Source organism: Marmota monax, unplaced genomic scaffold, assembly GCF_021218885.2.
Source record: "Marmota monax isolate L192 unplaced genomic scaffold, Marmota_monax_Labrador192_F-V1.1 WCK01_AAM20220418_F8-fsc00023, whole genome shotgun sequence".
Lineage (NCBI taxonomy): Eukaryota > Metazoa > Chordata > Mammalia > Rodentia > Sciuridae > Marmota > Marmota monax.
The window spans coordinates 21107436-21179524 of NW_026692907.1; positions in this window are offsets into that span (position 1 = coordinate 21107436).

Here is a 72089-nt window from a genome sequence, read left to right on the forward strand (position 1 = left end):
GAAAAAAGTCAAAATTTTAGGAGACTTTTTTTTTTGGTAGAGAGAGAGAGAGAGAATTTTTTAATATTTATTTTTTAGTTTTCGGTGGACACAACATCTTTATTTTGTGTTTTATGTGGTGCTAAGGATCGAACCCAGCGCCCTGCGAATGCCAGGCGCGCCAGAGTGCTACCACTTGAGCCACATCCCCAGCCCTTAGAAGACTGTTAAAATGGACTTTCTTTCATAGTTGATATTTGGAAGAAGGGCAATAAGGTATACACAGGCCACCTTATTACTGAATATCTTTGCCAATAATTCTCCCATTGAATACATTAGGCATTTGTAATCTTCCTATTCAAATGGCCCCTGTTCAATTCCCATGCTTTGAAGACCTACCAGATCCTCCAGAAGATAGAATTGGAAGTAACATAGTTACTTCTGTGTGACCTCTGCTAGTGGCATCCTGAAATTGTTTTAGTTAAATAATTTTAGATATAACATTTTTTATCACTGTGGATCCAATTGTCAGGTGTTGAGTTATTAATTTTTTCCACATTTTTGGTTATATATATTGATGAGATTTATTGTTATATATTCATCCATGCACAGTATAACAAAATAATTTGGCCAATATTTCTTTCCAGCATTTTTCTCCTCCCTTCCTATGTCCTACCCCTTAGCCACTTTCCTCTACTGATCTCTTTACATTTTAGGAGATTCCCACCCCATCCTTGTTTTCCTTTTTCCTCTCTAGCTTTTGAATAATATGAGAGAAAACATAGAACCCTTAACCTTCTGAGTTTGACTTATTTTACTTAAAGGATATTCTTCAGTTCCATCCATTTTCCTGCAAGTGCCATGTTTCATTTTTCTTTATGACTGAAGAAAACTCCTTTGTGTATATATACAGCTATACCACTTGTTATTTACCCTAAAGAATAAAAGGCAACTTACTACAAGCATACCCATGTTTATAGAAGTACAATTTACAATGGCTAAACTATAGAATCAGACTAGATGTCCATTGATGGATGAACAGATAAAGAGTTATCAACTTATGAAGAAAGAAATTTTGAGGAGGTATGGGAGAAAAGAATTCATCTTGTGAAATTGTACAATGCAGTCCACCATTGGCCTTTGACTAGCAAGATTTTAAGTGTGTTAAAATTCTATAATAGACAGTTATGGAAATCACCACAGAGAGAAGTCTGTGAACTCACCAAACAGATTTTGGTGTATGTATTGTCTTTATGGAATGATCTTAAAGCAACAGTTAAACTTTGAAAGGAAGTGTCTACCATTGTTTTTCCATATCTGGTCTTTGCTGTTTACATTCCTGTGTGGAGCTTACATCTGTTCAGTAGGTAAATGCTGAACACTTCTACTTCATGGTCAAGGCAGAATCAAAGGCCATTGACATGGGCAACTGAATTGTGTGTTCTCTTCCTTTTCCACATCTATACTCACTGCATTGTCTTTATTTATAAGCAAAACTTAGAAAAATCTAAAAAAATAATATTGTGTGGTTTATTGAAATAATAATAAATAATACAGAAATATTGTTGTTATTTTTGTGAAAAAATCAACTTTGTACAGTTTATTTCAATCAAAATAAAATGGGAATTTTATTGAAAAATATTTGTGTCATTGTTAAAGTCTAGATTACAGTTGTTTTAGTTAGCCTTTTTGCCACTGTGACCAAGATCTAACAAGAACAATTTAGAGGAGGAAAAGTTTATTTTGGGCTCATGGCTTTAGAAATCTCAGTCCATAGATGATCAGTTCTGTTGTTTTCGGCCCAAATGAGGTCAAGAACATCATGGCAGAAAGGTGTAAAGGAGGAAAGAAACTCAGAACAAGGAAACACAAAGCAGACAGATATAGTTCCCTTCCCACTGACAAAATATAAACTTCAAGGACACTCCTCTAGTGACCCACCTCCTTCTGTCACACCCTACATACCTCTGGTTACCACTCAGTTAATCCCTATCATTGATTAGATTAAGGTTCTCACAACCCAACCATTTCACCTTTGAACTTTCTTACATTGTTTCACACAACAGCTTTTGGGGAAAACCTCACATCTAAGCCATAACAACAGTTTATATTTTTAAATGCTTCATTGAAATTTGAGATGAATATGTATGCTGCTGTAATTGGTGGAATTGTCCAACACTGTCAATTAAATAAATTTCATTTATAGCATTGTTCAGGTCTTGCTTATCTTTACTGGTTTTCTAATCATGGTCATTCAGCAAACAATGACTTACTGGTCAATGATGAACTGAGCATATGACAGTAGTGTCATATGGATAATGGAGTTGAAAAAAATCTTACCACCTGGTTATATTTTATCACATTACTCATGGTGATGCTGGTGTAAGAAATCCTACTGCACTGCTAAATCCTATAAGCATAGCCCATGTAATTTGCATAGAAATAATACTTGATGATCATAATAAACAACCATGTTACTGGTTTATACATTTAATGTTATGCATTTTACATTTGTTATAGAGTGGACTCTATTAAAGAATTACTATAAGATAGTGTGCCATGTTTTTGTTGGCAGAATCCTTATACATATTTTTTTGATTGCATCATTTCTCTTTGCTTGATTTGATTTTATATTGTCTGGTTTATTATGGCTGTATATATCTACTAGATATATAGCAAGTATATAATATACATATATATGTATATGCATATATATTGATGTATATAGATACAGATTATTCATGTTTTCCTATTTATTTGCATGTCATGCAATTTTGGATCATATTATACATTCTGAGGGCCACATATTATAGAGTCTGGATTATGTTATAATCTTATGAACTATGGTGGTGTTTCTGGTTTATTTATTTTAGTCAATAAGATTATGTTCATTTTGCAATTTTGCAAATTGTGCTTCATCTTCTGTAAAAAGTAACCCTAACCTCAGTTTGATTTTTGCAAACTTTACATGCTGCTTTGGGTCTATTCCATGCATGTACTCCATAAGTATTAGTCTGACACTTGGGTAGAAGTTTATATTTCCATGCAGCTCTCAAAGTCTTTGCTGTGATCATTTGGGGCACACATGTGTAGCTCAGAGATAAGCCTCAAATAAAACCTATGTGGATTTACACACAGAATTAAAGGATCTCTTTCCCTAGTTCTCTTTTCTCAGAAGTTCCTCACACCCCTTGTCCTATAGAACTGTAGAAACCTATTCTTCTCACCTACTCTAGCCATAAAGTTTTTTGGTTAGAGTTTTAGTTGCCCACACCACTGGTTTATCAAACAGCAACATGACTAGGGCAAAGCTACATGAGAAATAGGAGACTGGAGGGTGGGGGTGGAAAAGGGGGATGAGCAGAGGAACATTTAACTTTCTGACAATTGCTTCTCCACCTTTTAGGAACCTTCCACAATTCACATACTTTTGGTAAGTTTTATAAGTCTTCACATAATTTCTTTTGTACTTTGTTTGAAATATTAACTGTAATCAGAAGAAGAGACAGACTATGATGGAATTTTTTTTAAAACAAAAGCTTTATATCTTTAAATGTGATACATGTGTAATTGATGGAATAAGCAAAAGTAAATATGCATTTTAATTTCATTTTCATAAAAACCATTTTCAGAAATAGAAAACTGATATAACTATACAAACAACTAGAAATTGCATTGTTTAGCATATCTGCTATGAACATCACATATATTATTTATAAAAGAAGACCTACATTTATTGCCTATATTAGATTTATATTATGCATAAAAAATTATATCCTATGAATCATGTTTTCCTAAAGTGTCCTATATGTTTCAATAATTACTTAATGAGTTTAAGAAAATCTGAATAAAATAAAATTAAGGATATTATTCTGGAACTTCTATTGATATTCATAGTGAATTGTTAGAAAGACATTTAATTTTGCCATGTAATTTTTCCTATGTAGAATCTCAGTAATATAGAATGGTACAAAATGATTTTTAAAGTGGCTCAAATATCCATCCATATTAACTGATAGTCTTAATAGAGAATTATTCAGTGGAATTATTTAGGAAATTAGTTGGCTCATAGAATTTAAGGTAGCATTATTATAAAGGAAATAATTCTGCTTAGGTATTAAATTGGTAGTGGACCTAGCTGGAGATATTAGTTTTATTATGAAGAACTACAAGAAACATAAAAAGAACTTTTATTATATTTATGTAAGAGTAATTCTGCATACAATGACTAATATAGATAGTTATATGCAGAAAAAGGAATATCCATATGGGCTTAACTGGTATGATATTTGGTTTATAAAATAATGCATTAGTATAGAGTTTGAGGAAAAAAATGATAAGGAGGGGTGGGGGGACTGAAATTGCTGTAAAACTACTGCCTTTTAATAACTGAATTGCTTATACATTGAGGAACATGAATCTGATAGGACTTTTATTTCTAGTAAAATGTAATACTTTTACAGGTACATTCAGCATTTGATGTGAAATTGGAGTACCCTCAAGTCATGTATTTACATTCATGTGTTCATGCTTTGCACACTTTATTTTCGTATCTACTCTAAATTGAGACAATCGGTGCCAAGAATTATAAATGGCAGAATGAATGATTCAGATTTGGTGACTGAATTACAAACTTCCTTGATTTCAACCTACAAAAGCATATATTATGTATAAAAAAAAGCAGAATGAAAAAATATTTCTAGGCACTTGGTATTTAATTATATAAAAGCACAGAAACATTATCATCCTGAAAGTGTTTTATAATAAAAATTCATATAAGTAATGTATGCTTCAAATTACAAAGCTCTCTTCTAATATCGTTTTCATAATGGAATTTATTTAAGTCTAATATAGGCAAAATGCAGAGCAATGTGTCTTCTGTACTACAAAGTGAATATGGAAAATAAATTCACTATTTCTTCTTCAACAGATCTCTTTTAATATTTTTACTATACACTGAGTAATTTTTTCTCTGAATACACTGATGAGGATTCTGAAGTAATTTTCAGTAAAATGAGAAGTCTTTTAAAATATGATCTTATCATACTCTGCAGTCTTCTTAACTTCCCAAGTGTACTCCCTTTTAATCTCATCCTTAATTTCAATATGACATTGTTTGCCCTGCATTATCAAATATAAGATATCATACGTACATATTAAAATTTTCAGAAGATAATGTAATAATTCTTTAACATATACCTTTTCTGGTATGCTTATGTTTTACATTTCTATTTTCTTTAGTTTTTATAAAGAAAACAACTATATAATTCTACAAAACATTCTTTCTCTTTGATTAAGTTTAAACTTTAATGATTTTGCAATATGATCTTTCTTTTGTAATACTATCCTTTCCAGTGGTATAGAAGCTGGATTGTTTAAAAATAATCCATATGGCAAAATAAGTATCTGTGGAAGAAGTAAAGAGTTGCATATGTTTGAGAGAAGTGATGCAGAGAAAATCAACTGCAAACCCAAAATAAAAACACAAGTTTATGTCTCCCAAAATGTTTCTTTATATTTATTTAGCATTTTAATTTCTTTACATTTATTTAGCATTGCAATTTCTTAAATCCTGTTTTTAACCAATTTGAATATTTTTATTGTTTGGTTTATCATGCATTCATTTTTTCTCCCCACAGGAGTGCCATAATTGGTGATTCATACTGAAATAGGAAATGAAGGCATGGAGTTTCACACTTGCATGCCAAAAATTCTGTTAGAACACAAGAGCAGAATTGATGTGCCCTTTCCTCCCTTGGGTCCTGGGGCTTCCCTGTTTGATTGAAATTTTTTAGAAAAGATAGGTCTCTGATCAGATAGATCTCATCAACACAGTCAGTCTGATACCAGCTAAATTTCATGTACATTGTTGAAGCAAATTTGCATATCAATTGTTCTTAGCCTCTTTCACTTTGAATTATTCAATAGAAATACATTTAAAAAAAAGAAAACATGATAGCTGTACATCAGTAATTATTTGAGTTGGATTAACCTATACAATTTTCCTTAAATGAAAGTTTTCTTTGAAGAAAGAAACATTCTTATCTCCTTAATCTTTAAGAAAAGTATTTTCCCCTATTATTACAAAATCAATTGGCAACTTATAAAAAATGTAAGCTCTTTATTTGAAAAATTATGATATGTGTGAACACATGTCATAGTTAGTGTTATACGAGAGTGTCATGGTGAGTGTCATCACCATGGAACCCAGTTTGATGAGTTTTGACAAATACATTCAGCTGTGAGTCCATACTACACTGGGATATAAAGAATTTTTGAACATTCCCCCAAATATCTTGTGTGTCTTTAAATAATCAGTCCTCCTTGTTCTGCACAGTCTCTGGTTACCATTCTTTTCTTTCCTATTCCTAATTTGTTCGTTGCCATATCTATGGAACTCATATAAATGGAATTGCATAATGTGCAGCCTCAACAATGCTTCTGAGATGAGTGAATATATTACATTTTGTTTAATACCAAATTGATATTTATTTAAATATTTTCCATTTCTGTTATTTTAAAAGCTATCAGTCAACTGATCTTTGACAAAGGAGCAAAGGCAATACAGTAAGGAGAATATTTTCAGCAAACAGTGCGGAAAGACATGGACAAACATACATACAAATGAATCTAAACACAGACCTTATATTCTTCACAAAAAAATAAGTCAAAATGCATAATTACATACCTAAACATATAATACAAAACTAAAGCTCCTAGAAAATAACATGGGAGGAATGGCAGATGGTTTGGGATTTGGTGATAACTTTTTAAATAAAGACCAAATTAACAATAAATAAAAGAATCAGTAAGCTTAATTTGTTAAAATTAAAAACATGATCTGCTCTGCAAAAGTCGTAGCCAAGAGAATGAAAAGTCAATCTACAGACTCACAAAATATTTTCAAATATACATCTGATATATGATTTTTATACAAAATATACAAAGGTTGTTAAAACCCAACAAGAAAACAAACACCTCGATTTTAAAAGGTGGTCCAAAGACCTTAGTAGACAATCACCAAAGAAAACACGCAGACATCTGTACAAATATGGAAAAAAAATTCAAAATCATCTTTCATTAGAAAATTGTTAATTAAAATAATTGTGAGATCCCTATAACATGTATAAAGATGTCCTAAATACATAAAAATGACAATACCAATTCCTGGGAATTATTTATATATATATATATATATATATATATATATATATATATATATATATATATATATATATAAAATTGCCAGTGGTTAGGAAGGAGGAAGGACAAGTAGGCAGAGCAAAGAGAGGGACTTGGGGGCATTGAAACTATAGGTATAGTATATGATGGTTGGCATATATCATTATACATTTGTCCAGACCCATGGATGTACAAAAACAAAAAATGGATCTTATGTAAACTGTGAACTCTGTGTCATAATGATGTGTCACTGTGCTTTCATTAACACTGCAGTAGATGATATTGATAAAGGAGGATGATACACATAGGTGGAAAAAGAAGGCATGTAAGATATTTCTGTGTCTGTCTCTCAATTCTGCTATGAACCTAAAAGTGTTTCATTAAATAATAATTTTAAAAATATTTTTTAATAAATCCTGCAATTAACATTTGTTTAAAGGCCTGCCTGTATGCATTTGTTTTCATTTCTTTGAGATAAAAACAAGAAATGGGACAGCCAGATTAGACAGTGTTACAATTTTTTAAGAAACTTCCAACTGTTTTCCAAACTTGCTCAGATGATTAGCTTTGCATCATCGTGACCAAAACACTGGAAAAGAGCAACTTAGAGGAGGACAGATCTATTTTGGCCCATGTTTTCAGAGTTTGACGGTTAGTCAACTCCATTGTTCTGGGCCATATACATCTTGGCAGAAGGTATGGCAGAAGAAAGCTCTTCAGCTAATAGTAGAGGGAGAAAGGGGAAGACAATGGGGAAAGGAGAAAGAGAACAGGAAGGAGGGGGAGAAAAGGGGGAAGGAGAAATAGAAATAAGATGAGAAGCAGGAAAAGAAAAAGGAGGAGAAGCAGAAGAAGAGGCTTAGAAAACGATAAACCATTTTAAGGCATGCCTCCAGTGGCCTACTTACTTCAACTAGATCCCAACTACCAGTCATCCATTCAGCTATAACAGCTCTTCTGAATTAATCATTTCCTATCCTTGCCCCATAATACTTACTGCATTGGACCCATGCTTTCAACACGTAAGTTTTTGGGGAGTGTATTCCAGAACCAAATGATAACATTAACTGTACCATTTGTATCCACACAAGTACTGAGCGAGAGATTATGTTGTATGACACTCTAGACAACATTGAGTTTCAGGAATCTTTTCAATCCTAGATCTTCTAAGATCTGGCATTGATATGTTAAATTACATTTCCTTAATGACAAATTATGTTGAGAGGCTTTTGTCCTATGCATCTTATATGGAGAAGGTTTTGTTCAGTTTTACTTTTGTTCATTGTTATTTAGTTCTTTATCCTATTGACTTATGAAAATTCTTTATATATTCTGGAAATAAGCCCTATACCAGATATGTGTCTTAAATACTAAAGTCTATGGCTGATACTATTATTTGTAGCGTTTTTCAAAGAACAGATGCTTTAATTTTCATAAAGTCTATACATTCTACTATTTTTTCCTAATACAGTTTGTTTTTTTGTATATTACCTAAGATTCTTACCTCTCAAGAGATAATAAACAATTAACAAAAAGACTATTTTTATCTAATTTTGAAGATATATTGACCATATATTTGTGGGCCTATTTATGGGCTCTCTATTCTGGTACATTAGTTATTTTTATTCATAAGTCAAACTATACTGTGTTTACTATTGTTCATTTACAAGACACCTAGTGGTCAGACAGTATTAGTTCTTCTTTACATTCTTCTTATGTAACATCTTAAGTAATACAACAGTATATGTTCAAAAATAAGTCCATTATATCATTAAAGAAAACACTCAGAAAGAATATGATCAGCTATGTACATAACTTAAATGATCAATTAATTCATTAGGATGAACTTAATGCTTGATAGATTGAAAAAGAAGACTTATGCAAGTTACACAAATATAAAAGAAGGAAATTATCACCAATAATGAAAAACATGTCAGTGATTACACCAATATGAAAACCAACAAACCTTAAGGAAGGTCTAGGTCCCTTATTAGGCTGGTAAATTAACATTACATCAAAAACACATAGGAAGGGCTGGGGTGTAGCTCAGTGACAGAGCACTTGTCTAATGTATGCAAGTACTTGAGTTTGATCCCCAACAGCAATTTAAACACACATTAAACACACAGACACACAGACACCACACACAAACACACACACAGGGAAAGCAATTCCCAGAGTGGACCTTTAGTACCTTTTAAAATGTACACACTCGTTCTCAGCACAATATCTGATAGTATGATTTTGGTTACAAGTGAATGAAAATCAAACAATGGCTTTACCTATGTAAAGTTTATTGTTTCCTTATAGCAAAATATCAGAAGATAGACATTTCTATTGGTTTCTTTGTAGTATAGGTATATTTATATTCCTGATTCTTTAGGTTAATTTTTATGACCAACAGGGAGCTGCCAGGCTACAGGATGGACATGGAAAATGAAGATTCTGTATTTTTTATCTTTTCTAGCATATTGTTCTTCACATCTCATTATCCAAAAATAAAATCATCTGCTTACCTAACTTAGGCCATTATACCTAATTTAGAAGATGCATATTAAATTTCCCAGCCAGTGAGAAGATGCTGAGGTAGAGATTAGAATATAAAACCTTCATTACACTTGGGAGTACTCTTAAAATCAACAACTATGAATAGGAAGAAGAGGAAAGGATTAGGTGTAGGGTGAAGTGGGACTACAATGAAGGCTTCCTTTTACTCTCAGGTACCTTTGGAAATGGGATAGTCTTTTCAGAGTTTTCCAAGTTATTGTGCAGATTCTGGGCTTTCACATATATTGTCTTGTTGAGCATTCAATATGGGCTGCTTGGATGGGCCAACTCTTTGAGCCAAACTAATTCTCAGAGGATTGACACTTGAGGCCAAGCCTCGGGCAGCACATCTGACATTTCTATAAATGGTTCTGAGCTGTGTATTACCAACATGAAAAATTTAAAAAATATATATTATCATGAATAAACTATTTGTGATTCATACTGTTGGCCAGAGGAAGTTATCAATTTAATGAGATCAAAGCTCTATATCAAAAACTTCCTAAAATTATGAAATTCAAGGGAGAAGTTTCTATTTGGTAGATAACCAATAGTAAAAGGTCTCTCTCTTACTGTCTCCCCCCACCTTTATTCCTACCTCCCCCTCACTCTTTCTCTTGTCTTCTGTACATTCACCACAGAGTTAATACACAAGGAAGTAGTCTGATGTAGTCACGTTTATCTGTAGAATAAAATTCTCATAGCAGCTCTCTAAAAAGAACTAGAGTTTTGTGCTTGATGATGCCGAAAAGAGAAATCAGCCCAGAGCTCCAAACTTGGATTTCCATTCACTTCTAGACAAAAAAAACAATAAAATGAAAAACAAAAACACAACAATAGAAACAATTATGAGAAGGAAAATTATATCATGTAATAAATAATTCAAAATATTATCCTAATTTAGTAACTTTTTGTTTTATCCCATCATATTTTCTAGGTGTTTGAAATTTGGCAAATTATTTTACAACTTTGAGTCATAATTTTCTTTCCCTTAACAGAAAATACCAAATTGTTGAATATTTTGTGTAATATATATGTATGTGTGTGTATATATATATATATATATATATATATATGTGTGTGTGTGTGTGTGTGTGTGTATTCCTCATTCACAATACATTAAAATTAATTACCTTTCCTTCTATGAATATATTTTAAATGTTACCCTTGAACTGACATATTTTAGAAAAATAAATTAAAATAACTTATCCAGGAACAATATTAATATATCTTATTTATTTAAATACCATTCTAATTGTACTCTTTTTCTCAACTGATAATTCCAGAATACTCTCTATTACCAAACTAGAGCCTGGAGATTTAAGTTTCTGTATCCCTTATTCCATAATAACACTTTTTTTTTTAAAGAGAGAGAGAGAGAGAGAGAGAGAGAGAGAGAGAGAGAATATTTTAATATTTATTTTTCAGTTTTCAGTGGACGCAACATCTTTGTTTGTATGTGGTGCTGAGGATCAAACACGGGCCGCACACATGCCAGGCAAGCTGTGCTACCGCTTGAGCCACATCCCCAGCCCTCCATAATAACATTTTTCATATCATTTAAGTGATACATACATATCTGGCATTCTATCTCTCCTTCATCCTATTTCTATTGTCTTTGGTCAGGCTGTATTCATTATGGTTCAGTTTTACTGAAACATTTTCATAATTAAGGTCTTTAGCTTTAATCTAACTCTTGTTTTCCTCAAATATATATTAAAACAATTCATATTAATTTGACCCTATCAATTTTAGTGGTAAACATTTTCATTGAGTAGTGTTCCTATATGATGATGTATAAATGATTTAATATGACAGATTGGAATTTTAATTTGCTGGCCCCTGTGTTTTTCATCAGTTTCATAGTATGTTATCTCTTCATTCATCACAGTTTAAATTTCAGGGAAGAAATAAAAGGAATAAAATCTTGTAAGTAATCAAAAGTGGTATATTCTGTTTTGATTATCTTCCTTTCTTCAGGTATGGGAATTTTATTAATCAGTCATAAATTTTATTTCTGTCATATTACCCCTATGCAGCTAATACAATGTAGGTCATTGGTGTGGAGATATTAAAAGCACTTTTTGAAATTGTTTATGTTTAATATATACATAATAATATATATAATATACACATGTTTATGTTTAATATACACATGGTGGATACACTTAAACTAATTAAGATATACCTTGAACCTGCTTATATCTGCATAAGTAATCAAGATAATCTTTGATTTTTGACCTATGATTTAGTTCAAAATATTTCTTATTTTCAGGAAAAGTCTAGAGAAAAATCATTCATAGATCAATTTATTTAAGTTGATTTTAACCTTGATATTTGTAGAAAATTCTTAGTAATTCAAAAACAACAGAGGATGCTTAATCTATTTTATTGTATGCATTAAAAGTGTGCAACATGATATTTTGAAATGATTATTACAGCCAAGTCAATTAATATATTCACTGTCTCACATAGTTATCTATTTGCCTCTGCATATGTTTGTGTGTGTATGTTAAGGAGTACTTAAAATAAACCTCTAGCAAATTTCCAGTATACAGTACTGTATTATTAACGATAGTCTTTGTGCTATGCATTTGATCTCTAGGCTTCTTATTCATCTTAGGTAACTGAAACTTTTTACTGCTTCACCTACACATCTCTACCTCCTATTCTCTCCCCACCTATTTCTGGTAACTATTGTTCTAATCTCAGTTTCAATGTATTTGATTTTTTTCCAGATTCCACATAAAATAGATCTGAAACTAATATTAATCCCAAACATCCCTTACTTATTAAGCCTCAAGAAACAGCAGTTTCCAAACAGAAGACAATTTATCTCTTTCTTGTGCTTAAAATATTGCCCATTTTTTGGATTGGCATGCTTCCTTAATTGCATTGTTGCAAAAACAATTTATGTGCTTTTTAAATGAGTTTAATTTTGTCTTAAGTTTTTTTCTTATAAAAACATGAAGCATAGTGAAATCAAATAAATTATCCACATAACAGACTCTATTCTCTCTTTTTCTATCAATAAAACTAAATCCCTCCAGACTCAGACAGGCATATTATAGAGAAAATCATATGTTGGTGGAAGTTCAAAGAAGGAAAAATATTATCACCTCTATCATAAATCTCCTCCTCCTGAATTGTCATTGCAAATTAGGTAATTCTCTAAGCCTAAATTGTAAAAAGATTATGGTCTGAATCAGAACTAAAGATAAGTGAGATTATAGTATAATTATGAAGCACTTTCATAGCAAACTATAGAGGAATTTTAATATTCTATTTCAGATTTAAGTGATTTTTAAACATTGTGGACATCTTTCAGCTAAACACAAAGGTGTTTTTTCCTCATTTATTTCATTTTCATATGGCAGTGTTGATAATTGGGAAAATAAACATGGGGTATGAGATTGAAAAAGAAACCCAAGGCATTAAACCACTTGCTTGATCCCACTTAATGGATTAGAACATGAAAATTTAGTTAAGCTTTATAATATTATTAATTTATGATCTACACAAACTATATTCTTAATGCTTTTCAGTTTTGAAGAATTCCCAATGCTTACACAATGCTGGAAAAAACATCCAAGAGCCAACATCCTATTTTATACATTAAAAACAAATTGTGCCTGTCTTTTGGTTTATATTTGTAGCTTAAACATTAAAAGTATATATTGTGTTGGTCACTCAAAATACACTCAAAAATCTCTGCTAGAGTTGTGCAATCAACATTGTTATTCCACTCAACCAAAGACTAGTAGTAGCATTTCTGTCGACAGGAAAATGACCTCCCTCCCCACCAAACACATGCAACTTGTGTTTTAACTTGTTTTATCCTCACATTGGATGTGTGTCTATGCTTGTATCTTTTCTAAGCTTTGGCTTTCGTTTAAAGGCAACATAGACCTGTATTTCCTTCAGGCTTTAAAGTTTCAAAGTGTGCTTGAAAACATACCTTAATGTTGGCCTTTGCTAAAGTGATCTCTTGGGCTTGACTTAAGCACTATCATTTTCCACCCTTCTTCCACCAGAAGGCTCCCCAACCTCCAGCAAGTGAAGCATTTCAAATGGCATATTTCCAGATCTCTTTCCAAGGGTGAATGAGGGCAGGAAATAAGGTACTGAAAGAACTTTCCAGGGACTACCTCTGAACTGGCCACATTTAGTAGAGCTCACAGTCCACTAATAAATCTTATTTTACTGTGGAATTGATTAAAGCAAACTTAGGAAAATTAACAAAATGGCTGTCTTCCTGACATTTACTAGTACTATTTTTATGATCTTATTTAACATAAGTGTTGAGACAGCTTTTGTTTCAGGGCATATGAAATGACTCTGCTTTAAACTGCTAGTACTAAAAGGAAGAGTGACCATAGAGTTTCTCACACACCCCAACTCAACTGCTCTCATTCGTGAATACTGAAACACATTCTAAATCAATCACTGAAAATCCTTGAAACGGTTTGGTTGCTAGAAATCACAGTTTAAAACTCAGTGATTACATTCTACTTTTCTATTGATTCCTCACATAAGTCATGATTAAATAGGAAAGCCTAAGTTCTATGCAAATTTTGAATAAAAAGATATTAAAAAAATTAAGAAGACAAAAGGTAATTTTTTACTAAACTGTTATGCCCACTGGCATTTAGAAACTTCTATACTTACTACCTTAATGATCAAAATCCATTTGAAATTTGTTAATCCCCATATTAGAGTGTACCTTCTTTGAATGCCATCTCTCATCTTTGCACAACTGCATACCAATTTTTAGCATTTCAAAGACACTATTTTCCTGTAAAAAAATGAGGAGATAAATTCTAATCCATGTGTTCATTTATCAGAAACTAAAACATCTGCACCATTTGGTCATTTTCCTGCTCTTTCAACTGGAAACTTGATTTATGGGTCCTCTTCATCCTCTGAAATTTTATGTTTCTACAATTCTTTGTTTAGTCAATTAGTTTATGTAATTTAGTAATATTTGTAACTTAAACTTTTGAAATTTATTTTACCTTAAATTAATTTAAATATTTGTTTTTGTTTGTTTGTTTAGTTTTGTTGTTGTTCCTGCAACTTCTCATCTGGAAGCTACTTTAGAGAAAGTCAGACTGAAGGGTATTGGTTATTACTATGAATCCACAGCCATAACCCTGTGTAAATGCCTAGTCTCTTAGTCACTTTGACTTTGTAACTTTCTTTGCTTATTAATTACACAATAAAGCTAGTCTAAGAACAACAAAAACAAAAATTTGATCATGATTGAAATACTATCTGATTAAAAACTAGCAAATGACTTTGCAATGGAATGCTTCATTGAATTTGTGCAATTTATTCTCACTCCATCTTTTTCCCACTTTTTAAAATTAAAGCTGTTTTGAATATAATCATTTTTTTCTATGGTAATAATAAAGAGATTTGCTTTTTTCTTCTACCTTCCAAATTTTCCTTTCAGATAGGCTTGCATGTTTGTGCTTTATCTTAAAAGACTTCCTCTCTTGAAATTAATGATCTGTGTGAGCCTGCTGATTCTACTTTACAATTGTGAGTGAGAATACAGAGAAGCAAAGACACACTTTCTTCTCTTATTTGAAGGACTTGCCACTAATTATTCTGAAACATCACGCCCACACAAATGTGTGAATCATGTTAAGTAGAACATAATGTAATTTTATACATCCCAGGAAGATATTTGAATTACATTCATCCATCCACTCACTCAACAAATACTATGGAGAATTTTCCATTTGACAAACATTTTATTGGATGCTGGAGTCATAAAAATACAATCTCATACTGAAGTAGCTTGCAAATCAAATGCAAAAAAAAATGTAAGTAAAATCAGTTACATAAAGAATGTTGAATTTTATATCAGAGTTTTGCTGTGTATACCTCAGGATCAAAGAAGTTATCAGCGGCAGCTAAATAAACTTTGGGAAATCTAAACAAGGGCCTTCCTCATACACATGCACGCACACACATGCATACACGCACACACACTTCACGTGATTCTTAATATAGCATACACTGAATATTTAATGAAGTTAAAGTTATGAATTATCTCTGACATCAGACTGCCTGGCTGGGTAAGCACCCTCACTTCTTCTGTGTCCATGCTCTGTCCCTGGTTTCCTCATCTGTCATTTTTTTTTTCTTAAAGTAGTATCAATGTAATAGGGTCTTTGAAAATATTAGTGAAAAATACACAGTGTCTGCTTATATAGGTCTTATCACATAAATAGCAATCAGAAATGTTGGCTACATAATTTCTTCAATTATATTATTATTATTATTATTATTGTTATTATTATTATTACTATTATTATTATTATTTTGGTCCCAGGGATTGAACTCAGGGGCACTTGACCACTGAGCCACATTGCCAGCCCCATTTTGCATTTTATTTTAGAGACAGGGTCTTACTGAGTTACTTAGCACCTCGCTTTTTCTCCTGTTTCAGCCTCCTGAGCTGCTGGGATTACAGGCGTGAGCCACCACACTGGGCTTATAATTCTAATTTTTTGATTAAGATAATACATGCTGATTTTAGAAACAATGATGCCAGATGAGGTGGTGCAGTAACAGGGGAATCACAATTTGAGAACAACCTCAGCAAGTTGTTATGACCCTGTCTCAAAAAAAAAAATGGCTGGAGATGAGGTTCAATGGTAAAAGTATCCCTGGGATAAGATTCCAGTTTAACAAAACAACAACAATGAAAAATAGGAATGATGAGAACATGCAAATAAGCAAAATATTTTTTTTTTAAATCTAGAGTATATTCCCAAGATAATTACCCTAAAAGATATTTATATAATTATGTAGTATGATGTTTCTTGTATCTTTGTATCCATATATTTAATCATATGTGAATTCTTTCATACATTAATCATTGTTCACTTATAAAACTATTATCATCATCATCTGATAAAATTAACAAATATTCATTTACATAATTTTTCTTGATGGCTCTATAGTATTATGTTGAAATAAGTGTCCAATAATTTTTGAGACTCTTTATTATAGAACACTTATGTTGATTCCTTATTTTAATTCATACTTAAAATATTATCATGAATTTCTTTATAATTTAATTTTCATAGGGTTAACTAGTGCCTTAGGATTTATTTTTAGAAGTTGAAATTTCTCTGTCAAATGTAGCATGCCTTTCTTTATAAGGCTGAAGAATATAAAATTCAAACTATAAAATAAAACCCAACCACAAAACACATCTTAAATCTACAATGAAAAAGTTGTTATTGATAAGGACCTGGTGTTTTTTAAAATGCCAATGTATAGCTAAAGTAAATAAAGAATTGTCTTACATTTGCCATGTAGTTAAACATTACTTAACTGTACACATCCAATAAATCCTACAGAAACAAACATGTAGAAACACTCAAAGAAGTTGCAGTCCTTGCTTCCTTTCCTATATAAAATGAGCATATTCATATGAATCCATGATTCTTTTGGAATTTAGATTCCCATACTTGTTGAGCAAAATCTCATCTAAGGGCATCTTGTTGTGGGGAGGAGTGAAGGAGAGGTTGTGAAAACACTGACCAGCAGTCATCACAGATGCAAATTCTACTCCTTTGTAGACAACAGAATCATTTAGAGCCAGTCTTGTTTTCTTGTTCTCTACTGAACACCAACAAATAATAATAAAAATGTTCCATAAACTTCAGTTCTATTTTGAAGCTTTATTTTCTACAATGAACATACTAAACTTTAAAAACTATTTTTAAGTGTGTATTTTTCTCTTAAAGGGTGCTGCATCTCTTAATTTAGATGATAACTACAATATTTGATTTGTACTTATGAATATTTATGTGCTCAGGAAGCATCTGAAGAACAACAACAACATTTCAGAGCAACTAAACCCAAAATAACACTTCGCCTCATCTGCATGTTTGGCATGAAAGATGGGTCATGCTTTCTGTCCTGATGCTATGCCAATCTTAAATCTCACCATGGAGATCAGCCTGGGAAACTTGGTCCTGGGGGAATCTTCAGATACCCATACTTTCTTCTTTCCCTCTTGTTTTGACCAAGAACTACAGTCAGTGACTTAAAATTATCTGTTTTTATTCTTCCAACAACCGTGTGATTTCAGTACTTTATCTCTATACTGCAGATGAGAAAAATGAGGATCAGAGAGTTGAGCTAGATTTTGAAACCTAGTATCTTAAAATAGAAAATCCTGAATTTCCATTTCATCTTGCTGCTTCTCATTTTCTTCCTTAACTTAATCCTGCATATTTTTTTTTTTTTTGGATCTTAAATAACACATTCCTTACCTGAGCACACTTCTACCATGTGAGCAACCTTGCAACTTTGCAGCTAGCCATGGAACCAGGCTTTTCTCCTCTGCCTTGATACCTTATCTTTCTTTAATTTCATAGTCATTGAATTTTCCTTTTATACTAAAATCAAATATGATATTTTGTAGAAAACTAATATTCAGTGTTTTATAATTTTTACCCTAAAGCAAACAATTTTTTGTAATTAAAAATCCCCTGTTCAAACATCCTTATAGAAAGGCTTGCCTTTTTTTTTATGTGACAAAAATTCTAAAAAGGTAAGGTATTTGAACCAAAGATTCCATATATGTTCTAAAGTGTACTTCCATATTACTTTCTGACAAAGTGACAGCAACTCACACTCCCATAGTAATCTACCAGTGGTTCATTGAATTGTTTTCCAAACTACACATCTTCTCTTTTTTAATTTAATGGGTAAAAGACACTGGCTCCTTTAATTTTTATACTTTGGGGTCACATAATTAAACAGAATTTTTTTTTTCAATTCAGCGACTGCCAGTTGTATTCCCTTGTGAATAGTTGAATTATAATATTTGACTTCGTTCTTATTTATTCCTTTTAATTGATGTATAGAAACTAATCAAATACTTATGACATATTAAATGTCTATTTATTATAAGCATTGTAAGTACATATTAAGAAGACATTGTTTATCTTTTTTACTTTGAGTATATTTGCTATGTAGACATTTTAATGTGTGTGTAATCAAATCTGTCAGTATTTTTAAAGCTTCTGAATTTTTTTGTACTGGTTAAAACAATCTCTCCCACCAGAGGGAACTCTATATTTTTCTAAAATGTCTGTTATTCAACATTTTAGCTTTCAAAGATCATCAGTAAATGATGTACTCTGCAAAAAAACAACTTTAAAATCACACATGATCATGTAATTAAAATGTCTCTGTGATTCAGATGCTTTCTTCTATGAGTTTGTCGCTATAGTTTAGATCCGAAATGTCCACAAGAGCCCATGTGTTAAAAGCTTCATCCCAGTTTGTTAACAGTGGGAAGAAAGGAAACCTTAGGAGGTGAGGTCTAGTGGGAGCTCTTCTGGTCACTGGAGGACATGCCCTTAAAGTGAGTGTGGGAAGGTGGTCTCCTCCTCTTTCATTTGTCCCAACCATGAGTTGAGCAGGCTTTTTCCTTTCAACTGCTCTCATCAAGATACACTGCCTCCCCAGGGGTGGGATCCATAGGCAATGCAGCTAACCAGCCATGGCCAGACACCTTCAAAATGGTTAGCCAGAATTAACTTTTCTTCTTTTCAAGTTGATGATCTCAGATACTTTTTTAACAGTAACAGAAAACTGAGTGTAGTCTTGGATACACTTTACTGGAAATTGAATCCTGATACTAGGCTTTTTTGTCACCATTCAATCTCCAGTTTTCCTTTTCTACAAGAATAATGAATTAGAGTGAGCTATTGATTTAGTTTGTACCAGTGTCAAGCCATGTCTCTGTTAATCATAATTAAATTGCCTTTAGAGTAAACACAATGCCAATCTTCAATGTCAATCATAATACCTTCTGTTTTTACATAGCCCTTGAGAGAATTTTCTTTAGGGATTCCCACCAGACATGAGCTTTAATGTATATGTGTAATAACCTAATATATTACCGCTGAAAACATCTCTTTCTCTACAAAGAAAAACATATTTTGATGTTTAATTAGTTGTTTCCCTCCACCCTATCTAGATATTTCATTTATAAGGATTTGTGTGGATTTCAGTTCTGTTCTCACTCATTTCCCAACATAGGTCATTCTCCCTGAGATGCTGTGTGAACTTCCTCAAACATATTTCTCTTATTATCTCTCAAAGACCAACAGGCAGATCATTGTCACAGCTCCCATTTTTGATGTCTCGTAGTCCTGAGTACTTTGTAATTGATCTCTGCTGATCTTGCTTTCTCCTTTTTCATTGTTTTGGGGATATAAAAGAACAGGTATTTCATTCCTTCCTGGAAATACATGAACAACATTTTCATGACCTTTGTAACTTCCCATCAAGTGCAACTTTGTCTTTTCGGGCAGGTATGCAGAGAGAAAACCTATGAAAGTGTATCTAACTCCAAGATTAAAGGAAATAGGACAGGTTAATAATGAGTCCTATCTTATGAAACTGTTAGAAAAATTAATGCTTTAAGCAAACAATGCCAGTATCCAAAAGAGACTTAAACAGATAATTTGAGAACAAATAAGCATTCTCAATTTAATGCAACATTTATATAACAAAATGCAAGATTATTTTTTCTTTAGCTCCAGATATAGAGGCAGAGGAGAAAGGTATTAGAACAAATAACCAAGGGCACTGACTAGATCCTGAGTTCTATACAATAATCAAAGGACTATTTTTAAAAAAAGAGGTGTGATATTCTATTTTAGGATATGTTTTTCTTAGACATAAACTCCAATATATCCCATCAAAGCAATTCCCCAGTATTTATTGAGTACTTAATACATGCCCATCATAATTACAATTTATTTACACTTTTATTAACCATAATAATGATTAATAGTGATAATTCTCAAAGGCAGGTGCTGTTATATCTCGTATATTCATAAATGTGGAAAATGAATGAAAAAGTTTCAGTGGTTTATGGAATGTTATGTTAGTAAATATGGGCGTAAGATTTTTTTTTTTAATTTTTTTATTGTTGGCTGTTCAAAACATTACATAGTTCTTGATATATCATATTTCACACTTTGATTCAAGTGGGTTATGAGCTCCCATTTTTACCCCATATACAGATTGCAGAATCACATCAGTTACACATCCATTGATTTACATATTGCCATACTCGTGTCTGTTGTGTTCTGCTGCCTTTCCTATCCTCTACTATCCCCCCTCCCCTCCCCTCCCCTCCCCTCTTCTCTCTCTGCCCCCTCTACTGACATTCATTTGTCCCCCTTGTATTATTTTCCCCTTCCCCTCACTTCCTCTTGTATGTACTTTTGTATAACTCTGAGGGTCTCCTTCCATTTCCATGCAATTTCCCTTCTCTCTCCCTTTCCCTCCCACCTCTCATCCCTGTTTAATGTTAATCTTCTTCTCATGCTCTTCGACCCTACTCTGTTCTTAGTTATTCTCCTTATATCAAAGAAGACATTGGGCGTAAGATTTTAAGTGAAGACATTTGGGCCTGGAGCCCACATCATTCACAGCAAATCAAGTGTTCATTTAAGCTCAGTTTACACAAAATAACAAAGGCTCTTGGGTGTGGGATGAGTTAAGGACCAGATTCTGTAGCTTAATCGACATGTAGCAGAACATGCAGTGTGAGCAGGATATTAAGATGGTTTCCTTATTGATACTTCCTTAGTCCAAGATGTCATCTTTGCTTGCATCGTCTGGATGACTGGATGTACTTTCTTATTGGTTTCTGTCTTTCCACCATTTCAGTTCTTCCTTCCCTTCAGTACTGGAACCACAAATGTATGTGATCATATAATTAGTTTCAGCCGGTGAAATGAGAGCAGAAATAATATATGCAACTTTCAATAAAAAGAGAAATAGAGCCAGGTGTGGCATGTATCTGTGGCCTCCAATTATTCCAGAAGCTGGGGTCAGAGAAGCACTTAAGCCTAGGAGTTCAAGGCCAGCAGGGGTAATATAGTGACACTGTTGTCTCAAGAAAAAGAGAGAAAGAGAAATTCCTGACCCTCTCTGTGTGGGCTGAAGTGTAAACCTGATGATGAGCCATTGACACAACACAAAAGAGAAGTCTGGGTCCTAGAATGAGCCTGTGCAGGAGAAATACCACAGGTCTCTTTTTCTACACAAGAGAGAAAGAAACTTTTCTCTTTTATGCATTTCTGATTTTGATGGCTGTCTGTGATAGAGGTTACTCTTTAATACATCCCTCTACAAGTGTGTGTTTTATGATTTGGGGATTATTAAGATTTTTAGTTTGATATTTAGAAATATATTTATAACTGACATCTATCTATACCATTCAATCTTTATTTTCAAAAAATCAGCTTTATACAATAAATGTTCAGATAGAAATACAAACCTAGATTTTCCACAAATGTTATAATTTACATTACAAATGATATAATTTACACGGTTAAAATTTACAAAAACAAACTGAGACACGTATGAAGAATAAAAATAGATAAAGTCCTTAGAAACTCTCCAAATTACGTGAGAGCAGAAAAGCAGAAATTCTGCATGTACCCTTATAGCCCCATAATAGCATAGTGTGGTGAAGATGTGTGTTGTCAGCAAGAGAAGCATCAGTAGATTTAGTAGGCCAGATTATTTAGGCAAGTTTATTTCCTTTTTCTTTGCTGTCTTGAGATGTGGTAGAATTTTTATACTCTTTTAGAAGCTATGAAGAATTGAGGACTAATTCTTCATAATTTACATAGCTAATTTCATTTACCTTTGATGTTTCCATCACATTTTCAAACATTATAATTTTTTCCTCTCTAATGCCACACTTCTGTCCCCGATAGCACTTAACATGGAGTTTTGCATATAGTAAGTGCTAAAAATTTTTCATTGAATAGATTGTCATCAGGAAACATATCTTACATATAAATTATATTTTGCTAGGATCTGTGCATAAAAAGGAAAACTTCCTTCTTTGGGAGTTTAAAATATACACCTCTCTAATCATGGGTCTTTGAATCAGTACTGCCTTTAGTATCTTTGTGGAGACATGTGGAGTTCATGTGTTGTGTGTTTAATATGTTAACTTCATATGACTTTCATTTTGGTGAATTATATTAAAGAGACTTAGAAAAACAACTAGGCTTGAAGCAAATATTATAAATTCATACATCCAATATTTCAAATGTTTAATTAGCGATCCCAGTGTGATCCCTAGCAGGTATATTATCGTTTAATTTATTGGTAATATGCGGCTTTATTCTTTTCCCTTTTTGGAGTTGAGATTTTTATGAACTATTTGATTCATTTTTTTCTGCAGACAATCAAAGAAAGGGTCAATAAAAATCTGTGAACATTTTCCCCTAACATTTTAGCAGAGAAGGAACAAAATTCGCATTTATATGGTTTTTGAGACAGAAAGTTCATGCATTGAGGGATTGCTCTGATGTTTCATTTTAATGCTAAAGTATTTGAGAGATGACAATAATTCTATTACATTCTTTCTTCAAGGAGGCAGGTAGATGCATGAACAATAGTGAAGCTCTTTAGTCCATGTCTGGTGGAGTAATACACTGAATACCTCCAGGAGGCTATTGATGGAAAGGAAATCACAAAACTGTGTCAAAACCATGCTCAAAATGAGCCTGAGAGACTTAGTTCTATAAGCTTTAGGCTGTGGAATGGATGGCAGTGTTTGGAGAGAGCATTGTTGGGGAACTTGGCAAGGAAACACCAACTACCCTCATTAGGAACAAGGGGAAAAAGAGAGCTGCTACTGGCCAGGATGAGAGGTCAGTGCCCTTCAGGAAGCTGAAGGAAGAAAGTGATCCCCAATTCTTTTCCAAATGTTCTTAATTTAGCCACACAAATCAAAATAGCAAGAAAGTCTAGGAGTGAAAAGCACAGAAAACAAACATGAAAGAGAGAGGCAAGGACAGATCCTCCCAAGAGGTTTCAGAGAGAACTTGGCCATGCCAACACTTGGATTTCAGTCCTCTGACTCCTAGAACTAGGAAAGAACATGCTTCACTTTTTTAGCTCCCAACTTGGCTTCTTTGTTATGGCAGCCCTGTGAAACCAATTCAAGATTATGTTTACTTAGACTGCTATGCTAATATCCATGTAAAATCACCCAAATAATCTCCATTCCAATTTTCTATAGGGAATGATAAATTATAGATTCAAAAAGCCTAGATCACTGGTTATTTTTTTATTTTCAATTAATTGCTCTAATCTAGGATTTTTATTATATATAATAAAATATTATATATAAGTATTATATATATTTATAAATAAATTATATATATTATAATATAATAAAATTATATTTATAGTATATATTTATAAACAAAATTTATTATCTATATAATAAAATATTATTTTGTATTTATACTACATAGAAAAAGTATACTGTCATTTAGCAATATTTTAAGTATTTGTCAGTACTGACAGATAAAACAGTATATTCCTGACTCATGATCCCTAATTAAAGGTCTTTGGTCAAATATTGCATCCAAAATTATTTCGGGATGGTTCTTAAAACCTAGATCTTTCTATCTCCATAAGACTTCTACTCTCTGAATTTTGTATAATCAAAGGCGATCTCTCTTCTATAACCCAAGGACAAACTGGTCTGTGGTACTCATACACAGTATTAAAAATGTTAAAAATATTTTTTTTCTAAATCATTTTTCCCATAACACTGTCTCACTATTTCTTTCTCTCCCTTTCTCCTACTTTGATAATGGAACTCTGTCCTCTTTCTGAAATTCTAAGTAACAAAATTCATCTCACTCTGCTTAATGACTTTAATACTAGTCAGATAAATTCCCTGTAATTACATGAGATATATTTAAGTGACATTCATTTCTTAAGTCATTCACCTACAAGTATTTATTATACACCTACTATATGTCAAATATGATAATAATTTCTGGAGATGAAAAGATAAATGAAACATCACCTTTTTTTTTCCTCTAAGAACTCATAGTCCTTTGAAGGATGTAGATATGCAAATAAGTAAATTACAGTTCAATATGCTTTTTGGCACCACAGGGACAAAAACTGTGTCATCGAGAATAGAATGAATATTTTTGCCTGAGAGACTGGAGAGGAGACCTTGAGGAAGTGACATTCACCTTGTTTGGCAAAAGTTTTCTGCCCCTGGCTCCCTGTGGTTTCTCTCTGGATCTTCTTTCTAGGCTTCTTGTCCTGGGACAACACATCTAGATGAAGTCTTGAGAATACTTCTCACTATGGGAGCAGAAATCGTACATAACATTTGCAGGTGTGGGCCATAAAATCTCTCCAAAGGTCTTTCTTTCAACATTTGAATGAATACTGAGGATTCCGTGGAGATCTGTGAGGCTTTAGAAAATCACTATGTTGAGACAAAAGGCACCTGAGTCCCTGGATAACTCTGGGAGGACAGCCTGCCAAATATGCAGCAGTGTGAAATATATCTGCTTCTTTATGTTTGACCATTGAGATTTTAGAGTTATTTGTTAAGGTAATGTGTCCTCCTTAAGAAGGCAATACTCTCTTGTATACTGTTAATACATTGAGAATTTGAAACTTAATGAAAGCTTTACAGACCAAAAACAAATAAACAAACAAAAAACAAGCTGAAGAACATTGCAAAATAAAAAAAGAGCCTTTGTAACCAGACTGCTTAGAAAAGTAGAATAGCCAGAGGACAGTGACCATTAGTGAAGAGTGTTACGTTTTCCTGGGGGAGTGCAGAGTGGACCCATTAGTAGGATGACTTTTAGTGGGTTTTATGTGTTGAAAAAAGGAATAAAAAGATTTCTTAAAGCATAAGAATGTGAATGAGATGATCAGGTCTTCTACTGTTCTTCCCATGGCTTTCGTTCTCTTTTTCTTCGATTTTGTGGGGGAAGATAAATCAACAGTATTGTTAACATTATTGCATGAGAAAGACTTGGAGGTAAGTCAGTTGGAATACCACTAAAGTATTTCAGAAGTAATTTTATTAGTTTGTGTGTAACAAGGAATTTGGCCTTGATAAAATCAATTTTCCCATTTTAAGAGAAGTAGCTCATGTAACTCACTTGAAGATACCCGCAGCCTCAAATTTTTTTCACTTCTTGATCCTTAATGGACTTTTTAAAAGTGTCCTACTTCTAACTCAGGGAAACATGTTCTTCACAAAGTGCTCTGGCAAACCATTAATTACTTCAAAGTCCTTCAAACAGTATTGAACTTTTCAAGTTAAAATGAAATTAGCATAGGCTTCTAATTCTAATATGCTCATTACTTTAAGAGACCTGTGCACAACTAAAAATTTTAAAAACGTCAGGTTTTTTAAGAATCAGACATTCTGTCTAGATCTGAGAAGCTATAGTTTTATGTTTGATGATCTCAGATGGGAGAACAAAGTAAAGTAGTCACTCATATGATTTGGGAGATATAAAACAATAAATGTGATTTATGTGATCTTGTTTAGCATCTAGGACCTATGATTTTAAGGTACCTATCCTCAGCAAAAAATTGCTCCTGTTGCAGTTGCACTGTATTAGTATTTCCTTGGTGGAAATTGTTGAATAGACACTTTGGGATAGGAAGCATTGCTCAAAGTGTTTTGAAATACCAACAAACACTTACATGGGCCTCACTATATGCTTTCCTCCACTCTAGACATGCTAAAGATATACAAACTTATTTTGTCTTGATGATAACCCAGTGAAGTACTCAACAATTTTGTCATTTATTAGACAAAGGAACTGAGGTAAAGAAAAGTATAACAGCTGGCCCAAGGTCACATAGCTAATGCATTACTCTGTCTTCTTCAGAGAAATAGAACTCAGAAGATGTGTATATAGAGATAAAGATTTCATTTAAGAAATTAGCTCACACAATTATGGTAACTAATCAGTTCAAAAGCTATAGGGCAAAAAGCCCCAGTGTTAAAGTCTGGTCCCAGCTGGTGGCACTATTGTGAGGTGGTAGAGATTAGGAGGTAAAGCCTATTTGAGGGTGAATCCTTAGGATTTATCTTGATCCCACCCAGCACTTCCTAACCAGCCTTCCCCTTTCTCTCTCTGTCTTTCTCTATCTCTCTGCTTCTCTGTCACAATAGAGCAACTCTGACCACCACATATTCACTGCTAAGCTCTGCCTCACCACAGGTCTAGCATCAATGGGACAGGTGAGCATTGGCTGAAACCTCTGAAATTGAATCAAAATTCATCTTTTTGCCTTTAAGTTGATTTTATCAGGTATTTTTTTAAGAGGTAGAAAGCTGACTAACCACCTGGAGAACAGTTGGTATTGTGGTTTGAGTCCTAACAGCAGAATTCACTTGTCCTAGGCTGATTCCTGTCTTTTTCTCTTAAGGCTTCCCTCTGATTGAACAAAACCCAACACATTACAGAAAGTAATCCACTTTACTCAAAGTCTACAGATCCAAACATTCATATCATATCATCTAAAAACATCTTCGGACCAAAAATCTGAGTACCATAGCCAAGTCAAATTGTCATAAAATTAACCATCACAGCTACTAAATGATAGTTAAGATATAAAACCAAAGGTTGCACATTCAAACTTTAAAAGTTTCTAATTGAGAAGATTAGTGAGGAAATTATAACAAGAAAAAGTATTTAACCCAAAGAAAAATTTATGATGTGGTTGCTGGATTCATTTTATTTTCTTTCCTCAATTCATTCCTCTAAAATGCTCTTGATTAACTCTCCTTCAGCTAATTCTATCCATACATTCACTGATAATACAAGACTCACCCAGCATGTCAGAATGATTAAATATAATATATCATTATATATTTACTCAAATCCATATAATGTGTTAACACTAGTATGAACCCCAATGTATACTATAGACTTTGGAAGATCATGACGACCTAGTTCATCATTTGTAACCAACGTTTCACTCCTAGTGCCAGTAGTTGATAATGGCAGAGTCCATGAATGTGAGGAGGCAAGATATATGTGGAATATAATTGTAATTTTTTTTTCAATTTTGTCGAGATCCTAAACATGCTCCAAAATTTAAAATTGTAAAATGATAAAAATAGTGCTTAAAATGATTTTTTTCCAGCAAGGGATGACATATAGGCATATAGAATAATTTGCATACTGTTTTGGAATGGTCCTTAATTTCTACTCTAGGTTCTTGCAAAATTAGCTTCACATCTGCATGACTTAGGGACAGATAGCAATACTTAAACTCAGATTTTTTTAATATTAAATATTATAAAAACTGTCTCAAAATAATATTTAAATATAAGTGAAAATGCACCCAATTTATCATGTTATATAAATAGACAATAAGTGCTAGTTTTCTCTCTGTTGCATTATACACAATTGCTAAAATTATTTTAAAACTCAAAGGAAACAATTTCTATCTGAATTTACAAAGACATGAAATGTGAGCTACTTTGGAGAAAGAAGTACCTGCTTTGTCAGTTCTATCCAAGAAACAACATTTAACAATTATCAATGTATTCATCTTTATTTTATTATCTGATTTCAAAAGAGAAAACAACCACATTCATATAATACTGATTTCACATATGACCACTGTACAAGAAACACATATATAACATACATTATTTTATTGACAATTCAAGAGATATTTATTGAATATTTACTAAGGGCCAGGCACAGTATATATCCATAGTTAATGACTTTTAGCAGTAGACATTTTAGCACACTCACCTTACAAAAATTTTAAATTTTTTATTCTTATTAGACAGCTAGGAAATAGCAAAGATGTTTAGAACCCATTACTAAATTCAATGCTACTCCTTTTTTCACAATTTAACTTCCAGTGGTGGTAAGACAATCTGCATAATCCATTCCTGGAGGAAAATGATTCCAGGATTGAGATTGTCAGAAATGTTTGTTGGTCCAGTCAGTTCTCATACCCCACTTCTGATTTTTCCTCTCATTGATGTGCTTGCTTCCCTGTAAGTGGGAACATTATGATACTCTTTAAATTTCCAGGGTACCAATATCAGTTAAAAACATATTCTGAACACAAATTGAGCTCATTTTGAGCAGCAGAACTGCTGTGATAAGAGAAAAGATAATTGTTGTTACCTGATGCACTGACCATGAAGACTAATTAAATAAATCTCCCAATTGCCCAGTCCATTAATATTGAAGAATTCAAATGTGAACAGATGGATCATATTTGGCAGTTTTTTCCACAATCTTTAAAAAAAATAAAGCCTGACAGGATTTATACAACACTGCCATATTCCATTTCATTCAGACTTGTTTGAGCTAATCAAGCTTTCCTAAAACTTTAAAGTGTCACTCAGAACCTGAGGCAAACAGAATAGTTTTTCTAGTCCAAGTGGCATGAGAGTCAATGGTCATACAGATGGTATGTATACACCTGTAGACTGGCACAACAACCTGTAAATACAGGAAGGAACATAGTTAACAAGTAAGTACTCCCACGTAAGAAGCTTAAGAAAAACAATAATAATGGTTCCAATGGAAGTATATTTCTTTTTTTAATGTAATTTTTTTATTTATATATGACAGCAGAATGCATCACAATTCTTATTATATAGAGAGAGCACAATTTTTCAAATCTCTAGTTGTATACATAGTATATTACAGCAATTCGTGTCTTCATACATGTACTTTGGATAGCAATGATCATCACATTCCACCATCATTAATTACCCCATGTCCCCTCCCTTCCTCTCCAACTCCTCTGCCCTATCTAGAGTTTGGAAGCATATTTCTATTGCATTATGCATTATGAGTTGTAGATACATAAAGGTCCTAGTTGTTTGTTCTTGAAATTTCAGGCTATTGGTAAATAAATATAACTGCAAAGTAGTTACAATGAATAATGCAAATATCAAAGAGGGAATATCTGATGTGTTATGAGGATTTCTTTAAATTTCCCTCTAGGAATTAATTCTGTTTTTGAATGTTGATATACTGGGCCATCAAATTAAAATATATTATCCCCTTGAGTTCCTCAGACAACAATAAAAGGTTGATATTTCTAACTTCATGTTACAGAATAAGACACTAAAGCATGTAATAGTTAACCCGTCATTAACAAAAGCATATGGGGGATCTAGGATTTGAGCTCATGTTGTCTAACTCAAAGTCCAAACTCTTATTCCTAAGACATACTATTTGTCTCTATATGTGCTTGGGAACATTAAGGCTAAAATAATGGATAATAACTATATATATGTAACATCTGACTGTGTGCATGGAACTCCAAGTCCTTTGAAAAATACCATGATGAATTAAAGGTTAGGAAAAAAAAAACTTAGGACTGCTCATCTTTGATGTTCTGAATATGCTTGTTATACAATTCCAATGATACTGTGTTCTTTAAGTGAAACTTTCCATATTTCAGACTGTTAGTAAATCCTCAAATCTTCAGGATGGGAGTTTGGATTACTAGAAAGGAAACCTCTGAAGATCTATGAAAACAGAGTAGAAGAAATTTGCATTTAGAGCTGCAAATATCATCATTGAGGAAGTTTTATTCCACTCTTGCTGCTCAGTTATGGGACATTTTGAGTTAGACAATTGTTAAAACAACTATTTCTGAAACAGTTTTAAATCATTACCTTTTTCTTTTGTTGTCACACACATGCTAATTTTATGCATATCTTAATTTAGCAACATTTATTACATATTGCAAGGAAGTACGAAATATTAAAATGTAATTTCATGGTCCATAATTTTAAAACTCTTACCATATAAGAAATAGGTATATGAATTCTCCCTTTAACAAAAGAAAAATAAAATGCCTATTCATAATCAGAAGAAAATTCAATGTTAAGTGCAATTTTATTTTTTTAATTGAGGAAGAGAATCACTTCTTGATGGAAAGTAAGATAGGTCCTTATCTCATTTTGTTCCTGCTGCTATAACAAAATGTGTTAGGGTAATTAATACAGGAATTTTTCATAATTCCAGAGACTTAAAAGTCGAAGATCAGGCAACAGCAGATTCATGTCTGCTGAAAACCCATTCCCCATGGAGTGTTCTCTAAGCATAGCAGAAAGAGCATCTTTTACAAGATACAATGGAGCCCTCACAGTCTAAACACTTCCAAAGGCTCCATTCTCAATAATTTGGATTGGGAATTAAATTTTAATATATGAACTTTGGTAGGCACACACATTTAGACCACAGTGAGTGTTAGGAAGGATTTAATATTTGTTCTAGACTTTACTTTCTTAAATAACTCTCTGGATTTGAATATATGAAACCTGAATAGCCAGAATGACTTTCTTCTTTTAAGGATTCTTTTAGAAGACACTTAACACAATGCCGATGAGAAGGAGGAGAAGGAATTCCAGAACAGAAACTGAGATGGGGCTTAAGGAATTCTTGAGGGTACAAAAAATAAATGATGTTCAAGTCCTTCATATAAAATGGTGTAATATTTGCATATAACCTACTTGCATCCTCTTGTATACTTTGAATCATCTCCGAATTGCTTACAATTCCTAATAAAATGTAAATTTTACTTAAATAGTTGTTAAATGACAAATCAACTTCTAATTCTCAAGGGTATCAAACATGGATGACTTTATTTTTTCATTAACTCATGGCACTTGTGATTCACTATTTCAAGGGAAATAAAAGTCTCTACATTCTATATTTAGAGTCAATTTTTTTTTAAAAAATCTGAATCTGTGATTGGTTGAGTTTCAGGTTGCAGATACTATGGATGTGTAATCCCTGTGGAAATGGAGGACTGACTGTAATTTATTAAAACATCAGTTATTACTATATTGATATTAGGTACATATTTACATGAATTAATTCATAATTTAATAAATTTTGAAATGCCTATCTCTCCTTTTAGTCATTCTACTGTGAGTATAAAAACTATTCATCATTGTTGTAAACTAGAGAATGTAACCAAAATATTTGAAGAATGAATAACTTATGGATCAATCAAGACCATCCACGTTTCCCACCCCTGAGAATTGGAAGTTGGTATGTCATATAAAAAGTTTTAGGGAATTTGGAAAGGAAGGTGATCATTTGGCATAAGTCATTAGAAGAAATCTCTATTAATAAAACTATTTTAGAGATTTGAGTATCCTTGAAAGCAGGGTGCATTTTTGTTTTCACAAAAATGAATGTTTTGTGGAAAATGATTCAATTCCTTGAACAAAAGCCAAAATATTTTTTTTTAAAAAATAAATCTATTCAATAAATTTAACACCAAAATGTTAGGAATTCCATAGAAAATTATAATTCAATAAAATAGATGGTGAAAATCACTTGGATATCTGGCCTTGTAAATGAACTTTCACTTTCAAGAAATGTCAGGTAAGTTGTTCAGTATATTAAATTGTAGTAAAGATCAAGGGTTGCATATTACTTAGAGATAATTTCTATTGATTAGATTCAAAATTTTGAACAGAGTTGTTCTCTTTGATTTGGGCAGATGAAAAGAAAAATTTTGGATCATTTAGCTGATATCCTGTTTAAAAACGTGCAACAATATTAAATACCTTAGATTTTTGGAGCATTTTTTATGGATGAGTTCTATAGAAAAGAATCAAAAGAACCTTTACAAGTTCACTCTTCCCCACAGAATGTAAAGTAAAGCCCAAGGATACACTAAAACTGGTTATTAGAAATGGGCATATGAACAGGTATTATCCACAGGGGCTCATTCTAAGCATAATTCTTTTAGATACCAAAGGAGTTTGGGTTCCTTCTCCATTCCTTAATAATTTCAGAATATCACTTTTACTTCAATACAAGCCAAAGTTGTACAGCTAAAACATATGAATTTTTATTATCACATATTTATATTTTCAAATGTTATTGGAAAATATTTAATAGAAGCCCACTATATTATATTAAATATATTAATTAATAAATTTTTTTGTATGCATGAATCAATAAGCTTCAACCAAATATTATCAAATATTTGGCTGTTACTCATTTTACTATAAAAATATCCTGAGTGTCTTTAATATGAAAACTTAATAAATTAATTGTTTACTTAGAAATCCTAAAGCCTCAACGAGTATATATGTTTAAGTCTATTGATGTGCATTGCTAAATTGCTTTCAGAGGGTATAAACCAGAAATGCTGGAATGGGAACATATCTTTTAAACTGCATACCTGTCTTCATTGGGCACTACCCATCTAAAATATATACATTTTGCCCTCCTGATTGAAGAAAAATGGGTTTTCATTTTAATTTTAACATACAGTATATTTTCTCTACTGAGATTTATGTTATATCATTTTATCATTAAAATGACTTACTTTAACCATTTTTCAATCAGATTGTTCAGTTATTTCACTGCTATTGTGTGTGACTATTGTTGATTTGTGAGACCTTATCTACTGAGGATATTATGTGATTAATTTGTTACAAACACTTAATCTTTGTTTACCATTTCGCAAGAGCTACGTTATAATGTTGAAATTCACTTGGAAAAGTGAAATGGCAAATTCCTCAGCAATAATTCAAACTCTAAAGCTTTATCATTACATTATTGAGTTAACTACTTCACTGTAAATAGCTTATCCATAGGTTGAAATACTGTACATTTCTTTTGTGGGCACAGGGATCATTTAAATTAGTCATTAGCAGTGACTGAGTTAGTTAAATAATTAGTAGTCTTTATTATACATGTTTCCATAGTTCCTTATGAAAAGTGAAGATATTGAAGACAAGGTTTCAAAGAAAATATTGAGATTTTTAATGAATTTGGGTTTAAATTTTAGAATTGTGCATGGATTTTACTCATTTTTACAGAAATATATTCATAAAATTCAATATTTGATACTTTTTGTTTTATGGATAAAGGGGACCATAAAGGCCAATTAGTCTGGAGTTCACAAAAATCACAATGTGACCTTTGGATAAACAAGCTCTTATAGCCAGAAAGACTTCAAGCAGGAAGTCTTGAGTATCAAAAAAAAAAAAAAAAAAAAAAAAAACATTAGACATTTGAGCATCAGCTGCTGGTTATTTTCAACAGTTAAAACAGTTATTCTTCATGTAATGATCACTTTGTAGCATTTTTTCCATACCCCATCCTGCAGTAGCCTCCTAATATACACATATATACTATAAAAAAGATTTCTGATAAATTCTATTCATTCCTCAGTTTCAACTTTAATTGCACCTAGAAATGATTCCCTGACACGCATGTCTAGGTGATGTAATTTTTTTTTAATACAGACATGCTATTTGTATATCTTCATGGGGTACTTGTAAACAACGTGAAAAAATCAAATCAGGGTAATAAAAATTCTCATCTCTTCAACCGTTAATCATTTCATTTTAGGAATTTCATACTCTTCTAATCATTTGAAATATATAATAGATTATTTTAACGGACAGTTACTCTACTTTGGTAAAGAAAAAACAAAATCCCCTCACTCTGTGCCCTTCCCAATATGTTGTAACCACTATTCCATTCCCTTCTTCCACAGGATTGACTTATTAGTTTCCACAAATGAGTGAGAATTTGTAGTATTTGTCATTCTGTGTCTAATCTGTTTCACAAAATATAATATCCTCCAGTCCCATCCATTTTGCTGCAAATGTCAGAATTTTATTTTTCTTTATGACTTAATAATATTTCATTGTTATATACCACATTTTCATAGCTCATTCATCCCTCAACAGGCACCTAGGTTGATTATATGTCTTAGCTATTGTGCATAGTGCCACAATAAATATGGGCATGTGGGAATGTCTTTGGTATGTTGTTATTTCCTTTGGATATATACTCAGAAGGAGGATAACTGGATTTTATAGTATAATCATTTTTAGTGTTTTGAAGAACACCCATACTGTTTGCCATGGCTGTATTTACATTCTCACTAATAATGTATAAAAGCCAGTATTTGTTATCTTTATATATATATATATATATATATATATATATAGATAGATAGATAGATAGTAGTCATTCTAACTAGGGTGCAATGATATTTTGTTGAAATTTTACTTTGAATTCCCTTTATATTTTCCCTGCCATCTACTTCTCACACTAGTATTTCAATTTTACTTGCAGTCCTCATCTCTAATACATTATATGGTCTGTGAGGGTAGGATCTTTATTTATGTATTTTGACACCATCTAAGCATAGGAATTAACATATTTCCAGTGGCCAGTAATTGTCAATTAAGTTAAACTGATTTGTAGAGATTAACATTCTTTTTTCCCACATTTTTATTGGTGCATTTTATATATTGTATATATTGATGAGATTTATTGTTACATATTTGCACATGCACACAACATAGCAATGTAATTTGGCCAAAATCACTCCCCAGCATTTCCTCCCTCCCTGCCACCCCTTCGTCCCTTTTCTCTACTGATCTGCTTTTGATTTTTAGGAGACATAACCCCATCTTTGTTAACTTGTTCTTAAATTGTTGATTTATATTTGAAATCAGGTTGTTTAAAGAGAGTGTGCTGGATCACGTTATGTCAAGTTGGCTACGGCGGGTCAGTATTTCCCAAATAATATTTTCTGTACACGTCTGCATAAGATTTAGCTTAAAAGATGAGAGGAGGTTCATTACTGGAATTAGCTCATATGATTAATGGAGGCTGACGAGTTCCTTGCAAGACTTCTGTAAGCCAAAGAATCAGAGAAACCACACTCTAACTGAAGTCTGAGGCCAAAGTCTTGAGAACTCTCTTGCTAGGGAGGGGTGAGGCTGATGCTGGTGCAGGTAATAGTGAATGTTTCTAATAGCTTTGATTGAGACAGAGCTAGACTACTAAAAAATAAGCATCATAGATTTTCTCAATCCAAAATGAGGTGCTAGATCACTGTTGCTGCACCCGATAAGGGTGTAATAAAAAGAAGATTTTGTGACAATGCAACTTTGAAATTGAAGATCTATAGATCTATAAATGTTCAGTCTGAAAAGCTTTGGCCAATGTAATCATTTTAAGATAAGTGTTCCTCTGTGCTTCATTGCTGCCATGAGGACATAAAGAGGTTCAGTATGGTATGAAGGGTATCTCTCTAACCGCCTCAAGCCTACTGAGAGGAACTTTAAGAGAGCTGCATGGATATTTGATATTTATTACCTGAAATCTTTTGGGTGGGGGATAAGATGATAGAACAGAAGAAGATAAATTGATAATTGGTTCAATTCCAAAAGACTAAAAATAAAAATCTTGGGTTGGGATAGCCTGTCTAGTGATGAAGGGAAAATGGGTGAAGAAGCTATACACAGCAGAAACAACCAGGAGCCATGAACCAGACTAGAGGCGGGGTGCTTTATAGAGAGTCACCCAGGAATCATTTTGCAAGGACTTTGCCTAACAAGAGTCACTTGGAGGGATGATAATGCACCAATATACAAAGTGGTATAAACAGATTGGAGGATGGCAGGATTTGGGAGCTGGAAAAATAAGTAACACAGAGGAAACCAGCTCATCAGAAATGTCAGTTGGATGCTTTTTAGTGACTAAATATCTGAGAAATCCACAAAAGCATTTCATGAAAGGAAAAGTCACTTTTAAAACCCACTACTTGTAGTGTACACCAATACCACAGAACAGATTTACTAGAAATATAAATTTTTAATAAAATCTCTGATATCATCTCTGCCTTGCTCACAGCTGTAATGCTAGAGGAGTCAGAAACAACAATTAATAATGGGACAAAAATACAAATGAAAGTAATATCACCTAAAAATATGGGGAAGAGTTTGACGGGCCCTTCTGCCATTTTCAGGCTTCCCAGATTCAAGTCCCAAACCATGTAAAGATAGAACCATGTAAAGACAGAACTTTAAAAGATGTTTAGAGTTTTTCATTCTGAACTGTGCTGGGTATTGCAGCCGTGAAACTCTGGCTGTTCTTCTGGCAAAAGTGATAAGGATGAGTCTTAATATCTTAGAATGATGAAAAATTAAACCAAGATTTAAACTAAGTTGCAAAGAAGAATGAGTTCATGGATTTGGAAAAAAAATTGAAAAATGATTTCTTTCTAGTTGAATACTATAGATAATAATAACAGTTGATCTTGTTTCTGGAGAAATCAAAAGCAAAAACAGCAAAAGCACCAAATATATACAGAAAGATCATGTTACCCCTTGACTATCACAAAAGATCAGAGTTCACCAATGGGAGGATGAAAAGTCACAGTTCCATAGGCAGTATATGACAGAACACAAAGTATTATATTCACATCATAATGATATTTTAGGCTCAACTCCTATAAAGAGGCAGAGTAGCTGTCATCTTAAACCAAGCCTATGGGTTAGCCTTGGTATGCTTTGTCTTGTTGGCATTTTTAATAAATACATCTACTTATACTTTATTTGTCATTTGCATTCCACCAAATTTAATTGCTAAATAAGTTACTTTAATGCTTGGTTTTTATTCTAATAATTATTGTTGTATTGCAAAACCATTTTTAGTAACAAATCAACCAACTACCTTGAAAAGGACAAACTTTTTCATAATGGTTTCATTTTTAAAAATTTTGTTTTTAAATGTTGCATAAAAATTGTGCATATTTGTAGGGAACATGTGATGTTTTCATGCATGTACACATTGTATAATGTTCATATCAGGGAAATATGTTCTTCAATACCCGTTTAAATTTATGGATTTTCAAAGACTATTGATGATAATTGGTCCACATAATTCCCAGCCCAGAAATAACCTTTACTCCCTGCTATACTCTAATTTATAATTCAAAATGTGAGGTGTGCTGTAAGAACATAATATGTAATAATATTATAAAGCTCTAACTGAAAATATTATGATAAGTATTATTGTTGTACACTGACAAAGAAGTATTTTGCTTTTGTTTTAGACAAAATTATATTCAATGACTATCAATATAAAGTGCCAAAAGGCATGCATTTTAAAATGAAATACTTCTCTATTCCTTGAAAGAGAAAATGAGTTTCCATTATCTATGAATAAGTGTATTGTATGTGAAAGGCATCATAAAATCTCAAAAAAAATCTATTTACAAATACAAGGTATTATTGGACACCATAAAGAAGCAAAAAGAATATTCTTCAAAGACACCATTAGGCTTATGTTTCACTTCACTCACTTACTAGCTGTTGACCTTGAGCGAGTCATTTCTACATATAGCACTTGATCAGGAAAACAAAACAAAAATAGTAGTTAATATTTACTTAGTACTGTAGAGGTTTTAAAAAATCCACTCACATAATATCTCATTCCATACTACTCCTGATAAAGCACTTTTGTTTATCTACTTTACAGAGAACTGAAATTATACAGGCTTTTTTCTAAAGCCACTTGGCAAGTTAGAGGAAGAACCAGGTTTTCTCACTATTTATTATTATTTATCACTACATAAAATCATGGTATTCCCCACCACCATCACCTTGAATCCAATGACTTTAAATAAAAACAAAAACTTTTCTGTCTTATAACTTGATATTGACCGGTATCAACTATTCCACATGGAGTCTGCCTGTTGTACAAACATCAGGTGCATTTTGGACTGGAATGTCAAAGATAGCTCACCTGTATAATAGAACTGATACCTATTGACTTCTAAGCTCAGCTTGAGTTGTGAAAAGTGTCTACACATAGTTTCTCTATATATGGTGGTTGTCTCCAAGATGAAAATTCATAAAATCAAGTTCCGAAAGACCAAGAAAGAAGCTACAAGGCCTTTTATGATCTAGACTTTGAAGCAAAGTGGTGTCACTTCAATGGCCTTTTATTGAGAATCTGCACAGATTTAGTGTGAAAAGAGCCACAAGGGCATGGATACTTAGAAACTGAAGTTATTGGGGGTAAATCTTGGAGATTATTAACCATACTGACTATAATGCCACTACTTGAAATTGTTTTTGTGTAATAGTATCTGGGAAATATAGTAGTAAGGTAATATATTAAATTGATGGAGATTACTATTCTTTCCTTCACTGGAATGAGATTTCAAAAAATAATTTTCATTCAATTATGGAGAGACTATAACATTTCTCACAGAGAATTTCTCACTTTGATTTGTATCAGGTGCATATGAATCTGAAAAAAAAAAAGTAATTACAAACGCTTTCCACCTTTTATTTTTAGCAGAGCAAGTCATAGTTCTGGTGTCAGACATGGAAACCTTTATCACCAGTGTGTCATGAAATCAATTTAAAGAATCAGTCTGATTATTTGATTAATTAGCTTGTGAGTGTAAATTGGGATTCTACTAAATTGAAGATTCTAAATTATTTCCATGTGTGACTTTATGAGAATCTATGTTAAGTTTCAATCTCTGTTTTTTTTTCCCCCAAATAGGTTGATGGGATTATCAGAAAATAAAATGTTAGAATGTAGCAATGCAGTGTCAGTAACCTAAGTAGAGAACACTTATTCACAGGATATCAAAACTTCTCATACTCTACAGAGATCTTCCTGGCAGTGGCTCAAAAGCCCATTTCCAAGTATGAAGGACAGCAATATTCACTTCTAATGAGTTTTCATTTGTCCCGCTATGGCATGGGACTTAAGATCTCAAAACAATTGGGCCACTGTGACTTAATATATCATTTTCTCTTGTTTTCCAAGTAGCACAGAGTTGCGTTTATATAGTGCCATGTCAAACTTCATAAATCAACCTCTGAGAAAGAGGATAAGCAGTCACATAACAGAAAGCATGTGAACAAATGCTGGCACGCACCAGTCACAGCTCAGTGAGCAGCCCTCCCCAGCGCATCTGCCTCAGCTCCTGTCAGCCACTTGCTCAGAACATGCTGCATTGCACATCCCTGCTCTCAGCAAACTCTCCCAGGCTGATGATATGCTATCAGACATTCAGAAACAAATCAATGAGCCCTTTTCTTCCAAGGTCTTTGTTCATCTCTGGCAATCAGTGACCATGGTTCCTGTACCTTATAAACAGTGTGGTGTGGCCAAGCCATGTGTGATTTTTGTTTTAGTGCTTCATCGAACGGAATCTCAGATGATTCTTTCAAAGTCAGAATGGCATGTCTTTTGTTGGAATATTGGAAAACAGCACCATTTCCAGTCACTTTGTAAAAGTTCTTAATACATGATAGAAGGAATGTTAATGTGTTCATGAAAATGTAAGTTACTCTGTAAACTTGTGTCTTGCTATGAGAACAATTTGATTTACATGCCTGCCCTCCAGTGAGAAAAAGAAAAACTAGATGAACTGTGTACATAAGGTGGGTTCATGTGGCTTTTTGGTTATTAAGACAAAAGCAAGTCTACTTCAGATAAAATTTTAGGATTTCACAAAAGAAAATAATCTGGAAATTCCTTCTCAGTATTTGCCATCATTCTCTTCTTGTTCCTTAATGATTAACATTTATTCTGTACTTTAGAACTATTCCACAGTATGTTGAGGGTTTTACTAAGACTTTTAAGTTACTTATTTTGATTTTTTGCTCTTAATATCAAGTTCAATGGCTCTTAAGAAAACTGGGTTTAGAAGGAAAGTTTACCTGTCTTTCTACTAGCACATTTGTGTTACTTTGTGCAAGTTTTCATTGCGGAGCCTACAAGATTTAAATATAGTGTAACTAAAAATGAACAATAATAACAGCCATAGGGCAATGATGGAATGCTTTAATCTACCCACTCACTTCATTCTGTCTCAAAGGGCAGAGTTCTACAAAAGGAACAGACCATGTGAAAATACCTTATGGTTGACTGCTTTTTCTCTTTCTTGAGAACTTAATGGCACAATATTAAAAAATGATAATAGATAATTTTTGAGTGTATCAATATGCCAGGTAGTTTTCTTTTTTCTATTAAAGCATTAGAATTATACATATAGTACTTGAGTTCATTTTCACAAAACCATACACACAAGAAATTTTATTTTAATTCCCATCTGCCCCAAATGTTTCCTCCCCTCTTCTCTCCCCCTGTTCTCCCTCCTTTACTAGATTTCCTTTCTTTTACGTATACATAAAGGTGAAATTCACTTTGGTGCCCTTATATATGTAAATAATGTGATTTTGTTAAATTCATTTTATTTTTTCTTTCTCTTTCCCTTCCTTCCTCCTTCAGTCTCTACTCCACTGATCTTCCCTGTATATTTGTGATATTCGATCCCTATCCCCCCAGCTGCCTTCTTTCCCTTTTTTGGCTCTAGCTTCTACATATGAGAGAAAACATTCGACCCTTAATTTTCTGAGTCTGGCTTATTTCATTTAGCATGATTTTCTCCATTTCCATTCATTTATTGGCAATGCCATTTTTTTTTTCTTTATGGCTGAGTAAAATTCCATTATCTATGCACACCACATTTTCTTGATCCAAATGAAGTACACTCAAAGAAATGCACATCTAGAAATACTATAGTCCCATTTATAAAAGTCAAAGACAAAATACTCATAAACAGCAAGAAAAATGATTTATCATGTAAAGAAATCTTCAAGATTAGAAGTTGACCTTATCAGAAACCATAAAAGGAAAGAAGAAGGTTGAAGGACGTCTTCACTGTTAAGAGAAAAAGATTGTCAACTAAGCTAACCTCTTCTTCAGAAGGAAAAAATAAACTTTTTTAGAAAAACCTGAACTAAGAAGATTTACCACTAATAGAAAGAGACTCTAAAGCCCAAACTAAAAGGATGCCAAAAGGTAACTTGAATTTACAAGAAGATAAAATCAGCATTGACAAAGGTAACCACTTGGTTAAATATACTAAGCAAATAAAAGGTTTTTTTTTTTTTTTCAAGTGGTACATTTTAATTTGTTTTAATTGACAACATAGTAAAAAAATAAGCCTATAAATGTTGGTGGGATTATAGTGCAAAAAGACATAATTTGTATGATAATAATTGTTCAAAGAAGAAGAAAGGGAATGTGGTTTCAAGTTAACTTTAGTATATAGTGATGTGTATATGGTAAATAAACATGAAAAGACACAGAGCACCATTAGCCCATAGGGAAGTACAAATCCAAACCATAAAAACATACCACTTCACAATTACCTGCATAGCTAAGACCAAAAGATAGACAATAAGTGTTGGCTAAAATGTGAAAAGATTTAAAATTTCATTCATTGCCTATGTAAATGTAAAATGTGCTATTGAAGCCAGAATTAAAAGAAGAAGTCAATATAGATAGGTAAATCCAGTCAGATTGGATCAAGGAGGCCAATTTGGGTCTGGGAAGTTGGAGAGGGATTGAAATGCTAATAACTTCAGAGCCCTTCCTCCACCCTTATCAAGATAACCTGACCCTGCTCCAATCTGTTGCTAGAATAACCTGTACCAGGGATTGTGCCTTCCTACAGGGAGTCTGAAAGAAAAGTTTTTAATTAATGCATCCTGAGCCCCCCTTCCTACCCACATCTCTTCACCTTGACCCCTCCAGCCCATCTGCTTCTTATCTTTGGCCATCCCACTGAGCATTTCCTGGGCCTGGTCTTATATACAGGGAAGAGGGAAATAAGGGGAAGAAAGCAGAATAAAGGAAGCCTAGGAGATATAAAAAAGGGATACCAGGATACCAGCTATGTCCCCCTTCTCCCTCTGGGGAGAAGACTATGTTACCCCTTAAATAAACTTTGCTTTATATGCTTGCCTTGGGGTGCTTCTCTGATGTTATACCTCAACATGTGAGGAAGCAGGACTCAGGATCGCTATCATTTTGTTTATAAAAATATCAGTTTTTCAGGGGCTGGGTTTGTGGCTCAGTGGTAGATTGCTTGCCTGGCATGGGTGAGGCACTGGGTTTGATCCTCAGTGACACATAAAGATAAATAAATAAAGGTATTGTGTTCATCTATAACTAAAAAAATATAAAAATATTATATATATGTATGTATGTATGTGTGTGTGTATATATATATATATACATATGTGTATATATATATATATATATATATATATATATATATAATTTTTCAAAACACCAATTGTAGAGCTCATGACTTATCCATTTTACTTCTGAGTACATAACTATCAGAAATGAAAACAAGTCTAATAAAACCCTCATACACAGCTGAGTGTGGTGGCACACCTGTAATCCCAGAGGTTTGGGAGCTGAGGCAGGAGGATTGAGAGTTCAAAGCCAGCCTCAGCAAAAGTGAGGTGCTAAGCAACTCAGTGAAACCCTGTCTCTAAATAAAATACAAAATAGGGCTGCGGATGTGGTCCAGTGGTCGCATGCCCCTGAGTTCAATTCCTGGTGCCAAACAACAACAACAACAAAAAAACCCTTTATACATAAAGAATGTAGCAACATTATTCATAATCTCTCAAAGTACTACTGATAAAAATATCTACCTACTGGTAAATGGATAAACCAATGTGGTACATTCATATAATGGAATATTTTTGACAATAATAAAGAAAATGATGTACTAGAATATACTACAATATAGATGAACCTTGAAAGCATTTGCCAGACAGAAAACATAGCATATGATTACATTTACATGAAAGTCTAGGAAAGGTCTATAGACAAAGGAATTGGATTAGTGTTGGCCTGTTGCTAGAGGGATTAGGAGAAGTAGAGAAAGATTTGACACTGATGGGATCTAAGCTTCTTTCTGATTCTTGAAATACTATAAAATTAAATTTTAGTAGTGATTCTACAGCTCAATTATATACTAAAATAATCAATGAACTGTAAAATTTACACAGATGTAAATTGTTATGTGAAATACGTCTGAATAAAATTGTGATATATAAACAGAGCAGAACAAATGAACAGTGAGGAGAAAGAATACAGACATGAGAAGGAGACTTTTCTAGGTATTGGAAATTTTCTATTTGGAACTTAAAAACAAACATAGTTCTTTTTACACATATACAGCACAATTTTTTATATCTCTGGTTATATATAAAGTATGTTGACACCAATTCATGTCTTCATACAAGTACTTTGGATAATGATGTACAATTGTAATGCATTCCGCTGTCATTTATTTTTTAAAAATCAATTAAAAAAAAAAAAAAAAAAACACAGTGTCCAAGAGAAAACCTTTAAAATTCTGGTACCACCTACATTTATGGAATAGCTGTAGAAAAAGTACTAATTAGAATCATTTCCATAGTTTATGGTACTATTTTTTAAGTTAGGGCATTTGATAAATATAGATGAAGAACCTCAGAATTTTCTGAAAATCAATATGTTAATACAATTACATTTTTGTGTTTTATTTCAGCCATTTGTACGCAAACCAGCTTGAAACCTGGACTGTTATGTACACAGAAGAAAATTTATAACAACTTGGAACCAAAAGGAAGTGAATGGAAGAAAGACCTCCACTGAGTTGTAGTTGATTGGGTTTGTTTACTATTATTTTAAAATTAAATAAAATTGATTTTTAGAAATTCAAAAATTCTTGGCATAGAGGAAAGAAATAGAAAAAGATCTCAGAGACGTATAGTCATTATTGTTATTTAACTAATTTTGTACTACAACCACTATTATGTGTATTTTTATTGATATAGGTACATGTATATACAAATGTACATATATCTGTGTGTGTATACATATTTATATAGTTTGGTAATTGGGCATAATGTGTTCTAAATTTTAAACTCAAACTTTTTTTAATAGTAAAATATCAAGTACATGGCCATATGAAAAAATTACAGTTAAAATTCAGCGTTTTCCTTTTTCCTTTATTTCTTTATTTTCTTTCTTCTTCTTTCTTAAATGGAACAGGTGGACTGGGCAAGCTATAATCTGAAAATACTGGTGCCATAGCAAGGCACCATATTTTCTGACTAAGGGTGTCATATTATACAAGTATACTGTATATCACCCAGTAGTTTCAAATAAAAACCCACCCTAGCTACTAAGAAAGTAATAAAGCTTTGATAGTTATAATGAATCCTTGAATCCTGAGTGAGTTACTGAATGGATACAGGCATTTCAATTACCTTTTTCTCCCAAGATGGTGCAGCGAGAACAGAGCATTCACTCACTAAATATGAATTACATTCTTAGCACCTATAAATTATTTTTCCATTTCAGTGTCAAAAGAACAGGTTTCCAAGCTAATATTATCAGTATTATTAAAAAAATCTTTTTATTTTAAAAGGATTTAAACATATTTTCCCATTTTAATTTTATGTATACAAGCCACTAATTCTAGAGATAAAAAAAAATCAACTATTTCAAAAAAACATCATCAAAGCAAGCCCAAAATAAAGACAAGGTTATATTCAAAGAATGACTATGATAAAGCTTCTAGAGAGAACTGCTTCATCATTCTCTCTGCTGACCACTGACTTCCAATTTTAATAAGAATAACTTTCTGGTAATAAGAAATGTGAGGATAATACTCTCTGTTTTCCCCTGTTCCTCTATATTCTAAGTTATCAGGCTAAATCTTTGTTTTTAATAATATTCCCTTAGTATAAGAAGTGAGAGTAGCACAGGTAATATAATTATCCTGCATGGGCCTACAGGCTGGGTTCAAGTACTGTTTCAGCAATAAAAACCTAAACTAAAATCTCTAACCAGTTGTTTCACATTTTCATCCCATCTAGGAGTAATTCATATTCTTAATTATTTACTTACTCATTTTTAAAATTTATTCCAAATAATTTATCGAGTCCACCATCTATACCAAACCCTGTGATGGGTGTTGAGTTATAATATAAAAGAAATAGATATAGTAGTGGCTTTATGCAGCTTAAAATCTTGTTACAAACTCAGATATTAAAGAAATCATTAAATTTGTCATTAGGAATGTGAACATTTTCCACAGGAGATCACAATAGACTTTAATAGTGTAAGACTCAATGGAGACAAAAATTCTATTTCACTAAGTCAAGTTCTAAACAGTGTGATTGAGAGAAGTTGACATTGGATATATATATAAAAAATTAGAAAACAAGACTAATGAAACTTGAAAGGACATTTTAGAATGGGACTAGTTCAAGAGGAAGAGAAAGGTAGAAAATATGGATCAAGGTGCTGTCACTGAGAGCAAATGTGCTAGCAAACATAAATTCATGTTGTAACTGAGATGCCTGAGAAGTGACTTACTGTCCAGACAACTGGAAAATATTTGCATGTGCAGGCGTGAAGCACCAGAAAGATGCTGGTCTGCAGACAGAATTGTGTAGTTATCATCAAGGATATTGAAACCATTCATGAGAATGGATGAATTCATTCAAGATGAATGAACAGAATGACATATTTTCTGAAAATTGGCAAAATTCAATTTAAGGCAAATATAGACAAGGCTTCCCGAGAGCTGAGGAAGGAACTTAAAGGCATCAAAATCTCAGAAATTCAGCAAATCTTATGTTCTAGGAAGAGGAAATGGGTTGCTTGTGTCAGATGCTAACAATAGGAAAATGAGTCAGGGAGGGAGCTGTGCTCATTAGCATTGGCAGGTTACCAATGAAATAGGGCAAAAATTGACAATATAGGAGGACCTGCCCTACTAAAGTGAAGAAGACGGAAGTAGGATCTCTGGATTACAGAATAGGTTATCAGCAACCAGATTTATCTTTTCATAATACACATCATATTAATCATATCCTTGCTTTAGAAAGATAAAGCAAGCCAGGTGGTGGCACAAGCCTATAATCCCTGGAGCTTGGGAGGCTGAGGCAGGAGAATCACAAGTTCCAAGCCATCCTCAGCAATTCAAGGAGACACCATCTCAAAATAAAAAGTAAAATGGACTGGGGATGTTGCTCAGTGGTTAAGCACCACTGGATTCAGTCCTTTGGAACTAATAAAATAAGTAAATAAAATATAAAAATAAAATTTATATATAAAATAGAATACTCTTTATTATGGCCTCCTCAAACTCATCCTAAACCATTACCTTCTACTTAAAATGCTTCTCTTAACTTTTCACATCCCTATAAAAGAAGAAACTCTTTACTATGTTAAGGCCTTTGAAAACTGCATGCTTCTTCTTGGTAAAACAAAAATTCCACACTTTTATCTTACAGATACTATCCCTTTATTAATTTTAAATAGTTCTTTGTATTTAATATGTCTTGATTATCTGTCTAGAGTTATGTGTTAGTTCCCCATAGGAAAGATGTTCTGTAGAGCTAGGGCTTGGTTTTCTTCTTTGCTGCAGTTCAAGAATCTTGCACTTGGAGTTTACTATTATTTCTGAAAGAATAATGAATAAATAAATGATATCATGGGGTTGCTGATTAAATAGAAGAGATTTTTTTAAGAAAAACAAATTTGATTACTTTCTGTACTTTTGGAAAGCAGGCAGTATTTGAGGACAGATTCAACATATAGAAGAGAGAAAGGAAAATCGACAGAATAAAAATCTTTGGAAGATTTAAAACATACTATTCTCTGTAGTAACCTAGACTTTCTGCTTCATACAAGCGACTCATATTTGCTTTAAGATGATAATTTTTCAAGCCCTGTGGTAACAATTGCAAAACAAGAATTGCAGTTTTGAAATATACTATTCTTAGGAGGAAAAGAACTCAAGAAAAACCGGTGCTTGAAAATGAGGTCAATAAGGAAGACAATTTCAGAATCCTTCACTCTCACTAATATACGTCATTCAGCATGAGGCAAATGGGACAAACACAGTAGCACAGAAACTTCAGAGAAAATTATTTCTCCAATTTCCAAGAGTTAAAAGATAGAGGCATATTTCTTTAGTGGACTTTGTGTACCTCTTACATCAGAATATTTCAACAGTGTCTTTATTTTGCTCTAACTAAACTATATTTCCTAAAGACCACAAAATGACCCCAAGCTTTCAAGAAACACACACACACACACACACACACACACACACACCACCTAAATGGTCATTAAGTGTTATATCATAATTAGACACAATGGAATGGAGGGACAAAAGGCAAGCCTATTTGTAAGATGGTAAACCAAAGCGACATTGATTTTCACATCTGGACTGTGGCAGATGGTTGCCTAATTCAACGTTAACTATTAACTTCAGAAGCCAGAATTAGTCTTCTTAGATATAAACTGATTCAAAGAAGTAAATTGATTTCCATCCTCCATTGACTAGAACAGTTCATTGATTCCATAGGACTGATTACCGTGCCCTAAGATTTGGGGTCATTACCTTTTTTTAGTTCTCAATTTTATACAACCTCCTCCCAATGATATAGCTTATGTTCTAGGAATGGTAAACTGCTTACATTACTTGTTCTAAACCATCCTCTCATACTTGTAGGACTTAGTGTGTGGGAGGTATATCATTATGCCCATGTCATTGGCTAATTTTAAGAAATATTGTCAAAGTATACTGGAATCAAGGAAGGAAATAGTGTTGTCCACTTCTTAACCAAGAGTCAAACAATCTGAATTTGAGATACAAAATGGTTCCTCTTTTTCTCACTGATATTAGGCAAATCTATAAGTTTTTTCTTAACTTATTTTCCTCTAAAATGTCTTTCTCTTCTCTCCTTATTAGACTCAAATGTGAAAATTAAATATAATCATTTAAAAAGTATATAAATATAGGGACTTACTAGTAGAAACATAAATATTTAGGGGCTATCATGCACTTATGTATTAAAATATTCTTACTAACAATAAAAGCAATGTAAAAAATTGCTAAGGGTTGATTTGGTTACACTAGATTTCTTAAGACACTTTGAAGAGCATTTAGCATCCTGTCTTCTTTAAAAGATGTCTAGCAATGCAGAGCAATTTGTTCTAGGCTAAAAGAAAGATGAAGAAAAATGAAACATACTTAAAAAGACTAATTCAGCAGAAGAGGCATTGGTATGCATATTAAATGGCAGACAGATCTTGCTGCAGTGTCTTCACTATGTGTGTGTGTCTACATTAATCCCAATAAATAAACAGGACAAGTAAAGAAACAAAGCAACCTGTGTGAAGAAAGGCCAAAGAGATATTTCCTTTGATTCATACTGGAATTTCTTTTTTACTTTTTATTCTAATTTGTTATATATGACAGCAGAATGCATTACAATTCAAATTATACATATAGAGCACAATCTTTCATATGTCTGGTTGTATACAGAGTATATTCACACCATTCATGTCTTCATATATGTACTTAAGATAAGGATGTCCACCTCATTCCACTGTCTTTCCTACCCCCATGCCCCCTTCCTTTTCCCCCACCCCTTTACCCTATCTAGAGTTCATCTAATCCTTCCATGCTCTCCCTCCCAACCCCACTATGAATCAGAGAAAACATTTGGCATTTGGTTTTTTGGGGGATTGGCTAACTTCACTTAGCATTATATTCTCCAGCTCCATTCATTTACCTGCAAATGCCATGATTTTATTCTCTTTTATTGCTAAGTAATATTCCATTATGTATATATACTATATTTTCTTTATCCAGTCACCTACTGAAGAACATCTAGGTGGGTTCCACAATTTAGCTATTGTGAATTTTGCTGCTATAAATGTTGATGTGGCTGTGTCCCTGTAGTATGCTGTTTTTTAGTTATTTGGGCATAAAAGGAGTGGAATAGCTGGGTTAAGTGGTGGTTCCATTCCCAATTTTCCAAGGATTCTCCATACTTCTTTCCATATTGGCTGCACCAATTTGCAGTCCACCAGCAATTTATTAGTGTGCCTTTTCCCCCACAACCTCGCCAACATTTATTGTTGTTTATGCTGGAATTTCTTGATGTGAAAAAAATAATTGGGCCATAGAGATCAAAAATTGTATACCATTTTACAATAAAGTTACACATATTTTTGATTATTCATAAAAAATGCTATTGTTTTATATTCTAATGTGATTTATTTTGCCAATATTTTATAACCTTCTTTGGACTTACTGTTTTCTCTTGAATTGCAGTTATCTTCTTGACTCATTTTCTTTCTCTTTCAAATATATTTCTTAGTTTTTTGTTTTTTTTTTTGAGAGAGAGAATTTATTTTGGTAAGTTTTTCAGTTTTATTCATATGAAATTTTCTTTACTCACCATTTTCTCTGAGCAAATAACTGTGCTGATTATATAATTCTACATTTAACAAGTATTGTCTATTATAAGGAAAGATTTCATTTTCATCTGGCTTCCATTTTGGCTTTTGAGATATCATAGGAATAATGTTTTATTATTCCTGTGCAAGTATTTAATCTACTTACTATACCTATACGGGCAATATATCTACTGTTTATGTCCAGTTCTTTTATTCTTTCTTTTATTTTCTTTCTTTCACTATTTCTTTTCTTTCCATTTTTCATGTTCAGTAATTCCAATTTGATATGTCTGGTCTATGACAACAGAAATTCTTACAATAAATAAAATCTCTCAATTTCTTCATTTCTTCTTTTTTGTAAGAGAGAGAGAATTATTTAATATTTATAAGTTTTCCGTAGACAGACATCTTCATTTTATTTTTATGTGGTGCTGAGGATCGAACCCAGTGCCCTGTGCATGCCAGATGAGCACACTACCGCTTGAGCCACATCCCCATCCCTCTTCATTTCTTCTTAACACTCAGTTTTTAAATCTTGTCCTATTGCTTTTGAAAAGAACTTTACATGTACGGTTAGTCACATACAATGTACTTCATTTTTTTTACATAATTATAGATTCAAAAGTTGCAAAACATATATTTATATTATATATGCTATATATATATTATATATATGTATACACACACACACACACACACACACACACACATACAGATATACAGTGAGGTCCCATAAGACTTCCATTCAGCTTTCCCTAATATTGTATTTTCTGTGATTGAAGAAGTTTCCTATCAGTTTTACTTTTATATTCAAATTTTATTCCTTACTTGTAATACTTAATTTTTTATATTTATACTTTTCAAGAATATTTTTATAACAACTTCTAAAATTATTCACAATCTCTTATTGAACAAAATAATAGTTTCAATATAATACTATCTACAAAATTCCTTTCTTATTTTCCATATTAAAATATTTTTTTTCAACTTATGAAACAATGCATCCATAATCATTCTCATTATTTGATAATAAAACCTAAATTAGATCTACTAACTTTTTTGAATTGTTATTTTGGGGGGTGGTTCCTGGAGATTGAACTCGGGAGTACTCAACCACTGAGCCACATCCCCAGCCCTATTTTGTATTTTATTTAGAGACAGGGTCTCACTGAGTTGCTTAGTGCCTTGCTTTTTCTGAAGCTGGTTTTGAACTTGTCATCCTCCTCCCTTAGCCTCCAAAGTCACTGGGATTACAGGTGTGCCCCACTGTGCCCAGCATTTTTTTGAATTATTTTATTATGGGCCTGTTTTTCATGTCTTGCTTTTATCTGTGAATTTTTTCTCCTTGTAAAGTACATTTATACGTGTAGGTGGTGATTTCTTTACTCTTTGTATGTTCGAAAATATGCTAATTTAATAGTTTCTTAAATTAATTTTATCAAGAATTCTAGGTTAACAAAATTATTTCTCAGTAAAAGGAGATATGGTTTTGATTATCTTTTGTTATCTATTACAGCTGAAGAGAAAATTTGTAGATTCTTAGTGTTTGTTCTTTTTAAGTGAAATTTAAGGGAATATGTCAAAATACAAAATTTCAACTTGCTTTCTTCCTTTCTTTCTTTCTTCTTTCTTTTCAGTCTTTTTTTTTCCTTTTTACATTTATCCTATTCATTGTTCACAGTGTACTCTTCATCATTGCATCTCTCTTCTATTATGGAAAAGTCTAAAGCATTATTTCACCAATTATTTCTTCTCTGCTTTACTTTTCAGTTCTCTAATTTGAATTTATCTGAAATTAAAGTTTTAATTTCACCATATTTGTGTTACTCAGCTTTTCATCACTATGACCAAATCTGACAAGAGCAAATTAGAAGGAACAAAGTTTATTTCAGGCTCCTGGTTTCAAGGGTTCAGTCCATATTGACTGAGTCCATAGTTTTGGGCCCAATGTGAGGCAAAATATTATGGATGGTGGAAGGGCATGTTGGAAGAAAGCTGCTTAATTAATGACAGCAAAAAATTAGAGAGGGAGAGAGCTTGAGAGCATAAAATCAGGACTAATATAATCCCCAAAGGCAGATTAAAACAGTGACCTGTTTCCCCCAGCCACACCCTACCTGCCCACAGTTCTATCAGATGGATCAATCCATGGATTCAGTGATAGCTCTCATAATCTAATCATTTATCCTCTGAACATTTTTGCATTGTCTCACATATGAGCTTCTGTGGGACACCTCATTTTCAAACTACAGCACTATTTTTAATATCTCTTCATTTAGCATTAAAATATTTTGCTTTTTTTTATAGGATTCTTTCAAGTGGACTTCCGTGGTACTATCTTCTAGTTCACTAATTATCCCCTCTATTGAATACAGTTCAACATTTATTTTAGCTCTTAGGTTTATTATTTTCAGTAATTAGAATTTGTATTTTAATAATTTTCAACTTATTTTTCCTTCAGAGATACTCATTTTCATTAATTTTACATTAATAAATTGAGCATACTTTATGTTTAGTGGCATAATTTTCATGTTTAAAATGTACAGATGTTAAGTGCTATCATTTGAGGTGATTTTTTGATTACATACATTAAAATTCATACCCCTTGTCATGAAAAATACACTTCCATTTTTCAGAATGATCCCACAGTGTCAATAAATGCTCTGACTTTTTGCCATTCAGTTTTGTTTAATATAGATGCACCTACAAAGACAATAAGTCAATAGCCTTCTTGATATCAAATACTTTTTGAATGTAGCAGAGATTTCTAAGTGACATTTTAATAATTAATATCACATATGCTATGAATATGTTTTTAATCTATTTTCTAGTTCATGAGCATTTCAAATATTTAAAGATCTGAAACACTGGATGTTGCATTTTAGATATGAGGTGTCTGCCAAAAGATCACACTTGAGACAATGCAAATGGTTTGGAGAAGAAATGATTTACCTTATCAGTAAATTAATCTGTAGATAGGGATTAACTGGTACTTGAAGTGGTAGGTTGTGGCTGGAGAAGGTGGGCATTGTTTTAGGATATATATTTGTATCAGAATGGAGTCCCTCTCTCTGATTTCTGATCATCATATGAGCTGGTTCTCTCTGTCACACTTTCTGCCTCACCTCAAACCCTGAGGAATGGAGCCTGCTATCTATGGACTGAGACCTCTGAAACCATGAGTTTCCAAATGTACTTTCCTCCTCTAGAGTTGTTCTGGTCACATCTTTTAGTCACAACAATGAAAAAGCTGACTAAAACAGAAATTGGTACCCAGAAGTTGGGTTGTTTCTGTGACTAACCTGATCATGTGGTTCAGAAGCTTTTTAAGCTTTTTGGAATCGGTGGGAGGAATTTCAAGATGTTTAGCCATACAAGTGGGAAATGCTTTATGTTGTTGTAAATGGGCCTTAATTGCTGATTCTGGTGGGAGTTCAGAAGACTAGAATGCTGATAGGATCATGAACAGTGAAGACAGGACTCAAAAAGGTTTAGAGAAAAATGAGGACACTATTGGTAATTGGACTGGAGGCCATTCATATTATGTTCTGGCTGAGAAGTTATCTGCATTTTGCCTGTGTACTGAGACTTTCTTTGAGGCTAATTTTAAAAGCAATGGACTTCTTAATCTGGCAGAAGCAATTTCTAGGCAGCATAGCATTCAGGCAGTAGCATGAGTATCGCTGACAGCTTTTAGCCAAATTTATTGTAATAATCAGGAGCAGAAAGCAGAGCAGAATTATTTGAAAAACTGGGCTTAAAACGCAGAAGTAAAGGGTGGCCTAAGGAAGTTTCCGTTCTTAAAGACATTACTGCAACTAGAAAAAATACTAAAGACTATCCAGGGACAATAGGAAAGATGGTCTCAGGGAATCTCAGGAGCTGGCAAGACTACACCAATCTCAGGCTCATGGGAGAAAAAGTGAAAATTCTCTTGAGAAGAGACTAGTAGGAAATATTTCTTGCACAAGGGGCCCAGGAAGATCTTTCATTGTGCTTACCCACCCAGGCTCTCAGAGGCTGCTTCAGCAACGGTCCCTGGAGCCTTGGCTACTACTCAAGATAGTGGCAAACCTTGTCATCTCCATGTGTTTTTGGTTATTCAGGAATGCAAGATTCTGGAGTTAAGGGTTTATGAAGCCTTACACTAATACTTCAAAGGAAGGCCTGGGAAGACAAGCAAAGTGCAGCAGGGTTGGCGTCCTCCTGGGAATTCAATGCATGTAGATTTGAGGACAAAACTGAAGCTTCAGTGGAGACCCCAAGATTAAAAAATGCCAGTAACATGGGACATCATCCTAGGAAAGCTGTACAAATTGAGTAAAGACAAGACAACAGAAAGGCCACTTGGTCTGCAACCAACAAGGCCACAAGGTCAAAGCAATATAACCCCTTTAAAGAGGACATCATGCCATGTGCTCCAGATGCTGAACACCACACTGCAGCTGGCCTTGTCTGCCTGGCTGGATTTTGGTCTTGCTTTGGTCCCATCTCTTCATTCAATGCCCTTATTTTTTGTAAATGGAAATGATTACTCAGTACCTTTATATATTGGCTATTTGTAAATTGTTTTTAATTTTATAGGTACTCAAAATGCAATATTGCCTTGAGCTTCAGACAAGATTTTGGACTTAAACTTTGAGCAATCTTAGAACTACTGAGACTATGGGGACTCTTGGAGATGGGCTAAATATATTTTGCATTGTCAGATGAGACTTTGGGGACCAGAGGCTGAATATTGTGGTTTGGATGTGAGGTGTCTCCCAAAAGCATACATGTGAGACAATGAAAGGTTTGGGGAAGAAATGATTGGGTTATCGCCTTAACTTAATCAGTGAACTGGGGTATGAACTGGGGGTATGGCTGGAGGAAGTGGTTCATTGCAGGTATGGCTACAGGTATATATTTTGTTTCTTGAGAGTGGAGACTCATTCTCTCTGCTTCCTGATCATCATGTGAGCTGTTTCCTTCTGCTACAGTCTTCTGCCACGATGTCCTGCCTCACCTCAAGCCCTAAGGAATGGAGCCTCCTGTCTATGTATTGAGACCTCTGAAATTTTGAGCCCTCAAACTTTTCCCCCTTTAAAATTGTTCTGGTCAGATCTCTTAGTCACAGCAGCAAAAAAGCTGATTAAAACAATGGAATATAATCACATGTAAATCACTCACATTTTCATGTATTTTGCCAATTTGCTTTGACTTATTCTGTGGGCAAATCCCATCACAAAATAAAGATTTTGATTCTATCTGGGGAGGATTTATTTACTTTCCAAAGTAACAAATAGACATATCTCCCTTTCTTCTTTGAAGCAGATTATTCACATTGCAAAATAATAAAGAAAATAAACATCTTAAAAGGAGAAAATGGGCAGGTTTTGTAGCAGCCTCTGAACAATATTAACAAATCTTGATCTCATGGATTTTGCCTGCAATACATCCTCATAGGCAACATCATACCATGCTGTGAGAACTGGCATTCATGGAATAGGTGCCCAGATATTACTTTGATTAGTACTATTGGTGTGAGTAATAAACTCTCCTATGTCTCTGCTCTAGGGCCTCATATCTTCTCTCCAATATTTAAGAAAATGTAGAGAACTAACCATTTAGATTGAAATTAGTGTAAAATCCCAAACATTTATAGTTCTTTACAATTCAGCATTGGTTTTTATGAATAAAACTGGTACAAACATTCTTATACACATATTTTTCTAGAATAAATTTTCATTCCCTAAAGGCAAAATATATTTGAGGCATTTCTGGGACAAAGATTATGATATGCTTAATTTCATAAAAAAAAAAAAACTGCCAAACAGATCCAAAAGAGGTTATATAACTTTATACCTTCATGAGCAAACTATAAATGTTTCTTTTGTTCCTTATACTAACCTACATTTGGTACTTTCCTTATACTAACTTATATTTTGTACGTTTTTTTCAGTTTTAGCTAATTGAGTAGGCATGTCGGCATGTCAGGTATCACGTATTTTTAAGAACTTTCTTTTTGAAATCATTTAAAACTTTGAGAAAGTGTTCATAAATAGTTCCCATCATGATTACATACATTTGACTGCATACTTTTAAATATATTTTCACTTTTTAACATTTCTTCTCAAATTCTCTTTTATTTTCTGTCTCTCTTAAAATTCTGAGTTATTTGAGAATAAACTAGAGACACAATGTCCTAATTATCTTTTTTGCATTTTCTTTAAATCAGAACACTTTTCTACATTAGCATATTAAAACATGAAAAACAAGAACTTAATATTTATTCAATGTTTCTTTCAATACAGAGACTTATTCAAATTATGCACTGCTCCAGTAATTCCTGTATAGTTTCAAGATATAATCCAAGATTCCACATATTTAGTTGTAATGTTCTTCAGCTGTTTTCATTCTGAATTCAATTCTCAGTCTCTTCTTTCATAATCTTAATATTTGAATGTATTTTCTATATTGTTTATAAGTTTCTGCTTGCCTGCTCTTTTATTTCAGTTTCTATATTTCTGCCAGAAATACCAAAAAGTTATGTGTAGTTATTATCAGCGAATCCTATCAGTCGAGATAAAATGCTGATCTGTTTCACTGCTTTTCTGACTAGGTTTTAAGCTAACAAAGTGAAACAGAAGCAGTTTTTAAAATGTGAAATTTCATCTTTTTGCAAAAGTAAACTTTTTTTTTTTAGTGTAAAGGCAATAAAAAATTAAAATATTTTTCTACATAAAATTCAAAACTTTGTATCCCAACAATATAATACATAAAAAGTCAAATAGAAATGACAAACTGCTCCTAGGTTAACATATTTATAACCTTAATAAAAATTTTATTAAAATTGGTATTGAAAAGTAGATTGTGAAAGACAAATTGTTCATTATGTTGTATAGTTTGTGTGAAAAGTTTTAACTCTTTAACTAGTAAATGGAATTAAAATAAAAAAAATTTATATGATGCACAAACAAATTAATAAAGCCATTAAAACAATTATTTATGAAGCCTTTTCTACCAACTGGACACAAAATAGAATTAATTATATATAACAATTCTATGCACCAACTTTATGAATTAAGAATATATTTCTTCATTTTTAAAGAAGAAAATATGTGTAGAACATTCTAAGTCTTTCTAATTAAAAACTGATTAATTTCTCAGTGTAGCAATAATGACCATAATAAACCTTTCATACGCAATTACTGTTTTTGCCTATCTAATTAGAAAATGAACACTTTTTAAATGTTATTGTAGTATGTTAGCTAGTGCAATAAAACAAGTACTGTCATTACCTGCTGGTGGATTTATACATTGATATACTTTCAGAAACAATTATCTGGTACATATTAATAGCTATAGAATAATTAAAATAATTGGATGAAATGTTTTCTCTTCCAGAAATCTATCCAAGGTAAACTCTGATATGCAGAACAAAGATTTATGCAAAGGTATATGCATTAAGGTAGTATTTGCAGTAGCAAAAAAATTGTAGAGACTAAGCTAACAATATAGGTGTAAGTAAATAAATGATCATGTCTGAAAAATGATACACCATGTAAATGCCCCAACTCTAATGAATATTTAATCATATGCAAATTTACCCAATATAATACGAAGTCAACATGATCTGCATTGTGCCCAACTTTGCAGCATTTTGTTAACAGGAATGGAAATAGTAGAAAAGGAATGGAAGGCAGAGGTAGTAACTAAACCAAATATTCCAAATTAGATCAAATTTCCATACACATTAAGTAAAAGAATATTTCTCCAGAAGAAAATGTGATATTACTACAACACTCTGCTATCTTAATATATAATAACATTTTGCTAGACTTTGTTAAGTATTTTATGTTATGTTTATGGGTCAGAACTATGTTAGTTATGTTGTATTTTCACTTTTATATATGTTAAAATGCACATGGACAAACATGAAAAATACCCCAAATATTATCAGTAGTTATTACTGAGCTTTAGCATTATGGATATTATTATATCATGTATTATACTTATCTGTATTTCTTCTAAAACTTGACAATGACTATCACCTAGTTTTACACTAAAAGCAGAAGATAATTTTAAATAGCAATGCCTCCTAACACAAAAATCTAGAAAGTTAAATAAAATAGTATATGCAAACAATCTAAAAAAGAAATTACTACATAACAAATACTCAAAAGGTAATTTAATTTATTAATTCTAAAACCAGTAAATGCATTTTTAAAACATTAATGTATGTACAGACTTGAAAGCAGCTTCTGGGTAATAAAAATTAGAATTTATGGATTTCTTTGTAATTTTTACTTCTTTTTCATCATGTACCTCATATTCCAGGGAGAAAGCAAAGGTGAAGAGACCATGCTTAAACCGAAGCAAGATATTATCCTACTGTTTTATAATTGTTTAATGTTTCATATGCAGGGGTTCTCATGAGAAGTGAAACTCAAAGAGATATCATTCACTTCTGTAGTTTCTGAAATGGTACATGATTCACAGGTCTCTACAGAGGAAATCAGAAAAGGATGATAAGGAAGGGAAGAGAGAGATTGAAAAAGATTCGTTAGGCAATAACAGTATGTCCCTCTTAAAAACAGCAATGAATTCCTTTTATTCTCTATCTACTCTGGGTCTATGTTGAAGCTACAGAAGCACTGTTTTTATAAGAGTTTGACTGAATGGGATAAATTATACTTTACTAAGTTGATCACTACTGCAAATCCAGTGGTATCCAAGCAAAGCGTATTTTATATGGCTTGCTCAATGATAGGTGATTTTTTTTAATGATATTATATTTCTTTCTTACTTCTTGGTACTGTGTTTGAGAGAAGCATGGGCTACATTAAGGATGGATCTTACAACATTATATCTGTGATCTCGCAGTCCTGTTCAACTCCTGGAAGGCTCTTTAGACACAGACCATTAAGAGGGATAGCATTGGTTTCCTCAACCTGACAGAAAGCTAGTGCAAACTGTTCTGAGTTTCTTATTGTGGTCATTTTAAGTTCACTTACAGCCAGCCTGGCTTGAACATGTTCTCATTCTCCCTCCTAAACCTTTGTCTTGTTCCAAAGGTTCTTTCTAGGTTTCCAAAAGTCCTCTTTACTAGTCTGTCCTTGTGGTTTATTTTCAAAGGGGGAAATTTTCAGAATCGTCAGAATATAATCTACAAAGATAACACAGGCTACCTTCTGCTCCACCTCCCAACTCCCACTTATGATGACTACTTTTTATAAATACATGTTGATGTTATGCTGTTATGGCTCATGTAACCTTTAATTTTTTGTTTCATTTGATGAATTCAGTATTATAAAAGGCATTTAGTATGTAATATAATGTAAAATATAAAATACTGTTCCTAAGTTATTTGTCTGTCTTCCATTTATAATCTTTAGCCATTTATAATTATATTTTTACAATAAATTTTACTCATTTTCCATTATATTGAATGTCTGTGTTTTGTTACTTTTGTTTATTTTTATGGTTCGTGTGTGTGTGTGTGTGTGTGTGTGTGTGTGTAGTACTACATATTGAACCCAGGGACACTCGACCACTGAGCTACATCCCTAGCCTATTATTTTTTTTGGGGGGGGGGTGAATACCAGGGATTGAACCCAGGGGCACTCTGCAACCAAGCCACATCTCCAGCCCTATTTTGTATTTTATTTAGAGACAGGGTCTCACTGAGCTGATAAGCACCTCACCTGTTGCTGAAGCTGGCTTTGAACTCATGAATCTCCTGCCTCCCTGTTGGAATAACTTTCAGTCGCAGCTAGCAGCTACCAGCAGCTCGGAAGTGTTTGAAATATCCATGTTCTTTCAGACCTAACAGGAGCACTTGCAGGATGGGGTGAAACCACATACTCAGCACTTGTAGTTAGCGTTGCCAAACTACCAGGCCAGGAAACCGAGAGTCAGGGGCTTCAGGGCATGAAACCCCTGATTCAGTAAGGGTCAAAGACCCTTCCAGATTGCTTTCCACCATGACAGCAATATTTAGAGTTTCCTCACAGTGCAGTTACATTAGGCAGAAGATGATTGGCTTATGGATATTGTCTTGGTTATGTATGATTGATGGGAATGCCCCACTCGAACCCTATAACAGTTGTGTGCATTCCAAAAATAAATTGAGCTACTGGACAAGGACTTGAGGTTTGTCTTCTGCCAATTTTCTCACCAGTTCCTGGAGTTGGTGTGTTGATTCCGCGTCTCTACCCCCACTCCCTGCACCCCACCCCTCGAGACTAAGGTAGCTGAGCAACTAATTGACTACACCAGTGACAGGAAAGTATGCACCTCCCCAGCCCCTGTAGTATATTTTTAAATTTTAACTGATGCACAAAAACATAAAAATTTTATACATGAATGGGGTACAACATGAAGTTTGATGCAGGTATGCATTATGTAATGTTTAAATCAGGGCTAATAGATACTCTCAACTATATATTATTTCTTTATGAAAAACACATTCAGAAATCCTTTCTTTCACCTTTTGGAAATACACATACGTAACTGTTATATATAGCCACTTACTATTAAATAGTACACCAAAACTTGTTTCTGGTGTTACTTAGTACAGATCATTCAATCCCTCCGTATCCTTCTCCCCAACTCACTCACCTCAGCCTCTGGAAATCACCATTCTAATCTCCACTTCTATGAGATAAACATTTTTAGATCCCACATAAAAGTGAGATCATGCCTTCTGTGTATTTCACTTGACATAATACTCTCTAGTTTCATCTGTGTTGTCCCAAATGACAGAATTTCATTGATTTATATACCTGAATACTATTCCATTGTATTTCCCTTTCTTTAAACATATATCTAGTAGTAGGATTACTGGATCTAATGATAGTTCTATTTTTCAATTGCTGAGGAACCTCAGTACTGTATTCCATAATGGTAATACTAATTTTTATTCCAACAGTGTGAAAGGGTTCCTTTTATTCATCATCCTTATTAGCACTTGTTATATTGTGTCTATTTGGTAACAGACATTCTTATTGGAGTGAGATATTTCATAATGATTTTAATTTACATTTCCAATTATTACATATGTATTTTAATTTTAGGCATAGGGTCTGGCTCTGTTAGCCCATGTTGCTAATGAACTCCTGGACTTAAGTGACCTTCCCATCTCAGCTTCCTGAGTAGAGGGAACTACATGTTCAAGATAACAAGCCTGACTTCCAATATTTACCTTTTGTTAAACTCTTTCAATAAGTCCCCTTCACCCAAAAATGAGGAGAACAAGAAAGAAAATAATGGAATAAATATAGTAACCCATCTTACCATGCAAATAATATTAGGGCAAATGATATATCCATCTTATAATTCAAAATGAGAGCTTCATGTTCAACCATTGCTCTTCTGTAAGTTATTAGAAAACCAGCAAGATGGGATTATTCCATTTAACATCATGGAGATTTCTTTGTGAAATAATTTATTATATAAATCACTTATCAGGTACTTTATAAAACATGTATTTATGACATATGCTGAGAAATAACTCTATGAAACAAACATCTAACAGGTACTAAGATCTTATAACTACTTCTGAATAGCTTTCAAATTTTAGTCTCACCACAATTCAGTGCTGCTTTAGTTTCTGCTTCTCAGAATGTTGAGATTGACTTTTAGGAAAGCTTATTTGGGTTTATAGGCTGGGTGGAATTTCTGGCACTCTCCTAGATCTAACATCACTATTTTAAAGAAAGACAGGGTTGGCTTAATAAGAGAGCTACATACTTCAAAATCCTGTTTAGTTATTTCCCTTTGGTTGTGAACCATCACTGTATACTAGCAGAGTACAAAAAATGTCTGGGGCTGCCAGTGGAGAGATGATAGTAACAAGTCCAAAGGGTCTAGTGAATGCATGGTTACCCATGAGATAACATTTCTGTAGGGTATTGGGGAGAAGATGGAGAATACAGTTAGCTGGGTTAAATATGAGAACTTATCACTTCTCCAACTTTTAACAAAAATCCTATAATCAAAAAAGAAGCACATACATACACTCACAAATGGCTGTCCTGACTTGTCAAGAGTTGGAGAACAGATGTTGTTACAATCCAGACTGAAAAGACTGAAGAGATATTTAGATGGAAGAGTGGCAGTTTTAATTGCTGGGAACCCTAAAGGGAAGCCATCCTCCACAATATGAATCAGGTCCCATGGGATGAAGAGTACAACTTCTGTGTGGATAGGCCATCTGCACTACTCTGATCTTGCCAATAAACATACAAATCTGCAATTGACATTGCAAAAAAGATACTAAGACCTTAATCCTTCCATAGTAGTCTAGGCCATCTTGGGTGAGACAGCTTCCAGGTCAGTCTGACAGCCAAAGCAAACAAAGCAAGTGGATCTCAATCATTTAGTGCTAAATTGCCAAGTGTCCTCCAATAGCATTACTTTCAAGTGACTTTACAGAAGAGAAAGAGATCAGAGATAGGTATACTCTGGATGGAAGTAATACTACTTTAAACTTTCCTTCCCAAGGACTTCATATGCCTTAGAATATTAAATTTGGCAAAATGATAAAATAGGACAAATTTAGAGGCTTAAAACAGCACACATATATTGTTTTACAGTTCTAAAAACCAAAAGTATGAAAAAAGTTCCACAGGTAAATCCAAAATATCAGCAGATCTGCGCTTCTTCTAGGTCTTTGGAGAAATGCATTTTCTTACATTAAGTGCCCTCCACTGAACTGTGAGTCCTATAAAAGTTACTCTTCATACTAGTTCACTATGTAAAAAGTGAACATTGCGTTAAATATTTAGGATTGCATTCAGTTCCACTCAGCAAGTATTCAATAACAGAGTAATAATGGGTGATGCATTAGAATAAAGTTACAAGAGACTGACAAAGAGAACTCCTCCCCCTCCTTCCTAAGTTCAAGTCCCACCATGCTCCTATCTCACTTTCCAGAACAAATTATGTCTCATTCACATTTCTCTGCCTTTGCCCTGAGCTATTCTCTCACCCAGAATGCCTCTCTCCTCTTTTCTCTGTCTATTAAATTCTAACTCGTATTTCAATTCTAAGCTCAAAGGCACTCTCTGGGAAATTCACCTCCATCCTCTGCAAGTGACATTAATCACTCCCAGCCCAGAACTCATGTAGAGCTTTAAGTGGTACCACATTTTAGTCATCTGTATGCCCTCTACAGCCATTCATGTATGTTGCACATTCCTAATCAATAATTGTGAGTTGAACCAAATTGGATTTTTTCATAACAATACCTAAAATAAGCTATATCATTTAATTAAAAAAAGTCTTCCACACATGATAAAAGGGAAAGTAACCAAATTTCTCTACCCTCAGAAAAAGACTATTAAAAATTCATGGGTACATAAATCAGCTCCACAGTTTGTATAAGCAGATTTCAGATTTTTACCATCAGAGAATCTAAATCAAGATGACTAAGGTGAGTCCTGTGGGCTTTCATTTGAATAGGAATCAGGAGACATAGTGATGGGGAGGGGTGGAGAGGGGGGAGGTGTTTCTAGATTATTTAGTGCAATATCAATGTACCTGCATAGATTTATCCCCTCTTTAAGAGATAAATAAGGTTTCTTTTGGCTGATCATTTGCCTCATTAATGAAACCTACCATGGGGCTGTGGTGGGCATAGTAGATAGGTTACCAAAAACCAAGCTTTAACCCTCTAATGTCATCTGAAAGGGTTTCCTGTAACCTAACATACGCCATTAAGTCCAACTCAGTGTCTTATCTATTTCTTTGCACAGCGTTTTTCAGAATAAATCTAATTGATTCTTAGACTCTGTAAATTCTAAAGAAGAAAGAGAAAATCAAATGGAAACTAAAATGCACATCTACTTTAAGTTCCCTGTTATAACTAATTCACAATAAATTACAGATATGACTCTTACTAACTCCATATCGCCTATCCTTGGACTAGCAAGAATTTAATCTACTCGACAATTTTAAGCTCTTGGAACTATCATGTGAATATATCCATGAAGAAAAAGTAAAATGCAATGAAATTTTAATATAAAATGCCTTTATTGATGTGATTTCAAAAATTCTTTAACATAATAAATATCCCATCAATATATTTTATAGCACTAATAATATGTTGCATTCACACACACACACACACACACACACATACACACCCCCACCTGTCATTAGACTTTGGCTTAGTTAGAGCTTATCATATTCCTTCATGGATAAGGTCCCTTGTGTCTTCCCTTTAATAGGGTGTCTTCTTCTATAATTGGCTCATAATTCAATGTACCTAGAATAAAAATATACACTTGATTTTGTGATAGGTGTGTTGCCAATCACTTTATGTTTACATGAATATTTTTATTGACAAAATAGTATTACTCAGGCTATAGGAAAAAATGGCACATTTACTGCTAAGATGATTTTTAAAGATATATTAGTACAAACAGTTATGTCACTGCTTTCATACCTTAGCTATCAGATTGTTCAATAGAATTGCTTCCTCTGAGTACTATGTCTTTTGTTATATTTCATGATGGCCTTTGATATAAATATAAAAACAATTATGTCCTCATTTAACTCTGTTCTGTCATCACATCCATTTAGGAATCTAAACAGCAGCATAGATATTCAGAAGCATATAGTCGTGGTTCAACTCATCCTCTAGCTGAAAAGCTATAGATTTGAAGTAAGCATCTTCTTTACATTTTGAAATTTTTGTCTATATATGGGGGGAAAGGATTTGTTTAAATGTCATGAATACATTTTTTGTGGGAGAGAGGAAACAAGACATGGAATAAGAATATTTTTTTACATGAATCTTAAAATCATTTTATTCTTAGAGTGAAAATCTGCCATGTACACCCTAATGTATAACAAAATGGAATGCTATGTATAATTAAGTAATTCTAATCTCTTTGGAACAACAGAGATGGATTAAAGAAAAATGGTCTCCTAAAATCAAGAAAGACTTCCTGAGGGGTGCATCATTAGAAATGAAAAACAAAGTCTTGAATATCTTTCAAAAGTGGGAAGAGGGGTGATGAAAAGAAAACATTTTATGCATCATTAATTAAATAAAAATACTATGATGCACTAGGGTGAAGAATGACTTTGTGGAAAACAGTACAGTCTGTTTTAATGCATGAGGGGGGAAATTCTTTTGGATTAATTCAGAAATTGGGTTTAATTAAAGATAGTGACAGGCAACATATTTTAAGATATGGAGTTAAGAATAGATTCTGTAGCCCTTGTGCACCAAGGAATTGTTTCTGAGTGTAGAATGGTAGGACAATTCTGACATAATTGTGAATTGGGAAAGAGAAAGGTGGAAATAACATCATTCAGGTAACAATTGAGGGATTTCCTCTTCTTGTGAAGATGAAGTAACAAGGATTCTCCTACCTGAAACAACTAAAATATCAGACAAAATATATGAAACAGTAGCATCAAAAGCATTACAAACCAGGCAACCAATGCCAATGGTCTGTGAGGATGGCAGACAAAAGAGAGAGCCCTGTGATAGCTCCTGCCTGTTGCCTGGGATAAATTTCTAAGTACTTGCTGGTTAATAAAATGTTAGCTAATGTATAATATGTCAAAATACATTCTATTGACATGTGTATCTAAAAAGAACAGACTTAACAAAAAAGAATGAAAGAAAAAGAAAAAAATGGCATTAAGTCCAGAGAAATCAAAGTAGAATTAAGTTCTTGTGGCTGTAGAACCCAGTTTTCTGTATGGCTGTGAGCCAGTTTCCATTGTTAACTCTTAGAAGCCTGTGTAATATCTTGACACCATTTTGCAGCCACTGCATGTGGGCTGGCAGCTGAGGGGGCCGATTCCTGGCAAACAAGATTTTGACCCAAATACAGGCCCAGTAAACACATGCTGCATGACAGAAAGTGTTCTTAAGTGACCAGCAGAAAATCAAATGTGGAGAAAGGTATACACAGGGCACCACTCATCCTAGAAACACACCCAGCTCTATCTCTCCCCTTCCAAACTGACTGCTTGAAGGATCAGCTGGGAGAGACATATCTGTCCTGGAACTCAGAGCTTGAGAAATTGTTTGGAGACTGAACCTGAGACCAGGAAATGTGACATCTGAAGGTGACATAGGGAACTAAGAATTGGCTCCCCCACCACACAAGTGTAACCCAGTGGGGTACAATCTTCTAGCATGGACCAGCAAATACTAGGCACTGGAGGTGCACTGATTTAAAATTACCAAACCAATTGGCATTCAATGACGAACCCAGAGCCACCCTAAGCCTAAACCCTGCCTCCAGGAATTCTGCCTATGGAATTACCTCTCTCACTCCAACAATTCACAGGGTGAAGCATCATGCTCCAGATGACCCCACCTAAACCTACTGAGAAACTGAGAATCTTTTGAACTCCAACTAAAAGAATTCTTATCTTTTTATCAAGACCTTTTCTTAAATTTTTTTTCTCTGTTTAATTGTGACCTTAATGGTACATGAATATTTATACATATTCATACTTGGGTTTTTTTTTTTGTTTGCTTGCTTATTTGTTTCATTTCTAGCACTTTGAAGCCAGTTATTTTTCATAGATTAGTTTGTTGTGAACTAGAATGTTTGATTAGCATATTTTAATTTTGTATTCTCTTATTTTTAATTTTTTAAAAGTTTTTACTTATGCATAATTTTTCTCCTGCCTATTTCCCTTGAGTTTATCTTATCTTCTGCTAACAGCCAATCTTTATTAGTCTTTCTTCACTCTTCTTTTAATTTTTTATTTTTTTTCTTCTCATCTCTTTCCTCATAATCATCATATTATATATCACTTCCATTCTATCCTGTCCAACATTTGAAATTATAAACACTTTTGCAAAGTGACTGTTTTTATTATAGGCAATAATTGATCACAACATTTTTGTCTATTGTGATAATTAGCATTGTAGACATTATAGTAGGAAATATTTGGTTCAATGCTATATATTGTTTCCAGCGAGGTACTAGAAACCTTCAGGTTAGAAGCTGTACTGTTTCAGATCCATGCTGTTAGATGGGTAGACACACAAACAACATGAAAAAGCAAGGGAAAAAATTGTGGCAAACAAACCAAGATACTCCATTAACAGAATGCATTGACACTACAGTGAAAGAAATATCAGATAAAGAGTTTAGAATGTATGTAAAGTAATCTTTGAAGTAAAGGATGATGTAAGAAATGAAATCAGGAGAGGCAGAGAATTTGAAAACAAAAAAAAAAGCAGAAATCCTCAAAGTGAAGGATATAATAAACCAAATTTAAAAAATCAATCAAAAATATTACTGACAGACTAGACCACTTGGAAGACAAAACCTCAGGCAATGAAGGCAAAACACATAATCTTGAAAATAGAGTTGACCACGGAGAGATGTTAAAAAACCATGAACAGAACTTCCAAGAACTAAGGGATAACATGAAAAGACCAAATTTATGATTTATCAGGACAGATATGGTGGAGGTACAGAAGGTGTGGAGATACAAAGCAAAGGAATGCACAATCTTTCTGAGTAAGTAAGACTAGAAAATTTCCCAAAACTAAAGAATGAAATGGAAAATCAAATACAAGACCTCAAATGACAAAATTAGAACTGGCCCACAACAAGTGACATTATAATGAGAATTACTGACATACAGAACAAGGGAAGAATTTAAAGTTTGTGAGATAAAAATATTACATTACGAATAGCAGGAAGTCAATTCGGATCTCAGCTGATTTCTCAACTCAGACCCTCAAAGCTAGGAGGTCCTGGAATAATGTATACCAAACTCTGAAAGAAAATGGATGCCATCCAAGAATCCTATATCCAGCAAAATTACGCTTCATATTTGAAGATAAAATAAAAATTTTCCATAATAAGCAAAAATTAAAAGGATTTGCAACTAGAAATTCTGTACTACAGAACATTCTCAACAAAATATTTCAGGAAGATGAAATGAAAAAAAAAGTGAAAACCAACAAAGGGAGGAATTACACTAAAGGAATAGTATATCAAAGGAGAAACTAATTCAAATTAAATACTAGAAGAAAACCAAATGACTGGGAATACAAATCATATCTCAACAATAACCTTGAATATTAATTGTTTAAAGTCATTAATCAAAAAACACAGATTGGCATAATGGATTAAAAAATAAGACCCAACAATATGCTGTCTCCAGGAGACTCACTGCATAGGCCAAGATATCCACAGACTGAAGGTGAAAGGATGGGAAACAACCTATCACTCATATAGATCATGTAAACAAGCAGGGGTTTCTATCCTCATATCAGATAAAGTGGACTTTAAGCTGAAGTTAATCAGAAGGGACAATTTCATACTGCCTAGGGAATTATACATCAACAAGACATAACAATCATAAATATTTATGCACCCCCAAATGGCACATTAAAGTACATCAAACAATCCCTTCTCAATTTTCAAGAATCAAATAGACCACAACACAATAATACCAGGTAAATTTAATATGCCTCTGTCACCACTGGATATATCCTCTAAACAAAAACTAAACAAAGAAGCTATACAACTAAAAAGTACAATTGATAATTTAGACTTAACAGACATATAGAACAGTTCACCCATCAATGACTAGAGTATACTTTCTTCTCAGAAGCACACAGATTCTTCTCTAATATAGACCATGTTATGTAAGCTATCACATAGGTTGTCATACAATTGTAATATTAACTTAATATGGTTTTAGCCTCTGTAGGTTTCTTTTGATAGCTTCCTTTCCATTGATATTAATTTTTGTGTTCATGCTTTTTCTTGATTAGACTTGCTTAATTTTTTAAACAAATTTTAGCTGTATTATTTCTTCTCTATTTCATATATTTCTGCTCCTACTCTTGTTTTTTCCTTCCTATTATATAATTTGAAAACATCTGATTATTATTCTACCTTTTGTCTGAATCAAGTACTTTAAGTTATAACTGTTCATCTGAGTACTGGTTCATTTCAGAGATCCTGATATTTTAAGCTTTTATAATCACTTATTTCAAATCACTTTTTATTTACTTTTCTTGTGCTTTTTCCCTTGACCTCTGAGATACTTATAAGTGTGCCATGTAATTTTGAAATAATTGATATATAGGTGTGGGATTCTATAAATATTAAGGTGACTGATTTCTAAAGTAATAAAATCATACAGGAAACACAATTTTCATGATTTCAAATTTTGAAAAAAGTAACATATGCTTTTTATATTGATTGTATCGGTTATATACATGTCAAAACTGATCAAATTGCATAATCACATATGTGCATTTTATTGTATATCAATTTTACCTCCATAAAGCTATGAAAGAAAAAGGGAAAAAAAAGGTATATTGAACTGAATGAAAATGATAACAGCACAACAAAATGGATAGAATGGAACTAAGACATTGCTTAGAGGTAAATAGGAAGTACTGACATATAACTATTGAAACAAAGTAAATACTCAAATCAATTACCTTATTTCCACCTTTACTTGTTACAAAAAGAAAAATAAATTAAACTTAAAATATGCACTAGCACACACTAAAGATCAGAGTATTACTCAATGAAAAACAGATACACACCCATATACAAATACATAAAACAAGATAAATCAATGAAACCAAAAACAGGCTGTTTGAGTTTAATAAAAATGCTTAACATCTACAATAATTAAACAAGGAAAAAAAAAACCAGAGAATACATAAATTATAAATCAGGAATGAGAGACTGAAGACTCTGTAGATATTAAAATAATAAGGATATTATGAACAATTTATACCAATAAATTCAACAATTTAAATATAATCAAGAGCTTTGTAATGTTTTGAACAAACAATAAAAAAAAAGAAATCAATATTCTGTCCAAAAAATAAATAAATAAATATAATGGGCAAACTCTTTGGCAAGATTCAGAAGATCATCATGAAGATAGAAGTAACTTAGATAGTCCTAAATCTATTAAGTAAATTGAATGTGTAATTTTAAATATTTATCCAAAGAAAACATTACTGAGAAAAACTGAAGTTCTAAATAGGTAGGGTGATCCACCACACTCATGAGTCAGAGTAGGGAACATTCTTATGAGATCTGTTCTCCCAAGTGGTTCTAAGATTCTACTGAGCACTCAGTGGGGCTTTATTATAGAGACTGGCAAGCTGTTTCTCATGACATACACATGGAAAGACAAAGAGTCCAAAATAGTCAAACATTTTTACAAAAAACCAAAATTATAGAACTTACTCTTTCTTACTGTAGGGACCATTATGAAGCTATAGAGTCAAAATAATGTTGTTTAAATGTCCACATAGAGCAGAGAAACATAATAAATGTTCAGTAAATATATCCACAAATATAATTTCAATTAACATTTTAAAAAGTAGCAAAGGTTATTCTAGGAGTAAGAAAGCTCTTTTTTTGTGACAAATTAGGCAGTTAGTATGTTATACTTTTCCATTCATACAATGCTTACAACTACTCAAATCTGTTGTTATTGCAAATAGGTAGAGCTAAACAATACCTGTATGAATGAGAGGGAAAGTGTCCAGTTAATTTTATTTATAAAAATTATAAATGACAAGATAGATTTGGCTTGCAGTTTATAGTTTGTCAACCCCTAAGTAGTTCCATAGAGAGTAAAGTATCTCTTCATTTTATGATGATAGAAGAATTGGATACATGCAAAACAAAACAAAAACAGAAACAAACCTTAGTATGATTCACTCTAAATTCAAAAGCATCTCAGAATTGATTATAAACTTAAATGTAGAACTATAATGTATAAAATCCCCAAAAGCAAATATAGGAGAAAATATTTGTGACCTGATCTTTAGTTAGGCCAAGATGTTTTTAAAAATAAGATTCTAAAATTTGAACCCATAAGAGAAAACATATTAAAATTAGATTTCATAAGATTTAACAAATTCTGCTCTTAAAAAGACCTTCTTTAGAGAATGAAAGTGAAATAGACTAGGAGAAAGTCTATGAACCATTTGTAGAGTAAAATATTATATGGAGAACATATAAAGAATCCTCAAATATCAATAATAAAAAATATCCACCCAATTTTAAAAAATGCTCAAATATTTATTTTAGATAGATATTGCTAGAAGAAACATACAATTGGCAAAAAAAGCACTGAATGATGTACAATATTATCAGTTATTAGAGAAATGCAAGTGAAAACTATGATAGGAAAACACAACCTATATTACCTTGTCAAAAATAAAGATTATTACCAAATGTATTGAGAATATAAAATGATGTGAACTCTTGTACACTGCCTGTGTAAATGTAAAATAATAAAATCACTTCGGCAATTACTTGCAGTTTTTTAAAAAATTTAAATACATTTCTCAAGAAATCAAATTTGCAACATCTGGATGAATCTACAGACAAAACCAGATCAATGGCTGCCTGTGAATGGGAAAAGTGGTAGAAAAATGAAGAAGGCAAACGCATGGGTCTCAGAAAAATTTGGGAACTACAGGTTTGCTCTTTGTCTTTATTATGGTGATGGATTTGCACATATATTATATACCAAAACTCATCAGCCTATTCACTCTAAACCAGTTCAGTCTATTATATGTCAATTATACCTCAATGGAGCTGTTAATTTTTTAAATCTATTAAAACATTCAGAATACATTTTTATCACAGTTTAGCTTGTGGTAATATTAAGAAGAATGCCAAAGATGAACCATTTTGTTTTATTCATGTTATATTCATTTTTACAATGAGACACATTCTTGCTTTAATAAATTTTTTCCCTAGCATAATGGAGCTCACAATGATAAATTCAGCTTAGCTTGAAGAATATTCACTTAAACAAATGTTCAAGTGATTCTACCTTTTCTCAGACAATAACAATAAAAAACAACTTTCACCAGTAATAATAGTTATGCTTTTTTGGGGGGAGGTGGGGCAGAGTAATTCTTACTTATTTTGTTTAAAAATTACAAAGGAAATTCTTAAAAGTTTAACATTTATTCTAGTTGGTGGGAATATGTATCTTTACTTTATTATTAACTATGTTTTCTCATACTTTTATGCTTTACAACATGTAAAATTTAAAGAATTAAAAATTTCCAAGTGTATGTAAAGTAAGAAATGAATGTCTTCTGTTTAACTCATCTCACTTTACTCTTATTCCCCAGAAGAAACTATTGTTAACAAACCCTTTTCTAAATCAATATCAATGGTTGTATAGTCCATACATGTGCACATTCAAACATACAAATATTGTACTAGGGACAGAAGAACCAACACACCAAAGATAGCAGGAAACAGTTTTATTTGGCTGCAGCCAGGTTCAGAGGGCACAGTTTCTGCTGTAATCAATCAATCCCCTGAACCCCAAGTTCAGGTAGTTTCAGAATTTTATATCCAGCATGTAAGGGGAGGGGCTCAGAAGTTCACAGTCTGCAGAAGTTCACCTAAAAGCAGCTTTTTCTTTCACTGTTTTGGGCAAGTTAACCCTTCAAGAACAATACCTGAGAAGGAGAGAGCTTCTTCTCCCTTTTCTTTCTTCCCCCTGCCAGCTGTTACCATGGAGCCCAATTGGTAACTTCTCTTATCTTAGAAATGTAGACATCTCTGTGAAGCCCAGCTCAAGGCCAGAGGTCTTGTTTACACATTTCTA